Consider the following 71,461-nt stretch of genomic DNA (forward strand, 5'->3'; position numbering starts at 1 on the left):
CCGGAGCCTGTGCTCCGCAACGGGAGAGGCCACAACAGTGAGAGGCCCGCATACCGCAAAAAAAAAAAAAAATGTATGAACAATATAATAATAACAACTAACATTTACTGAGCACTTACTCTGGGTCAGCTACTGTTCTAAATAATTTTAATTGTACTGTGGCTTTATAAATGGTCCTGATATCTGGTAGGACAAGTCTCCCATCTTGCTCTTCTTCAAGAGTACTGCGGCTCTCTTTGGTTTAGGGCTCTTACATATAAATGTTACAATCAGTTTTTCAAGTTCCACCAAAAATGAAAAACTCCCTTTGAGATTTTGATTAGAATTGCATTGAATTTATGATTTGGGGAAGAATCAATATCTCATGATACTGAATCTTATATCACATAGTATACCTCTCCATTTTTTTAGATCTCTTTTAATGTCTTTCTATGAAGTCTTATAATTTACTTCATAAAGGTCACATATATCTTTTGGAAGATTTATTCATAAGTACCATATTTTTGTTGCTATCATAAATGGGATATTCTTTCTTCTGTTATATTTTCTATTTGTTGATGGCAAATAGTTTGTATAATAACATTAGATCCAACCACCTTCTTATTAATTCTGTAACAAGCCTACAGATTCTTTGAACTTTCTGGGTAGAGAATCATATTATCTGCAAATAATGACTAATTTGCTTACTTATTTCTTGCCTTACTAAAAATCCAATAAAATGTTGATGAGAACTGACAATAGTGAATGTCACTGGCTTTGCCAATTGTCATTGCCAGGTCTTAAAAAGAATGTTTCTAAGATTTGAACATTATAAATCATGTTCACTAGGGGCTTCCCTGGTGGCGCAGTGGTTGAGAGTTCGCCTGCCAATGCAGGGAACACAGGTTCGTGCCCCGGTCCAGGAAGATCCCACATGCCGTGGAGCAGCTGGGCCCGTGAGCCATGGCCACTGAGCCTGTGCGTCCAGAGCCTGTGCTCCACAACGGGAGAGGCCACAACAGTGAGAGGCCCATGTACCGCAAAAAAAAAAAAAAAAATCATGTTCACTGCATCACTAATTACTAGAGAAATGCAAATTAAAACTACAATGAGGTATCACTTCACACCTGTCAGAATGGCCATCATCAAAAAGTCTACAAATAATAAATGCTATAGAGGGTGTGGAGAATAGGGTGTGCTGTTGGTGGGAATGTAAACTGGTGCAGCCACTATGGAGAACAGTATGGAGGTTCCTTAAAAAACCAAACATAGAACTACCATATGATCCAGCATTTCCACTCTTGGGCATATATCCAGAGAAAACCATACTTTAAAAAGATACATGAACTGCAATGTTCACTGCAGCACTATTTACAATAGCCAAAACACTGAAGCAACCTAAGTGTCCATCAACAGATGAATGGATAAAGAAGAAGCAGTGTATATTTACAATGGAATACTACTCAGCCATGAAAAAGACTGAAATATTGCCATTTGCAGCAACATGATGATCTAGAGATTATCATACTAAGTGGAGAAAATCAGACAAAGACAAATATATGATATCACATATATGTGGAATCTAAAAAATAATACAAATGAATTTATTTGCAAAACAGAAACAGACCCATAGACATAGAAAACAAATTTACGGTTACCAAAGGGAAAAGGAGGGGGAGAGATAAATTAGGAGTAAGGGATTAACAGATACACACAACTATATATAAAATAGGTAACCAACAATGATTTACTGTATACCACAGGGAACTATACAATATCTCGTAAAACCTATAGTGGAAAATAATCTTTAAATATATATATGTATACACATATATGTGTGTGTATGTATAACTGAATCACTTTGCTATATACCTGAAACTAACACAATATTGTAAATCAACTATAGTTCAATACATAAATAAATAAAAATTTTTAAAAATAAGAATAATGTTCACTGAAGTGTGTTGCTGTTCTTTTAATACCTTTTATCTGGTTAAGGGAATATCTTTCCATATTTATCTTCATGAGATTTTTTAATAAAATCATAAACAGGTTTTGAATTTATCAAATATTTTTCCTGAATCTATTGAATTTTTTCTCATTTAATTTCTTGATATGATGAATGGTATTTATAAATATTTGAATGTTAAACCACCCTTGCATCTCTAAGATAAACCCAATTAAATCATAATATATTATCTTTTTTATACACTGCTGGATTTTGGCTTGTTAATATTTAGTGTAGAATTTTTGAATGTTCAGGAATGAGATTGGCCTGTAATTTTCCTTCCTGTACTATCCTTGTCAAATTTGGGGGTTTTACGTTTATAACAGGTTCACAGAATAAGTGAGGAAGTATTGTCTCCTTTTCTATATTCTGGAAGCATTAGTATAAGACTGAAATGACTTGTTCATTAAAGTTTGATAAAAAATCTGGGCCTGGTATTTTTTTATGGGAAGATTTTAACTACTTATTTCATTTCCTTTTTGTATCTCTTTCCTCTGATGAGTTTGAAATTATAGAATCTATTTCTATTCTTTGAGTAGTAACCTTTGTAATTTTTAGATTTTATTTTTATTTTTATCAAAGATACACGCGGATATAGCTTAGTGTCAAATAGTTCTATGAATTTGTTATGTAAAACAGCAGTTCCCTAACCCCTACATGCAGCCCCATTTCCTGATTCCCAGAGGTAAATTCTCTCAATTTTTTAATTGATTCTTTTGATATTTATATCCATAGCTCTACATAACATGCTTATATTATTACTTCTTGGTTTTTCTGTTTTAGGCATTACCTATTACCTTCCCACCTTGGAAAACAAGAACTTAATACACTTTCACACATACTCTGTATCCTCATAAACCTACCATATACACACAAACACTACCCTTCAATCTTCACAATATAGCTATTTGAATTTTTAAAAATTAATTTGTTTATTTATTTTTGGCTGTGTTGGGTCTTCGTTGCTGCACGTGGGCTTTCTCTGGTTGCGGTGAGCGGGGGCTACTGTTCATTGCAGTGCGCAGGCTTCTCATTGCAGTGGCTTCTCTTGTTGCAGAGCACAGGCTCTAGGCACACGGGCTTCAGTAGTTGTGGCTCGTGGGCTCAGTAGCTGTGGCTCGCGGGCCCTAGAGTGCAGGCTCAGTAGTTGTGGCGCACGAGCTTAGTTGCTTCGCAGCATGTGGGATCTTTCCGGACCAGGGCTCGAACCAATGTCCCCTGCATTGGCAGGTGGATTCTTAACCACTGTGCCACCAGGTAGGTCCCTATTTGAATTTTAGATAGGGGTTGTTGTTTTACACATATTCAGTACCTACACTTCACTATATAGAGTTTAATAGACTCCACTCCCAACTGTGCCTACCACTGCCCAGCCCAGAAGTCACAGGAATTATCCCATCCAGAGGAAATCTTTAGGGTGGGAAGGAAAGCTGGTAGGCTAGCCTCTTCATAGAAAACCTCTCAACCACTCTTCCTTGTGCACCCTCACCAAACCTCCAGCTCCAGGAAGTTCCTAATGACACCCGCTCCTGGACCTTTTGTGAATCTCTCAGCACAAATAAGGTGCTCCTCAGCTTTCTCCATCTGGACGCACACGATTCCATTTATCTCTCCCAGGTCCACATTGTGTTTCTTGTTGCTTTCCTTTTATGTGAATACATATGTTATGTCCTTTTTTCCCTTCCAGTTTTATTGAGATGTAATTGATATACAGCACTGTATAAGTTTAAGATGTACTGTATCATGAGTTGACTTACACACATCATGATCATATGTTATTTCTTTAAGCAGTTTCTATACAGTTTCTATTATGCATCTCGCAATTCTAAAATCTGAAGTTCTTAGGAATCTAAATCATTTTTCATTGTTGCCACTGACTCCTCATGCAGCTTGGAACTCGGCCTCCCCAGGTTCTCTAAGACAGTTACCATGCACCCAACTGCTTCCCACCTTCCTAAATTTGGCTTCTCACTTGTTCCTATAGGCTTGTATCTTTTAAAAACATCCATTTATTGTCATGCATGTGATTTTGAGAAGAGAGTGAAAATAAGTGCATTCAGTCAATCCATAAGGTTTAACTAGACATTCCCATCCTTAAAATTTTTTCCTTCATATTTAAACAAAATCCAAAAGTTAACCAATACCGTAACATTCCCTCCTGAATATCCTTCATCCTTCCCAGTTCACATACGATTTTTACCCCTCCCAATTTGTACGGCTCTGCTGCCTATAATTTAACTCTAATATTTTAATCTCCACAAATAAAACATTATTATTTTATATAGCTAAGATTTGTTAGATTACCGTTTTCTTCTCATCAGACCTTCTTCTATTTCAGACCTTACTTCTGGAGACATTTTTTTCATTCCTTTTGAACAGCAACCTCAAAGTGTGATTTATGGACATATAGGGTCCCCGAGACACTTTTAGGGGTCCAAAAGGTCAAAACTACTTCCATAATAATACTGAGGTGTTATTTGTCTTTTCTACTGCGTTGACACACACGTTGATGGTGCAAAAGCAACAATGGTTAAAAGTGCTGGTGCCTTAGCACGAATCAAGGCAGTGTCACCAAACTAGGCTAGGAATCACTGTGTTGTCACTGTCACGCCCTCACAGTAAATTTTCTAAAATGCCAGTTTCACTTAACAGTGTGCTTGGTGAAGCAGGAAAAATAATATTAATGTTATTAAGTCTTGACAGGTAAGCAATGTCTTTTTAATAGTCTCTGTGACCAAAGGGCAAGTACAAAAAGCACTTCTGCTGAATACCAAAGTATGGTGGTTGTCTCAAGGAAAAACACTTGTGTGACTGAGTTTCAAGCTGACGTAACCAGTTTTTTCATGGAACCCCATCTTTACTTAAAAGGATGACTGACAGATGAACTATGGCTATTCAGACTTGGATAACTGCCAGACATTTTCTCAAAATTGAACGAAGTTGAGCCTGTTACTTCAAGGAAAACAACTGACAGAATTGGTTGCCAATGATAAAATTCAAGTTTACACGCAAAAGTCAGAATTTTAGAAAACTTGTACTTCCCACCATGAGCATGACAGCTTCTCAGTGGAGGGAATTTTCTATCAAGATGGGCGGTGATGTTAATGAGTGCGATTTTTGCACCAATATTTGGAAGATCTGCATTATTCAATGAACCAATATTTTCCAAGTCACCAGTCGACGATGTTACAAAGTCATACATAAGTGAAATATCCATTTAAAGTTTAACATAGGCAAATAAATTTTGAGGTAACAAGAATATGAAAAGTTTATTGATATGGCTTTCAAATTCCACATTGCAACTAACCATTAGAAAACTACCATTGGTTGAGTTTTGGTGTAATATCAACAGTAATATCCACCATTATCTGAAAAGGGTATTAAAATGCTTCTCCCTTTTCCTGCTACATATCTGTGTGAGGCCAGATTTTTTTCATACGTTTCAACCAAACAACATATAGCAACAGAATGAATGCAGAAGCAGATATGAGAATCTAGCTGTCTTCTATTTACCCAGACAATAGATTTTCAAAAGCATAACACAATTTCTCAGTAATATTTTTGTTTTGGAAAATAAGCTGTTTTTCTTAAACTATGTTATTTATGTTAACATCAAATGGATTTATGATTTTTGAATGAATTAATAAAATATTTTAAAATTCTGTTTTATCTTCTAATATGGTAGATATCAATAGATATAACCTACATATACAAAAGCACTTTGGGGTCCTCAATAATGTTTAAGAATGTAAAGGGGATCTGAGATCAAAATGTTTGTTTTAGAAGTTCCTTGACTGAGGGCTTGTTGTGATAAACTCTTGCGTATTTTCCATCTCCCTGTCTTTCTGTGCTATATTCTGGATAATTTCTTTTAATCCTATCAATAATTCTCTCTTCAATTGCTTAATCTGCTACTTAACCAACTCATCGATTTTTAAAATTTCAACCATTATATTTTTCCATTTGGAAATTTCTATTTGGTTTCTTCTCAAATCTTCCCACTTATTTTGGGTAGTTCGTTATTGCTTTCTCATTTCTATAAGATGCCAGGTTATTTCTTTAAACATTTCATACCTTATCATTTGATATTCTACATCTGATAATTCCAAAATCTGAGTTCATTAATGCTCTGAATCCTTTGTTCGTTGTTTCTGCTGACTTTCCTCATGGTGAGACAGATGTTTTCTCTTCTGCCATTTTGGTGATCTTTGGTTGTGAGTTTATATTTGGTAGATCTTAACCTATAGGAATCCCGAAGGCCCACTGAGGTTGCCCTCGTCCAGAGCAGGTTTCCCCTTCTTCTGCTGGAGGCCCAGGACTCTAGACCTGGGGCTACCTTATCCCCCTCCCAGGGTCTCACTAACATAATAGTCTCAGATTCCACTCATTCACCTTGCTTTGGGTACAAAACTTAGTCTCCTGATCACATTTGGTTACTGCTCACTGCACCTCCTACTCACATTTCAACAAACTATTCTCTTTTTCTCACCATTGGACATTTCCTTCATTTCCTACCAACCTAGACCTGCATTTGAAGTTGTGATGTTACTTAAGTACATATATAATATATCATAATAGAATCAAAACCCAACTTTATTTTTGCCTCCCACTGTTCCTACAGTTTTATTTAGTAGGGGTAATGTTTCCCTGCACCTGGATTAAAACACAGTCTTGACTCAGTAACTAGAATGTCCAATTCTGTATAATAATTATAACTCTGGGTGTGACTTAGCAGTCAATCTCTTCCTCTCCCAGCTTGCTTCTGCTTCAGGCTAAAAGCCTTCCATGAGAAAGAGGGGCTGATTGGCTTCTTCCCTAATTCACTGCCTTGTGCTTCTCTTCTCATCCTTCTTCTTCTGTTTTCCCTCTTCCAGGCTGAAGCTTTGATGCCTTCAGGGTCAAAGTAGAAGGATGGAGAAGAGGAATGGGACAAAATGTTCTCACTTAACTGATATCCTCATGATCTGAGGGTCAATGAGCTCTTCAGAGGTTATTATCAATGGACATCTTTCTCTTGCAACTTCTGGCCCCAGGTGAGTGCATTTCTAACCTGAGTGGTCTTTATCATTCCCCACCTAGACTTTGTACACCAGTGGTACATAACCAGCCTCTATCTTCTGATTTCTCACCTCCTGCAGATGGCAGGCTCTGAGAGAAACCACACTGGCTCTTTTTCCCAATGCCCACATCTAGATTTTTTGAAACAGTGAGACAGCATATGGGGAAAAAGAAAAAGCCAATCCCTCCCCACATCTGCCACAAGACTGGTTAGTCAGCCCTTCTCTTGCCCTCCAGATTTCCGACATCAGAATCAGACTCCGGCCCACATGCATCAAAGCCCTCCAGGTGGCGCTACAGACCTGAAATAAAAAAGGAAGTGTCTCCACCTAGGGGGTGTGGGCGGGCAGTGCATTGGATCCCCCAGGTTTCTCCAAAGGGATCCTCCTCACTAACCCTTCCCTCGCTCCATGCAATAAGCCCTTTTCATATCCTTGACCTACTACTTCATGCACATTGTTCACAGAATATTCTAACTCTCTTTGGTAGCCACCATATTGGTGTTTCAGTCAAAACCCAGAGGAAAGAATTTCAGTCCAACACCCTGTGACTCATCAGTGAGCATGCTTTATCTGGGAACTAGCTGAGTATTTAGTACACCATGCCACAGGAAGCAGGAGCATGTGCTACTACACTTAACTCATTTAAATGTTGTAAATGTATGATAAAATGCCTTAAAAATAAGGCTGCAGTGCCTGGATGGGAGGGGAGTTTGGGGGAGAATAGTTTGGGGGAGAATGGATACACATATATGTATGGCTGAGTCCCTTTGCTGTGCCCCTGAAACTATCACAACGTTGTTAATCGGCTATACTCCAATATAAAATAAAAAGTTTTTAAAAAGTAAGTCTGCAGTGTTTAGTCATATCTGAAGGCCCTGAGCTGTGAAGACTACTGCTGTCACACGCCCAAATCAATGTCATTTCTGGAAAAGAATGATCACATACACTACAGTGAAGGACCTGTCTTCTTCATTATGCATCGTGTTCCAAGCTCCCTGTTACACAAGTATGTCTCAGCCCACTTCTACCTCATTTGGATGCACATGAGGCTGTGTTTCCCTCCAGATACACATTGCATGATTATTTTCCGCTCTAGTAAAGGAATAGCTTAATTAGCTCTTTAATTTGATTTTAAGAGCTGAAAAATATAAGTAATGTGCATTCTTTTTTTTAATATTCTACATAATCACACTTTGTGACTAATTCTTAGATATGCAAACTGCACTAAAAGAACAGAAAAAATAGAAAAAAGCAACATCTACTAAAAGCTATTTTTGACAATTAAGAGGATTTCTCTTGTTTACGTCAGAAGAGTAATAGTACAAAAGTAACTGAACACATGCCAGAATAATTAGCAGCTCTTGGCTCATTTAAATTATATGCACATTGCCATTTTAATGCATTTTTTAAACACCCGCTTGCAATCCTGTTTTATTCTTGGAAGAAAATTAATAGCTTTCTACTAGGTATGACTAGTGAAAGCAAATTTGTTTCCTGTTTTCTTGGAAAACATATATCTTCCTCGCTTTACAGGCCTACTTTTAATAATAACTAAACACAAAAAATAATAATAATTGTACTTTGGATTTATACTATACTTCTGCCTGAAAACTGGAGGCATTCTTTTATGGAAGATAACTCCTCTGTAAGAATATCATGTTGTTTTTCATGCTCGTTATATAACATGTTGATTCTAAGGATCATCTCATGTTAATAACAAGAGGATTGAGACTGTGATTTTCTTTTTTCAAGAAAATACCCCAGTGGCTCCCTAGAAACAAATTCAGGGCATGAATTTTACACATTTTCTTCTAAATTTAAGGTCCCTGATGATTAGCCACAAAGTAGTGATTAGCGAGAAGGGCATGTATATGCATGTTTCTCATCCTAGGAGATAAAAATGGGGAGCAAAGAGAGGAGATAATTTATATCTTCTGAAGACGTAAATACAGAAAATTTGGTCATAAGGACAGTAGACCCACTGATCTGAAAGCTCTAATCCAGAACAACAAAATTCTTGTCATTAAATGTTATAACATACGTAGCTCAGCTAAGTATCATGATATGCCTCACTCAGACTTTAGAATATATGGAAAGCATTAACACAACCTGTCCGCTGTTATCCTGTGCCTAGTCTGCTCTGGCCCGCAAACACATGCCATGTGAAACCACAAAAGTAGCTGAGACATGACCTGGGCCCTCTAGAGGCCTCCAGTCTATTGAGAGATATGACTGCCACATAGGTAATTAGAGGAAGGTAAAGAGTTGGACATTCTCTAAGATGGAATCAGACAGGGTGCTGAGGAAATTCACAGGAGGGAGCTAGTACTTCTGCAAGGAGAGACCAGGGAAGACAAACATAGCCCTCAACCATAAGGACAAGGAAAGCCATGAAAGTGTGTGGGCCTCAAGAGGGGCCCTTTTGAGCCAAAGAGAACATCTGTCACACTCATTCACTGGGCAGGAACGCAGTTCCACCTCTTTCATGCCAAGCTTTGCACAAATTATACAAAAATAAAAGAAGGGTATACCTATCACAGAAATGTCTGTAAGCAAAAGAAAATGAGGCAAAGTCAGAAAATATGATCAGGTAATCCAAAAAGATAAAAGTAGGGACTCTGGGGACTTCCCTGGTGGTCCAGTGGCAAGACTCCACGCTTCCACTGCAGGGGGCATGGGTTCAATCCCTGGTTGGGGAACTAAGATCCCGCACGCCTTGCGGAGCGACCAAAATAAATATAAAAAGCAGAGACTCTGGTCAAGAGGTTAGCCTGTCACATGGGGCCTCTTTGTCTCTAGATTCAAGTCTGAAACAGGATATTTGAGGAGGTGTGATCCAGCCATGTAGGGAGGAGGCTGCAGGTCATGATATGCATGACATTTCCATGCTCTCTCTCATGCTGAGAATGCAGAGCAACGACAATATAAGTTGAGTACAGGTGGCTGGAGGAGATGATACTGTGAGCTCAAGAAGATCCAGGTTTTCTGCCTTCCTTTAGTATATTCACTTCCTTTTTTGCTTTGAAAGAAGAAAGACTACAACAGTGCCATCTTTATTTTTAGAGGCTTATTCCCTTCATTTGATGATCTACAATCAAAGCTACAATTGAGGAGACCAAGTACATCACCAAGGTCCTTGAAATTATGCATTCATCATTTTCAAGATATGTGTGCAGTAATAATATTCATATTATTTTATCACATTTGTGACAACAAAATAACATGTATAACATATTCTCTTTAAAACTAATAATTTTGGCAAGAGTATAAAGGTCTGATTATATATTTTAAAAATAGCTCTCTAGCACATGTAGCAACTAGTTTGTGAGCTGATTTACTTTGACGTGTGAAAATTATTCAATGTCCGATCTTTGATCCACGCATGTAATTTCATTGATTCCAGTGGAATCTGTCTTCAAGAGCCAAGGGTAGAATCACTCCATAATTATCTTTACCAATCCAGTTACTATATTTATTACAAAAGCCATTTCATTTCCCATACTGACTTTTTGAAACTCAGAGTGCATACATTATATTCTGAATTTCTTCCTTCCTTAGGCAGAGTATGAAATCCATCATGGAATTGGTAATATAAAATTACCAGAACAGGGCTTCCCTGGTGGTGCGGTGGGCTTCCCTGGTGGTGCGGTGGGCTTCCCTGGTGGTGCAGTGGTTGAGAGTCCGCCTGCCAATGCAGGGGACACGGGTTCGTGCCCCAGTCCGGGAAGATCCCACATGCCGCGGAGCAACTAGGCCCGAGAGCCACAACTACTGAGCCTGCGCGTCTGGAGCCTGTGCTCCGCAACAAGAGAGGCCACAACAGTGAGAGGCCCGCGCACCGCGATGAAGAGTGGCCCCCGCTCGCCGCAACTGGAGAAAGCCCTCACACAGAAACGAAGACCCAACACAGCCAAAAATAATAAATAAATAAATAAAATTTTTAAATTACCAGAACAAGGATTTATGATGACAGTGAACACTCCTGAATGTCTCCAAGGGAGATACAAGTTTATACTTACTTCTTTAGCATATAATCCACGGTGGAGTAAAAGACCCTCACCAGATCTCTTCTTCACCAATACTACTGATAACACTAAGGTTTTTGTCCCAACCTTCAAGATACTGATTTTAAGCTTTTACCAGTTTCTCCCTAATCCCTTTCCAAAATTCCCTCTTCTACCTGCCTCAGCAGTACCCTCCAGCCATAGTCCAACAATATAACATGAAACTTAACTGGATGCTTAACTGCTGAAAAAGGCACTTCCCACTTCCAAAGCCAGAAGAATACGTAATGAAACAACCAGTGCCGAGAAAATTAAACCAGTTCACACAGCTCTTTCCTAATAAGGCAACAGTTAAAAATGACTCAGGCCCATAACAAAATAAACCTAGCAGGATGTCATAGAATCTTGTTTTGTTGTTGTTATTTTTCTTCAGAAAAAGACTACAAAGCCTGCATTCCTTTTTTTTTTTTTTTTTTTTTTTTTTGCGGTATGCGGGCCTCTCACTGTCATGGCCTCTCCCGTTGCGGAGCACAGGCTCCGGATGCACAGGCTCAGCGGCCATGGCTCACGGGCCCAGCCGCTCTGCGGCATGTGGGATCTTCCCAGACCGGGGCACGAACCCGTGTCCCCTGCATTGGCAGGCGGACTCTCAACCACTGTGCCACCAGGGAAGCCCTGCATTCCTTTTTTTGATGTACACATGAAAAAGAGCGCAGGGCTCTGCTCAGGGGAATCAGAAATGGTTTAGATTTGTTTAGTTATTAAAACCTGCCATCAAGGGACTTCCCTGGTGGCGCAGTGGTTAAGAATCCGCCTGCCAATGCAGGGGACATGGGTTCGGAAGATCCCACATGCTGTGGAGCAACTAAGCCCATGCACCACAACTACTGAACCTGCGCTCTAGAGCCCACGAGCCACAACTGCTGAAGCCCGCACACCTAGAGCCCGTGCTCCGCAACAAGAGAAGCCACCGCAATGAGAAGCCCGCGCACAGCAACGAAGACCCAACGCAACCAAAAATAAATTAATTTGTTTTAAAAAAAAAAAGCTCTACCATCAGGCACAGTTTATCTGCAAAGTGGATGCCTATTTTGGCACCAATTGACCGTCTTACTAAAGTAGTGACAAGATGAATACAATCTTCAGGAACCAAAAGACTCTGAAATCTGTTCATATCATTCCATTTTTTTCTATTACAAGAATTTACTCCTACAAAAATTAACTCAAAATGGATCATGGACTTAAGTGTAAAACAAAAGACATAAAACTTTTAGAAACAAAAAAAAGGAGAAAAACTTCGGGTCCAGGAGTAGGCAACAAGTTCTTAGATTTGACACAAAAAAGCATAAACCGTAAAAGAAAAAGTTGACAAAATTAGACCATATCAAATTGAGAACTTTCGCTTTGCAAAAAAACATGTGACAAGGACAGAGAGCAAGGTGCAGACTGGGAGGAAATATTTGCAAATGACATATCTAACAAAAGACCAGTACGTAAAAAAATATTTTTAAACTCTCCAAGTTTAACAGTTAAAAAAATGAACAATCCATTAGAAAATGGGCAAAAGACATGAAAGCACATGAAAAGGTGTTCGACATCATCAGCCCTCAGGGAAATACAAATCAAAACCAACCACAAAGAGATATCACTACACACCTACAAGAATGTCTAAAATAAAAAATAGTAGCAACATCAAATACTGGTGAGGCTGCAGGGGAAAATGGATCACTCACACATGACTGGTGGGAGGGGCTTCCCTGGTGGCGCAGTGGTTGAGAGTCCGCCTGCCGATGCAGGGGACACGGGTTCGTGCCCCGCTCCGGGAAGATCCCACATGCCGCAGAGCGGCTGGGCCCGTGAGCCATGGCCGCTGAGCCTGCGCGTCCGGAGCCTGTGCTCCGCAACGGGAGAGGCCGCAACAGTGAGAGGCCCACGTACCGCAAAAAAAAAAAAAAAAAAGGAAAAATGACTGGTGGGAATGTAAACTCTTGGTCATTCTGGAAAACACTTTGACAATATGGCAGGCTGAATGATGGCCCGCAAAAGGTGTCCATGTCTTAATCTCAAGAAACTTTGAAAATGTTACCTTATATGACAAAAGAGATTTTGCAGGTGTAATTAAGCTAAAATCCTGAGATGGGGAGATTATCCTGGATTATCTAGTGGGTGCAATGTAAACGCAAGGCTCCTTATAAGAGGAAAGCCAAACATCAGAGAGAAGAGAAGATGCTGCAAAGGCTTTAAACATAGAAAGAGGGACCATGATGAGCCTCTAGAAGCTGGTGGAGGCAAGGAATAGATTCTCCCCTGGAGCCTTCAGAAGGAATTAACACTGCCAACCCTGTAAGACTGATTTCAGAGGTCTGACCTCAGGAATTATAAGAGAATACATTTGTGTTGTTTTAGGCCACTAAATTTGCAGCAGCAATAGGAAAATAATACATGCAGTTTCTTATAAAATTAAACAGACAACTACCATATGACACAACAGTTGTACTTTTAGGTGTTTATCCCAGAGAAAGGAAAAACTTGTATTCACACAAAAACCTCTACACAAAGGGTCAAAGCAGCCTGCTTGGTAACAGTCAAATGCTGGAAATGGTCCAGATGGCCTTCCATAGGTAGGTTAAACAAACAGTGGTATATACATACCACCATTTTGTCGTTTCATTCTTGAAATGACAAGATAATGACAATGGAGAACAGATTAGAGACAGAAAGTGTGGTAGAAGGGAAGGAGGTCGGTGTGATTACAAAAGGGCAGCTGGAAGGATCCTTGTGATGGAATTGTTTAGGAGCTTGACGGTAGTGATGGATACACAGATGTGATAAAACGATATAGAACCCAATACACACACACACACACACACACACACACGAATAAAACTGGGGAAATCGGAATAAGAAAGGTAGATTTTATCTATGTCAATATCTTAGTTGTGATAGTATACTACAGTTTTGCAAGATGCTACCATTGGGGAAAAATGAGTAAACAGTACATGGGACTTCTCTGTATTATTTCTTGCAACTGCATGCGAATCTACAATTAACTCAATAAAATTTCAATTAAAAAGGCATTTATTATAATCCATATACTAAAATAATATCTTCCTCTTTAATAGGCATTTATGTCCCTCATACAACCAAATACTATCAGTATTTTAAAAAAACTACCTTTGCATTTATTATAACTAATTATATATTGGAATGTAGAGTTTTTAGTAATAGAAGAAAACTATTCTTAAGTCAGATATGATTTAATACTCTAAGTATTTGCTTTTATTTTTGCCACATATGCATTTCTGAATGCCCTACTCTACTGAAAGCTTTATATCTACTATGTGTGTGTGTACTGGATTCTGTACAGTTGCATCGTGTGTAGGTTTGTGTAGGTTTGTTCATGGAGCACATATTAAGGACAGAAAGTGCTGCAGGAGGGAGGGGGTGGCTGGGGTTGTAAAAGGGCAAAACCAGGAACCTAGTAACAGACGCTGAAGATAGACCTTAAAGTTACAACTGCCCACACTCAGCACCAGGAATCTCCTAACGGACGCTGAAGATAGACCTTAAAGTTACAACTGCCCACACTCAGCACCAGGAATCCAGTAACAGACGCTGAAGATAGACCTTAAAGTTACAACTGCCCACACTCAGCACCAGGAATCTCATAACAGACGCTGAAGATAGACTTTAAAGTTACAACTGCCCACATTTAGCACCAGGAATTTTGCTGGGATAATACTAGAAAGTCCAGCAATTTGCCAGAAGTTGTGGAAGAAGTGCCCAAATTCTGATTATGACTCAGAAAGCCAAAACCAGATTTCTGGTTTCTATCTCATGCTCAGCCATTAACAGTGAAAATGACAGAGTGAGACCCAATGCCACATCCAATAAAATATCTCAGAAAGCACCATGTTGTCATCAGCATCCACCTTTAGCTTCCTTACTCTCTAAGGCTGAATCTTCCCACTACATTCTGCAATTTCATAGTCATCATGATTAAGTGTGCATCTTTCCAACTGCTGAGAAGTCACTATTACCTCTGTATTAGAACTAGGTAAACTGGGTCCTGGAAATCAGAATTTTTTTCTCCAGTACCAACAGTCAGAGTTCAAGTTTCCTTCCTTTTGGCAGAACGTTGCTCAAAAGAGCAGTCGATCATATCTAGGAAGCCAGACGACACGGAAGGCCAAATCCCTGAATAGACTTGAAAATACAAGTTGGCTAGGCAGCTGCAGCTTTTCAGGAGTATAGCTTCTCTTCTTGTGACTTTGACCCCTGTGTCATCCCCTCTCCTTACCTGTGCTGTCACCAGACAGTTGTTTACACTGTCAGCAACTCTGTCACATCCACAAGGAAAAAAGAAATTAGACTGGGACAAAAAGAATTCCATCTGTAAGCTCAACATCATCGGGTTAAAAGTTTAATATCCAAGCCACCACTTCGGGAAAAGGTCTAAAAACAAACAAGCAGCCTGGTGAGACGTGTAGCTCTGTCCAGCCTCTGACAACATGTGCTTTTGGTCACAGTGTCAGGTTCCCCAAAGAATAAGGAGAAATCAACTGCCTGCCCAACTCATAGTCTTCTCGGGGTTGCTTGAACCCACAAAACAACTGGATCCCAGCCTCCATGACACCTAGGCATGCAGTGAGAAGGATGGAGCATGCTATGTAGCTGCTGCATCTCTTAAACAAGCATAATTTTTCAAAGGATACAATAGAGCCTGATGAAAGAATAAAGTTGATACTCTTTAGAGCCGGTGACTGTGTCAAAAGAAAAAAGATCTGTGTTAACATTTAGCCAATATATTCCTCACCATTGACTATTTCCCCTGTTCATTCCAAGACATTCATTATCAGATACAGTGTCATCCGAGTGCCATCATTTTGCAGTTGTTGCAAAGAGATGCATTGAAATGACACTAACTCTTGTTCATTCTCAAGATCTGATGAAACTTCCAGAGTGTGAGAAGCAGTTCTTTGTATACAGAGAGCTTTCATTATAATGTACTTTTGCTGGTGTATTTTAAGGGGGAAAGGTAGCTAACAATATTCATAACATTAAATCAAAGCCTAAAGTGTGACATGAGAGGAGACGCCAAAACCAGGCTGTGTAGCACATCACAACACTGACATCTGTTGGCTACAAGTGTACTGAATCTACCTCCCTTCTCTGCGGCTGCAAAACAACTCCTTCTAAACCAAATCTCTTACTGGCCCTGATCCATTTGAGGTATGTATGTCCTTCATTTCTAATAGATTGCAAACTCATGTTCATGGCTTCTCGTGTTAGCCTCTAACTCTCTTGCGAAACAAGACTTTAGGCCATTTTAATTCTTTTCTAAAACAAAAATCAAACATCCGTGTATACAACAGCCCCGTTAATCCATGCACAAGCTCCATAAATGAGAACTGTCGTTTTACTGATACAATTTTGAAATGCAAATTATGAAGATTACACGTTTATTGATGTGTCACGTGTCCCCCATGTAAATGCCTCCTGCCATTCACCCGACTAACTATTCTCTCACTTGACTCTCCTTTTTAATCCTCTGTTCTTGACCCCATCCTCCACTGTGTTCCTCTCTTCTCTGTGGTCCTACACACTCTTTTTCTTCCTCTACCCATGAACTATGAGGATCCACGAAGACTCCCTGTGCGGTCCTCCAGAGCCCTCCTTCTAACACTCAGTATCAAGGGGACTGTATCTAAGCCCGTGGTTCAATATCCCATAGAAGAAGCACTCCCTGATCTTTCCTCTCCTGTATCTCCTGAGGTTTCAATGACTTAGAATAAGAGGGATTACTTGCAACGTCCCTTCTTTATGCTATGGATTAAAGCATTAAACTTAATTTAATGAATCACCCCGCTTCTGAATCACGACTCCTTTCCAATTCCCCCATTTCTATCAAATGCAGTGCTCTCCCTCCGGCCTTTTAATTGCAGTTTTGGCCTCTTCTCCCCTACAACATTCCCTATCCATCCCCACAGCAGGGGCCCTGACCCCCGACCCCACTGCCTCTCACTTGGACAAAGACAGTAGAATGCTCAACCTCTTCCATGACACCAACCACCATCTACGTTCTAAAGACATCCCCCTCTCCAGCCTAGATATCTCCCCTAAACTTCAGACCCACAGAATCCACAGAATCCATAATTGGTCACCTTCACTTGGATATCACCGGGTACCTGAAACTCTACGTATCCAAAATCAAATGTCTGTTCTTTCCTTTCTCCCTCCCAACAACCTGCCTCCCTCTCCTCTGTTTCTCATCTCTGTAAATGTAAAGACCGTTGACTTTTTTGTCCAAGTCAAAAACCTAGGAGTCATCCAGAACTCCCACCTTTCCCTCAGATATCCTATCCAATCCATCACAGAAGCTTAATTAATTGCCCTGTGGATTCCAGCCCCTGGGTTACTCTCTATTTCATTCATGTCTCACCAACCCAACTGTAGCAGAGACCACTGTCTGACAACCCAAGATTTGAGGTCCTCCTCTGTAGTGTGGAATTGTCACAGGGGAGGAGGTGTCCAGACAGAAACTACTTCCTAAGCCCCTCGCATCTGGGCTGCGGAAGAAGGCATATGATTAGTTCTTGCCCGTGGAATGTAAGCTGATGTTACTTGTACCACTTAGTATTTACGAAGCAGATGTACATTCCCAAGGCTCTTTCCCCATCCACCAGCTGAATGGAGTAGACTCTTAGGTCTCAGAGGATAATGGGGCCACGAGACAGAGAAGCCTAGGTCTCTGAATGAGCACTTGGAAGGCTGTCTTCCAGGAAGAGACCTATTGGGCTGTGACCCAGTGTGAAACAAACTATTATTGTGTCAAGCCACCGGGAATTCTGGGCTTATCTTTTACAGCGCCTAAAGCCCCCTCTGACACTGCCTAGTTCAAGCCACCATCAGATTATTGCAGGTGACCCTCAGCTGATCTCTGTGCCTTTAGTCATGTCTGGGTGCCCTCTAGATTGTAAGCTCCATGAAGGCAGAGTCTGGCTCTGCTTGTTCACATCATGGATCCCCATCATGCTGCACGGTGCTTACCAGGCAATAAAAACAACTAGGATCCTTTCTTCCCAATTACTCCCTAGCTCAGAATCTCCTCTCCTGGTTTTTATTACCCAATGCCTCTCTCTCTCTTACACCAACACACACACACTCATACTCACACTCACAGAGGGTTGACTTGAGCCCTCGTCCCAGTCCTCATGCTGACAATTCCCTCGCATCCCAGCCCCTCCCATTCCCTCCTACCCCTGCCCCCTTTCAAGTTGCTTATAGCTCAGCTTCTGTGAATTTTTGTCTAGCTTCATCTAGGACTGATTATCCCAACATTAGTTATCCTGTTGTTCTGTGTACCTTGTCCTAGACCTCTGCTTGCATTTGCAATAAATCCTTTGTATCTGACACACTCTTTCCCCTCCCCTGTGCTATAGTACACACTCCTACAGGGAAGAATAGAGGTTCACTCTTTTATTAGAGCTCCTTAGTGAGTGTTCAATAAATACCACTCACTGAATCCAATTATTTGCTTTGTATAATCCTCTACCTAGCATCCTCTAGGGCACCTCCGAGTCCAACTTTTTGTGTGTGTACTTCAATTTGAGGGATTTTAATGGAAATTATGCATAAAACTAAAATGAAACACAGCACTTACAAAAAGAAGTATCTCTCTATTACCTCCTTTGTGACTACGTAGTTTTCCATAAAGGGGAAATCGATTGTTAGAGCATGAAATAAGCAATTAGGTCCAGTGTATAATTATCATTCATAACAAGTAATAGTAATAATAATAATTTAATATTAAACCAGTGCTTGGCACATAGTAAATGCTCTATAAACATCTTACTTAATTCTAACAACAACACTATAAAGTGGTCCTCCTGTTGTTTCTGAATTGTATCAGTTTCTTCCTGAGCTTCCCTTCTTAAAGAGCCCGTAACTGAGGAAGGGGACTGTGTTGAGACATCTGAAAGGCTCCCTGCTGAGGGCTTCCAAAAGTCAAGGGTTTGGTGAGCACACCAGAATACAGGTGAGGGCTTCCCTGGTGGCGCAGTGGTTGAGAATCTGCCTGCCAATGCAGGGTCACGGGTTCGAGCCCTGATCTGGGAAGATCCCACATGCCACGGAGCAACTAGGCCCATGCGCCACAGCTGAGCCTGTGCTCTAGAGCCTGCGAGCCACAACTACTGATCCCACGTGCCACAACTACTGAAGCCCGCGTGCCTAGAGCCCATGATCCACAACAAGAGAAGCCACCGCAATGAGAAGCCTGCACACCACAAGGAAGAGTAGCCCCTGCTCGCTGCAACCAGAGAAAGCCCGTGTGCAGCAATGAAGACGCAGCCAAAAATAAAATAAAGAAAAATAAACAAATTTTAAAAAAAGAATATAGATGAAAAAGATGCACCAGGGATGACCAGCCTCAGACAGGAATCTCCTGTCTTCATAGCGTGGCTGCTGGGAAGTTACAGGGAAATCCTGGAGGTACGATGACTATTCCTAATACAGACACCATCATCCCCACTGTAGTTTACCCATTCCGTCACACAGTCCACTCATCACACAGAAACTCAATAGCTGACATTTGGTCGGCCAATCATCGTGGGTCATCTAAAGCATGGGGAAGCTGTGTATCCAGGATCCCAGGGATGTTGACACATTAGCCAGCCCAGGACCAAAATCTCTTCAAACCATTCGACTGAGCACTCCTCAAAGAAACATAACCTAGCTCTCAAGGAAATCTGCTAAGGCTTTCAGGTGTGCCTCACCATGCTTTTGAAAAATTATTTTTCATTTATGTGTTGTACATTATCACTGTGTGCAGGCACTATATATATATTGTGCTGTACAAAAATAATTGATTACTCATGAGTGACAGAGTAATTGGCACCACCCTGGTTATTCAGATAATTTTATACATTATAATTACCAGCTTCAGTACACTAGACAGAATTTAATGTTCTTGAAAATTAATATTATTGAAGGAATTGATACAAACGAATGTAATGTTCTTAAATTTAAAGCTTGTCACACACTGATAGAGTCTCCCATTGTTGGCTATTTATTAACATTTTGTTTTAATCATTTCAAACCCCTTTATCAAGTTGCAGAGCCTGTAGCTCCTGTCAATTCACTACAACTGAATTCTAGTAAGTCTATAATCTGAATTAAAGCTTGCAGTAGTAATATTACATGTTTAATGCTGTGTTGAAGACCTAGAATCTTTTGCGTATGGACCTGCGTTAGAGCTGTGAGTTCCTTGAAAGCAAAAAATAAAAAAGGAGTCATTTATATATGATCCTAATAAGTGCCTGGTGTGCTCAGGCTGCATGAAATATATTAAATAAGCAGAATAATATACAACAATGATGCCTATGAACTCCCTAGAAGAAATTCCATCTTCTGCACTGTGGTCTAGCTGTGATGCGGGAGTGAGACCTCCCAGGATAAAAGACATAGCTGTGAAGCTGACTCTGGCCCTTAACTTAAAGTCATCCTACCCAGGGTAATGGTACCAAGATAAGATATCTTTTGTTAAATGCTTTGGATTGTATAAACGGAACCCTCCAACACCCACTTTTTTTTAAACACTTAACTTCTTTTTTTTACTTTTTTTTTTATTTATCTTTGGCTTCGTTGGGTCTTCATTGCTGTGCACGGGCTTTCTCTAGTTGCAGTGAGCAGGGGCTACTCTTCATTGCAGTGCGTGGGCTTCTCATTGTGGTGGCTTCTCATTGCGGAGCACAGGCTCTAGGCACACAGGCTTTGCTTTGGTAGGTGTGCCACGCAGGCTCAGTAGTTGTGGCTCGCAGGCTCTAGAGCGCAGAGTCAGTAGTTGTGGTGCCCAGGCTTATTTGCTCTGTGACATGTGGGATCTTCCCGGATTGGGGCATGAACCCGTGTCCCCTACATTGGCAGGCGGACTCTCAACCACTGCGCCACCAGGGAAGCCCCCACCCCCACTTTTAAATGACTTAACCACAGTCTCCCAAATGCTTCTTACTTATGAAACCTGGTTTTCTCTTCACTCCTGTGAATAATTCCTATGTTTATGCCAGTCTCTCTTTCCTCTTTTATTCTGCCTACCTTTGTATCTTTAAGAGCACAGGAAGTTTTACATGTTTGTAACTGAGGCCATTCATCTGAGCAGGTCTCCCCTCTGCTACAGTTCCCCACTCCCCATTGTTCACACCCCAAATGAACTGCCAGGTCCTACCAGCCATCTGGGTGTGGCTTTCCTAACTATTCATCTCTCTCCCGTCTTCATTTTCCCTCATCCTTCCCTCCAGTCCCATCTATCTTTTTTCTCTTCCTCAGCAGTTGGCACTTAAATACTTAATACTGAAGTGCTTAAATAGTCCTTTCAATTGCCAGCTCCTAATGCAAGAACTAGATTCATGGCCTCTTTTTTTAACCTTATTACTTTCTTTAAAATAATAATTAAAGCTAATTTTACTCCTGTGGCTCGTGAATTGCTTTTTTTTTCCTGTGAGTTAGCAAAAGTCCCTTCAAAAAAAATTATTTCCCACCCCCACTATAATGGCTTAACAGATATGAATTAAAGAATCATAGAATATTTAACTATTATTAGCTTTAAGAAAATTAAAGTTAGAAAAGACGGGGTAGAATCAATCTTAAATGTGGAGCCAAAATTTTAATATGTCCTCCCAATCAGATTAATGTAGTAACATAATTTCAAGTAATTGACTCTATTGTTCTAGTACACATTAGTTTAGTAACCAAAGTGCCAACTTGATTAACTCCCATAAATTTGTATAGAAATATGCTTATTACCTCATACCAAATACAAAAATTAACTCACAATGGATTATAGACCTAAGATTATAGTTCTTACTATGATTAATAAGAACTAAAACAACAAAACTCTTAGAAGGAAACATAGGTGTAAATCTCTGTGACCTTGGATTAGGCAATGGTTTCTTAGATATGACACAAAAAGAACAAGTGATAAAAGAGAAAAATAGGTCAATTGGACTTCATCAATATTAAAAACTTTGTGCTTTGGAGGACACCATCAAGAAAGAAAAGACCACTGACAAAATGGAAGAAATAAATGCAAATTATATATCTGATAAGGGTCTAGTATTCAGAATATATAAAGAACTCTTACCACTCAACCTAATTAAAAATGGGCAAAGGATTTGAATAGCTATTTCTCAAAAGATGATATACAGATGACCAATAAGCCCATGAAAAGATGCTCAATATCATTAGTCATTAGGGAAATACAAATCAAAGCCACTAGGAGATACTACTTCATACCTACTAAGATGGCTACAATCAAAAAGATAGACAATAATAAGTGTTGGCAAGGATGTGGAAAAACTGGAACCCTCCAACATGTAAATGGAATGTAAAATGGTATAGTCACTTTGGAGGACAGTTTGGCAGTTGCTCAAAAAGTTAAACCTAGAGTTACCACATTTCCCATTAATTCCACTTCTAAAAGTTTGAAAGCATACATCCAAAAAATTTGAAAAATTCATCCACACAAAAACTTGTACATGAATGTTCATAGCAGCATTATTCACAATAACCAAAAAGTAGAAACAACTCCAATGTCCATTAATGATTAATGAATAGATAAGCAAAATGTGGTATTTTCATTACAATGGAATATTATCAGCCATAAAAAGCAACTGATTCGGGCTTCTCTGGTGGCGCAGTGGTTGAGAGTCCGCCTGCTGATGCAGGGGACACGGGTTCGTGCCCCGGTCCGGGAGGATCCCACGTGCCGCGGAGTGGCTGGGCCCATGAGCCATGGCTGCTGAGCCTGCGTGTCTGGAGCCTGTGCTCCGCAATGGGAGAGGCCACAACTGGGAGAGGCCACAACAGTGAGAGGCCCGGGTACCGCAAAAAAAAAAAAAAAAAAAAATTAGTGATGACTAGGCCCCATCCCAAACCAATTAAATGTGACTCTCTGGGAGTGGGGCTCAGGCATCCATTAGTTATAAAAACTCCCCAGGTGATTCCAGTGTGCAGCCAAGGTTGAGGCTGTCTGCTGGAGACTCTAAGAGTATAAACCACTTGAGGACAGGGATGGAATCTGTTTGCCAGCACTGTACCCACTGCATCTCGCATGACACCTGCATACTGTAGGCATCTGATATATATTTGGTAATTTTTAAAATGAGTGACTAAAATAGAAGTGAGCATAGACTGGGACCAAAATTCAGTTACTTTTTCTTTCCTGCTTGGAACCAAAGAATCAAATGAGGTACAAGATAAACAGCAAGATAAGCCTCCCTATAACTAGTCTGTCCCCAAACCCTTCCCAATCTCCCAAAAGGTATTGTTGAAAAGTCAAGAAATCCAAGATTGCATCAATGGCCATTTTTATTACCATCATTTTACAGATAGATACTTTGGCTCTCGGACAGTGAGAGCTACATCTCATCTCTGGGTAAGTTAGAATCTCGAGGCCCTGGCAGCATCAGCATCACCAGGAATGCTGATGTTCAGGCCCCATCCCAAAACAACAGAATCAGAATGTGCATTTTAACAATATTTCAGGTCATTCACATGCTCTTTAAAGTTTGAGAAGTACCCATCTAACCCAAATGGCTGAGAGAACCAGCTGGCTCCACTGGGAAGGTCCTCAGTCTGGGAGATGTATACAGGGAAGGGAAGAGACCCTCAGATGAGGCTGGGGGAAGCAGTGGAGCCACACCCAGAGACCACGTCACAGAGCTTTTTGACCTTCATAAAACCTCCAAAGAATCTAAGGACTTGAATCCTTAACTTCTCAAGTGTAAGTCTTGAGCTGAAAAGATCAATGAGCAGGCAAACAGATACAGCAAAGGAGAATAACCTATGGACACCATATAGTGTGTTTATTTTTACTTCCTGAAGGATCTGGATGGAGGCAGAGCCATGAACAGGTACTGGGTATCATCCTGAGAGGGACTGAGGAACGTGGTCACATCTCTGAATTACGGCGGTGGCGGCTGAGGCAAACACTTCGGGGTTTGCTCAGGGAGGCGGGGTGGGTGGGGCTCCTCGCTTCCTCCCCCACGTGGCCAGAGTTCTGTAATTCCCACATGACGTCCACCGTGCTGGGCAGTCCCCTCACAGCACCAAAAATCAGCACCAAGATCCCTTAGAAACCCTTGCTTGTCTGTCTGCGCGTCTAGCAGTTTAGTTAGCATGGCAGCATTCTTACCGGCGTTTACGACTGGTGGCTGTTATTTTCATCATTTACTTCATCCTAAAAGCAGCCTTCTGTGGGGTTTGCAGGTGGAAAGGGATGGCTGTGGTCGTCTTTTCTTTCTTTTGTATAATGGGTGGGGGGGCGGAATCTTATACCAGCGAGGAAATGATTTAATTTTTGTGAACTGTAGATACACTTTATGCAGTTTTCTCCAGATTCTGATTAACACCTACACAGACTTTCCCACAGAGGCAATACCTGACACCCACCAGAAGTTCACGGAGAACAGCTCCCAAACCAGGGTGAACATCAAAGGCAGAGCTAAAACCTCAACTCACTCCATCCTAAGAGCCTCTCTGCCCTCAAAGTAACCTGACATAGCTACATAGACACAGAAACACCAGAAGGGGGATCTCAGAAACTGTGTTGCCACAATGGTGTTTTGTCCTGCTTTTGCCCTTGATGCAATTGCTTAAACTATTTGCTGCTTTATGACATCATACACAGAAAACATCGTACACAGAAAACATTTTTCATGCCCGGGCTCTGGCCTAAGGCAGTTTTTGCATTTTGCAATCAGGAGGAAATTGATTAATGTGAATGTTTTAGCTGTGGTTGTTGTTTGTGTATACACTTTTGTTAAAACAAGTGCGGCAGAAAAAATGACCTTTATGTAGACACCTATTAAGGCACTAAAAGGCTTGGCTACATTCATCTGAGACGCGTACACATAACGAGGGGAACAATGAGGGGATCAGCAGCTGCAAGCGGTTGAATTGAACTCTTCAACAATGGAAAAGTTTTTCAGACCCAAATACCAGCAATCAAAGAGAATTTTTGCAGATAATCCGAAAGAAAGAAAATAATAAAATTAAAAAAAATAATGCTAGCCAACTTTGCACCAGTTAGCATAAGGTTGCCATCTGAAACATGTCAGCTTAAGAGCAGACGTACCACCATTCTTTCGCCCAACTGCAGTATTCAGAACTGTTTCCCCAAATAATCCCAGATGGCATGCCACAAAATTTCAATTCATTTTAAAAGCTTTCTTTGCAGTTATTATGTGATTGAAAGTGCAAAAGCAAGTTGCCATTCTCATGGCACTATTTGCATTGGCTATTATTATCCCCTAAAATCCCCTTTAAACAGCTACATTGTCAGCCCATAGGCCTCATTTAGAACTACAAAAAAGCCCAGATTAATTCGATCAAAGAAAGAGCCAAGTACAAAATGCACTTTTCAAACTGTATCAGAGTGGGTTCGCTTTACAGATCGCTTCGGGGCAAGAACCGCAGGGGAAAGAAAGCCTCGAAATAAAGCTTGGTTATGAAGCGAAATAACTCGCTTTGGCTCCTTCTCTGTTTTATTGGAGCACCTCGAGCCGAAATCTCCAATTAAAAATTCTTACAGGGAAATATATTTAAATATAAATGCCGACACGGATGCCCGCAAACGGCAGCATCACATTCGTACCCTTGCCTTTCGGCCAGCGTTCTCGGGAGGCAGTTGGAAGCCTCGTGTGGGTAACCCGGCTAGTTAGCAGGCATCTCTGATGTCTCACACACTAAATAAGCCAAAGGACTTTGCACTATAAACATTTATATCCAGTTTTTTTTCACCCCATCCCCAGAGGAAATGTTTTAAGTTACCACAAGACAAGAAATTGCTGGAAAACAAAGGAGAACGGGGGTGACGGCCTTTCCTTGCACAAAACAAAACATGCTAAGATTCAGGTCGAATTCAGGGGTGAGAAGCATGCTGCAAGCCCGCCTTCTACAGGCAGGCTGATTGGACTGCCGGCCGCGGGGTTGGTTGGTTGGATTTAGTCTCACCTGGGGGTCTGGAGGTGGGGGACATAGCTGGGGTGAGCCAAGCTGGAGTTTGGGTTTCTTAGGGACGCTCCATAGTTTCCTAGGCAGGGTTAGCAGCGTCCGTTTCCACTGGAGATGGTGCAGCGGCGCTTCAGCCGGCCAGCTCCTTCCTCCCTCTGTGCCCAAAGCTGTTCCCTTCAGCCGCCGCCTTTGTGCGCTGAGAACATTTTACCGAAGAGGGATCGGAGGCACAAAGGTAGGGCTACAGGACGTATGCAGCAAGTTGTGCAATTGCCTCTTCAGGGACCGAGCAGGGCCAGCTGCAACAAATGTGAAAGTGATTTGCACGAGGGAGGAAACGGGCGATTCCAGCCGGTAGTTTCAGTTCAATCTTTTGCCCCTCCCGGAAGGATGAACTCAAAGTCCTGTTGTTCCCCAAACCCACCCTTAAAACAAAAGAGCATCATGCTGCTCTGGTCACATCCCACGTAATGTTTAGAAAGGGCACGCTTACCAAGGGGCTCCAACCATAAAGCACTGGTCTGGAACTTCTTGGTCACATGCTCAGCTAGAAATGCACAGGACTAAGTTATTCAAATTGCACATAGGTGTGCACCACCCCGCAACAACTAAATCCTCATAATCATCCTGAGAATTATCTAGAGAAAACAAACATGGATAGAAATCTCTGCAAATTGGAAATGTTACCTACCTCCCACCTCTGAAGGCAGGAAGACAGGGAAAGAAGTCTTACAGGAAAGGGACTATAGAGTCAAATTGCTTTCAGCGGAGGTAAACATTCAGTTTTCCCCCAAATTTTCCAAATTAGTTGGAGTCTTTTCCTGATAGTTCTAAATTTTAACTACAGCATCATAGTACAAAGAAAAATGGTTCTGGTTTTCTGAGACCTGGATAAAGTTTCTGAAATTCTGCAAACCTTCACCTGTAAAGCAAAAGGGAAAAGACAGGCATGTCTACTGATTCCTTAGGAGAAAACTGTCACTGGGAGAAAACATATCCACAGTAATTTATTTCTAGTGAATTTCAATAGACCGTTTGTTACCTAGTTGCAATGGAAATGTTCCTGTGACTTTTTATGTAGGTCTCACTGGAGCCCTAAATGAAAACACAATTACTTCCCTTGATGGGTAATGTTTGTCTGATGATAATTCAAAAAATATTCCAAGCAAAATAAGAAAGGAAGATCAGCACTTCATCATTACCACCACTGCCAGGATCCAGAGACCCATGGTGATCCCATCAGGACTCACAAGCACATTGTTTAAGGCAAATCCTTTGAGTTTTGTTTTTGTTTTTGTTTTTGTTTTAGGGAAGCAGAGGAATAAGGGAGAATTTGTCACAGTATATTGTAAAAGCCTCAACTCTTTGTCAGGAGATCTGAATTCTGGTCCTGGCTCTTCCTCTAACTAACAGAATGACCTTGGGCTAGTCCCTTTCCCTCTCTGGACCTTACTTTCCTCATCTATAAAGTGAGAACACTAAACTAGATGAGTTCCAAGGACCATTCCAAATGTAACACCAAAGAGTGATGTGAAGATTCCTCTGGAGACTGCAGACAATAGTAATACAAAGGTTCTAAAATAAGTCTCATGTTATGTGCTTTCTACATGACAGAATAGCTTCACTGGCACAGGATGGGGCTTGGAAGGCTTTCTTTTTGCCTATTAGAGGCTCTGGTCATCTCTATGATACACATATGAATGAACTTCAACGTGGTCAATAGGAAATTAGCCATGAAGTTTCTGGCAGTTAGCTGCACTGATGGATCCCAAATTTGAATCCACCGTAGGAAAGCCTACTTTACCTACCTGGCCACTGGGCCCCAACTTTTAGTCCTCTAGAAACAGCCTCTATGTTTTTCTTCAGTCACATGGGAAAACAGGATGCCATTTTTAAAAATTAGCTGACAAATATCTCTTAGGCATTTTGTATTTACAAAGAGGAAGTCTTGGTTTGGTCATAACTACTTCCATTACCAGTATCACTACCCAGGCATTCATTCAAGAAATAGTTATTGAGTGCCTACTTTGCACCAGGCACTGGTGCAGCTGCAGTAAATACAAGAGTGAAAAAGAATGACACGTTCTCCGCTCTCATGGAGCTCAAACCCTAGCGCAGGGCCAGGGAAAGATCATACACAAGCAACAACAGAATCAGAAGTAGAGAGGTGGGACAGAAATTGGCGGGCTACACTGGATTGAGTGAACTCTTTAAAAGAACTAGCCAGCACAGATCAGGGAGAACAGCACTCTGGGCAGAGGGAACAGCAAGGGCAAAATCCTGAAAACCTGGGACAGAAAGAAAGCCAGTGTGGCTAGAATGCAGTGGTGGAGGGAGGGAGTGGTGTAAGATAAAGTCGGAGAGGTGAGCAGGAACCAGACCAGGTACATCACTGGACTTTATGTTAATTATAGGACGGAGCACACAGGGGCTTTTATGCAGGGTAGTGACCCAGCTGCCTTCCTTTGTGCCCACACCCCACATCTCTCATGTCCAACCTCCAGGTTTTGCCTGAGGACCTCCGTTTTGAGGCAGACTTCCTCAGCTCCCACATAGGTGAGGCAATTAATGCCCCATGGGGTGAGTCTTTGACTAAGGCAAGATGGCAGCTGACAGATAAATTCATCTCCCTTCCACCTCCATACGGACTGCTCTGAAAAAAAAAAAAAATCAAAGCCAGGAAATGACCTCACAAGATTGAGAAATCAATCATTCTTTTTTGTCCTTCCAGTTTCGTTGAAATGTAACTGACATAACAGCGCTGTATAAGTTTAAGGAGTGCAGCATAATGGTTTGACTTACGTACATAATGAAATGATTATCACAATAGGTTTAGTGAACATCCACCATCCATAGATATAACAACAAATTAAAGAAATAGAAAAAAACATTTTCCTTGTGAAAAATCAGACATTTTTAAATCCAAGTGGTGGCCCATTGACTGATGCGCACTCATGTTCCCTCACCCTCCTCTCCTGCATCACTCCCCCTTTGCCTTCACTCTTCTCCCTGGGATTGGGTTCAGAAGGCAGGAGTCCAAGCACAGGTGCAGCTGCTCTGCCATCGTATTGCTCAGCAGCTCTGGCGGTGCTGGAAGTTTCTGCAGTGGATAAGAACACTGTGCAGAGTCTCTGGAAAGCCTCAGTGGGAGAGTTAGCACAAAACACGAGGGTTATGGAGCAAGGCCAGACCTTCCGTGGCCAACAACTATTTTCCATTTGAAAAAACAGCTCCTGGTACCACTGAGACCTAGTAGAGATTGATTGATCTTGGTACATGAATTGACTACGCAAATGACTATAAGGTCAGGGAAGTGCGGCAATCCACCATATGATGGAAAATGGTGTATTCAGGATTGGGCCTGAGCAAGTCCAGAAGGTATGAGTAAGCTACCTGAACAGGTGGTCCAGATTCCCCTACACCTCTCTCTATTGCAATTAACACCTCTTCCTCAACTCACTCCCACAGCTTCATAGAGGACCCCTTGACACCAATTAACAGAAGAGGAAAGGACTCAGGCCTGGTTCATAGATGGGTCAATAACAATATATTGGTACAAAAACAAAATAAAATAAAACAAATTAAATTAAAAAGATAAAATAAAAAAAATACTGCAGCTGCATTACTCAGGAGTCGGTCTAAGGTGCGATGATGAACGCAAATTCTCCCTGTAGGCAGAGCTCTGAGCAGTATACTTGGTCATCCACTCCATATGAAGTGTCCTGAAGTACAGATATACATAGATTCCTAAACAGTGGCAAAAAATGGCTTAAAGGTCAAGTCCTGAAAGGAACAAGATTGGAATATCAGAAATAAGGAGGTCCAGATAAACAACAAGGTCCTACCTCATAGCATGGGGAACTATATTCAATATCTTGTAATAACCTATAATGGAAAAGAATCTGAAAAAGAATATACTTATATGTATATGTCTGTGTGTGTGTGTGTGTGTGTGTGTATATATATATATATATATATATATATATATGAATCGCTTTGCTGTACCCCAGAAAGTAATACAACATTGTAAATCAACTATATTTCAATGAAAAAGAAAGAAAGGCACGCAGGAAGGAAGGAAAGAAGAGAAGGAGGGGAAGGAGGAAGGAGGGAAGGAAGAAAGAAGGCGGTCTGGGGAAAAGGTGTGTGGGTGGATCTGTGGAAGTAGACCCTAAGTGTTTAGATCTTTGAATCTCATGTTAATGCCCACAGGGGGTGTTCTTCCCAGTTAAGGCTCTCACCAACCAGATGGACAGGATGACATGTCTTATGGACATGAGCCAGCCTTTCTTTCTTGGCTACCACAGTGCTTGTGCAATAGACCCATGCTATATCCATAGCCTTCATCCATGCTACCATGCTATGGACGGGCTAAACAGCATGAATTACCCTCACTAAGACTGATGTAGCAGCTACCAGTGCTGAATGCCCAACCTGCCAAAAGCAGAGTCTGACACTGAGCTATTGATGTGGCACCATGGCTCAGGAATTATACTTATATCACCTTCCACCCTAGATGGAAGAGTAGGTGTTCTTTCCAGATTTGACACCTGCTTTAGATGAGATTTGCCTTTCCTCTTCATAATGCCTCCAACAGCACCGCCATTTAAGGTTTACAAATGCCTCTTCTAAAAACATTATATCACACATGATATTGCCTTGTTCCAAGGGACCAATTTTACAGCAGAGGAAGGGACACATAACCAGACTCCACTGCCTTATGCCTCATCACCCTGAAACATTCAGGCTAGTACTGAGTGTAATGGCCTGTTAGGACTCATTTAAGGTGCTGGAATTATTATGCTCTATTCCAGGATTTGGTGTAGGTATTGAATCAACAGGCAGAACCTGGTTCTATGTGTCCAACAGCTAGAAGACCCAAGACCAAGAACCGACGAGTGGAGGTAGGATTAACCCTTCTCACTATCACTCCCAGTGACTCATTCACAGAATTTGTGCTTCCCATTTCTTTAGCCTTAGGCTCTGATGCATTAGCAGTCCTGGTCCTGGGTGAGGATACTTCCACCAGGGAACACAGTAAGAGTTCTACTAACCTCGAGGCCTCAACCCCTACTTGGTCACTTTCATCTCCTCATTCCAGTAGACCAACATGCAAATACATGAATTTATTTCTGATTACCATGAGGAGCTAGCACTGATGCTACACATGGGGTCAGGAAGGAGTATGTCTGAAACCCAGGGGCCTTGCTGTAGTATCTCTTGGTGCTTCCTTGCCCTTTGATAACAATGGATGGACAATTGAGCAACCAGTACCTGACCAAGTTAAGGCAACTAAGGATTCAGATCCCCCAAAGATGAAGGTCTAGGTCAGTCTACCAGCAAAGGAACTCAGACCAGCCAAGTGCTGGCCAAGGGAGAGAGGGATGTAGAGTGGTGGAGGGAAACGATGATGAATATCTATTACAGCCAAGGGACAGGTTGCAGCATCAGGGACTGTAGACCATTCTGCTAACTCTGTTACCTTAAATCTTTTCAGAAATTATGGCTGGCCATCAAGTTGTGAATTACTGAACACGTCCCTCGTTTCTCAGGGAAGACATGAAAACAACTTCACGTCACAAAAATGAAGGCCACAGATCACAGTGTGAGAGCCAGATACAGTGGGAGGGTGGAGCTGATTTGAGAGATGCAGGAGGAGAACTGTATCAGCATCTCTCATGTGCCAGTCCAGATCTTCATGGTCTCACCATCAACAGGGCCTTTGGCCAGTTGTTCCAGACATAGCTGCAATTGTAGTGACCTCGTCCACATGGCCTCTGACCTACTTCAGGCAGAGAAAACCCGGTAGCACCTTGCTCCACACTATGTTTCACACTCCCATACTTTGCCCTGAGGCATCCCCACTGACACCAAGGCATGGTACACACAGACCCACTCAGTGCCCCTCAGGGCCAGCTGCAGAATTCGCAGTACAAAATGAAAATGTGAAGTTGCTTGTTCAAAAACAGGAAAGAAGCTTTTTTCTTTCTTCCACAGTCTCTCTCTTGACCTGTCAAGGTATATTTTACCTGCTATTTCATGTTGCACTCCCTCAGGCAGAGAGGTACTCACTGGGTGAGTGCAGACCATTTCAAGTATCCAGGGCACTGCCAATGACTCAGTGGCACAAAGCTGGGCACTGAGAACCCATCTCAGAGAGGTAGTGAAAAGAAGAGACCACCATGAGCAGAAGCTCCAAGTCCCTCAGCGCAGGCTGCACTGTCCCTCAGACTTCACTTACAAAACACAAATTCAGAAATAAAATTATTAAGACTTTCCAGGCAGTGACTACAGAGCATTAAACCTCAAGAGTGGACCCCCTTCTGAGCTCGGCTATGACTTCATTGGTCACATGCCCAGGAAGCCGGCCCTGGTGCCCATGCATGCCCAAATGGGAGTGTAAAAGAATTAACACCCTGTGGAGCAAACTGTTAACCAATGGAAGATGGGAGACAAGTAAATTCTTCTCCCTCCTTAATCCAGACATACTGTCCTGAAGAGTAGTTTCTCGGAAAACTGTCCTATAAGAAATCAGTCCCACTTGATTCCAAGTGCAGGCTGGCTCAGTTGGGCATTTTCATATTAGCTCTCTCTCCTTCCTGGACTTACTCTCCTTTTCTTCATCCTGCTTGGGTTGTATCCCGATTAAAGTAATAGCATATAAGCCTTTTCCACAGGCTCTGAATTTTGGGTAAACTAGAGTAAGACCATCAGTTAACTAAAAAAGCAAGGAAACAGGGAAGATACTTTAAAGAGTTTATTTTTATTTAAATGTTTTATTTTAGTTTATAATGTTATTTTAATTTAAAATGTTTAAGCATGCACTTGTTTGCCAATTTTCCAAAGGTTTTTTTTTTGTGTGTTTTAAAGATTGGGTTCACTTGGGAATTCCCTGGCAGTCCAATAGTTAAGACTCTGCACTTCCACGGCAGGGGGCACGAGTTTGATCCCTAGTTGGGGAACTAAGATCCCACGTGCCGCTCAGTGAGGCCAAAAACAACAGCAAAAAAGCAAAACAAAACAGGACAAAACATTCCCTGGTGGCGCAGTGATTGAGAGTCCACCTGCCGATGTAGGGGACACAGGTTTGTGCCCCGGTCCGGGAAGATCCCACATGCCGCGGAGCGGCTGGGCCCGTGAGCCATGGCCGCTGAGCCTGCGCATCCGGAGCCTGAAAAAAAAAAAAAAAAAAGAATCCACCTGCCAATGCAGGGGACACGGATTCGAGCCCTGGCCCAGGAAGATCCCACATGCCGCAAAGCAACTAAGCCCGTGTGCCACAGCTACTGAGCCTGCGCTCTAGAGCCTGCGAGCCACAACTACTGAAGCCCACGCGCCTAGAGCCCGTGCTCTACAATAAGAGAAGCCACGACAATGAGAAGCCCATGAACCACAATGAAGAGTAGCCCCCGCTCGCCGCAACTAGAGAAAGCCCGTGTGCAGCAACGAAGACCCAACACAACCAAAAATAAATAAATAAATTTATAAAAAAAAAGATTGGGTTCATTGATTGAAGTTCTATTTTGTCTTTGTTTAATAAATCGCAGCCATAACGCATCATTTACAATTTGTAGACTTGATTTATTTAAAGTAAAACAATATTTTAAAGACACTTTTAAAGTAATTTGAATGCATGATTTCTCTGAATTTTTATAGATTTTTTTCCTGATCTTTAATAGTTGCCCCACCAAACGTAACTCGGCAGCACTATTTTAGTGAGTATCTATATTAAGTCATTCCAAAGTACTCAGCTTAGTTTCATAGTAACAATTCTTTTTTTGACTACTTTTTCACAAGTTTATGTGATATTTAATTAAATTACAATCACAAGTACATTATCTATAAACAGGTTTACATCATTACAATTCTAAAGGAAATCGCAAGGACAATACATATAAACAGGTTTGAGGGCAAACACAATTGATTCCTGGTAATATTCAGCTCCACTGGTAGGGACAGAAGACTGTGGTGTCCTTAGATCAGTGATTCTCAAAGTGTGTCCCCAGACCAGCAGCATCAGCGTCCCCTGGGAACTGGTTAGAAAGGCAAAATTCTCAGGCCCCCTCCAGACCTACTGGAAGTGGAGTCCAGAAATGCAAGCCACACGCAAGTGTGAGAAACACTGTCCCAGAGAATAGTTTAGTATCCAAGAGCATTCACATGATGGGCAATGACTAGTACACTTTACTGAAGAACTAGAGTACCCTTAATTTAACAAGTTAGTTAACTGGAGGTCAGTTAAAAGAGCTTCTACTGTGGGTTTTGTTTGTTTGTTTGTTTTTATTTATTTTTGGCTGCGTTGGGTCTTCGTTGCTGTGCACAGGCCCTCACCAGTTGCGGCGAGCGGGGGCTACTCTTCAGTGAGGTGTGCAGGCCTCTCACTGAGGTGGCCTCTCTTGTTGCAGAGCGTGGGCTCTAGGCATGCGGGCTTCAGTAGTTGTGGCACACGGGCTTAGTCGCTCCACGGCATGTGGGATCTTCCAGGACCAGGGCTCAAACCCGTGTCCCCTGCATTGACAGGCGGACTCCCAACCACTGCGCCACCAGGGAAGCACTCTACTGTGTTTGTTAGGATTAGGTTTGACTTTATATAAACAAAAAATGTAAAACAACAATAGTTTGTGTAAATATAGTTAACATTACTGAACTGTAGACTTAAAAATTGTTAAGATGGTGAATTTGTGTTATTTTTTTTTACCAGAATTAAAAATAAATTAAATAAAATTTAAATTTAAAATACAGTGGCTTAGAATTCCCTGGCGGTCTAGTGGTTAAGACTCAGTGCTTTCACTGCTGAGCCTGGGCTCAATCCCTGGTCAGAGAGCTAAGATCCCACAAGCCACGAGGCGCAGCCAAAAGAAAAAAAGAGTGGCTTGAGCAAATTAGAAATTTATTTTTCTTTCATCTAGAACAAATCCAGAAACAGAGAGCTCATGACCTGTATGGTGCTACAGTAAGTGACCAAGGACTCAAGTGCCTTCTGCCTCACTCTCCACCATCCCAAGTGTGGGACCCCTGTCCTCATGGTCCAAGAGGGCTGCTAGACAGCCATTGCATCTACATCCCAGGCAGCAGCATCGAGTAAAGGAAATGACATGGGTACTCCCTCCCTTAAAAGGAGCCTTCAGAGAAATCCCACACAACACTTCCTTTTAACATCTCATTATCCAGTAGTCACATAATTTTTCATAGCTGCAAGGGAGTTGGCAAATGTCTTTTAGCTTAAGGCACAATGTGCCCACTCAGATACTACTAAGGGGGAAGAAGAGAATAAATATTGCGAGACAACTAGCCAATTTTATCACACATTGTAATTGTAAAATCATATCTGCCATTACCCAACCCCCAAATGAAGAAATCACTTATGTAAACATTTCTAGACATTGCTGTAGTAAAAATGAACATGGAATCAGCTTTCTTTTGAGAAATAAGAATTCACATTTTTCATGAGACTTTTAAAGGGAAAGGGGGGGAAGAAAAATACCCTTTACCAAGGCCTACTATGTGCCAACCACAGTGCCTTTGCATCTGCCATCTCACTGATTGTCCACCATCAGGTGTGGTAGGAAGTCTTAACTTTCTGTAATAGTCAGGATGGGCTAGATTGGGTGCAGTTAAAGAAAAAACTGCTTGTCACTTGTTGGGAAGGGGATAGGGAAGTGAAGGAATCACACAAGAGTTCCTATAGGTCAAAGAAAGGGACATGACCACGCCTACCTTCTAGCAAGTAACCAAGTGCTCGGGAGAATTGGAAACATCAATGGCTGATGGTCCAGGGTTAGAAAGAAGCTTTTGAGGCCAGAAGCAGTGTCTCACTACCTTGGCATCTGGCATCTGGCATCTGGCTCACATCCTCACACACCTAAGAAGTCTGCTAACTGTTTAAGTTAAATTGTTTGCCAAAGGGGAAGTTTTAAAATTCGCCCAAATCTCCCACATGAACCTCAATCATCTTTCTAGAACCACTCTTCTCCTGAAAGAATTAGCTTCTGCAGCATTATTCCTAGAACTCATCAAGATTGTGAAAAAATAAGAACTTGCTGAAAATTAGGTTTTGTCCAACTTCTTCCACACTGCCTGCCACCCAGGCAAAAAATTCCCCAAGGCAGCATGGACCCCAGGCCTCTAGTGGAAGAGACACTCAGTTTGGCTTTCACGCTGCAGGACAATTTGACGTGTCAAAATTCTGTTTTTAATTTGCCCATTCCCAAGGAAGTCATGACAAATGTTATAACGGGAAATACATTTTTCCGACGATGAGGTTACAGAGCAGACTAATCACTTTTGCTTTTATGAAGAATCAAGTACTGGTATTGTTACTAGGGATTGTCAGCTAAATAATTTAAGCTGTGCTATTTACGTAAGTCCCTAACTACTGCTGGGATTCGTACAGTAAGATGGAGTTAATGTTTTTTTCTGTCATATCTCTTCTGTAATGTCATGACTTTTGCAAGCTTCCTCCTTCTAATTGCATAAAACAACTAAAGCACTGTGTTAAGGAAAAATGGGCAACTAAATAATGATGAGTCAAAACCCACCTAATTAAGATGTGAGTGCCAGAGCTGAGCCCAGAACTGCTTAGGGGCACACTTCTCATCATTGTTGGATGTCTCAAAAACCAACTGTGCATTAATGTACCAAGGGAAAGAGCCAGTATTATCCATCCAAGTATCTTCATCAGTACATCCCCCTGAGCCTCTGGTGTCAGGACTTTAACACTGTAAGCAACAGAGTGCTGAAATTAGATAATTTGGCACCACTTTTGAACATAAATCTTATTATGTGGATTCTCATTCCACCTCTCAACCCCTCAGTCCGTTTCTGGATCCATAAAGATTTTAGATTTTGAAAAGAAATGGCCCTTGGACCACTGCAGAATTTTGGTCTTTCTTATGATTTCATGGAGGTGCTTGCTGGCCTAGACTCTGACACAAGGCAGTTCCTGCGAGCAGCCGGGGGGCAGATAGAGAAGTGCCATGGCCTCCAGGCTAAGGACTCAGGACGCAGGTCACATGGGAGGCTCTAGGTTCATCAGCCTGCTGGATCGGATGAAGGGCAAGGCCAGGAGGGTGTCATCACAGAGAGCAAGGACAGAACCTAGCTGCACAGGGAGGATGGACACAAGAAAAGCTGATTTTTCCATCTACTTAGGAGACTTCAAAGGACTCAGCCTGGCCTGAAGACAAAATAAGGTGACCAAGAAGAGTGGCCCCTAAGTCGAGGCTGAGAACCAGAAAGGAGAGAGGCTAAAGGAGCTGGAAGGAGCTGTAAAATGTATTATACTTTCACCTGTAATTTCCTTAAATGTATATTTTGTGTCCCCTTGTATTGTATAAAAAGTTCATGTAAACAAGCTTTGATAGTCTATTGATTGGGTAATTCCCACACTGCCACCAACCATAATTCTATGTGTGTGTGGGTGTGTGTGGGGGGGTGTGTTTTACTTCCTCCCAAACTGCTCAATATCTACCTTTTTTATCTTAATTAAAAACTCTGCATGTGGGAATTCCCTGGCGGTCCAGTGGTTAGGACTCAGTGCTCTCACTGCCGGACCCCAGGTTCAATCCCTGGTCAGGGAACTAAGATCCTGCAAGCCACTCAGCGTGGCCAAAAAAATAATAATAATAAAAGTTTAAAAATAAGAATAAATAAAAAATAAAAACTCTGCATGAAACCATCATTTTGAAAGAGTAGGGTCCGTGATTCTAGCTGAGGGAAGAGGTAAATCAATACAGGGCTTAGAACACACTGAGTCTCAGGTGTCCGTCCCTCCCCTGGAAACCCTGCATTGACCACATGCAGCTGGAGCACAAGGATGCACTCCCAACCAGAACACAGATTCAGGAGTCACGAGTGGTGGCAGTGACAGTGAGGAAACTGGATGGATACCCAAGAGAGTTTCAGAGTGATAAGAGAATATCAAATACAGAACCCGAGTGCACAGCAACATTTTCTAATGGGTGGAGGAAGAAGAGACAAGTCACACAGGTAAGAAGAGAGGAAGTCACAGGAGAAAGAGGAAACAGGTATAGCTCCCAAGGAGAGAAGTTTCAGGAAGGGATGGCTCATGGTGTCAGAGGTCACTGGGACATGGCTCAGGGCTACCACAGGCTCACTCATTGTCACTCATTGCCCTGGAAGTCCTCACTCAGCCTAAGACCAGAATGTGTACTTCTGTTCCAATGCTCTCATCTTCCTATCCACTCAGCCAGGACTTTAAAAGTCTATCTTTTATACACAAGTCAATGGAACTCTTCCAGGCTGCACTGATGATACAGGTGATATCTGATAACTACCCTTCAAAGAGGGCATATTGGAGGACACTATTCTTTAAAATGGTCTGGCCAGGTCAGAGCTGAGTGCTCTCGTGGAGGTGGAGACAATATATTTTTGGAGGATTTAATAAAGCTTTAACTTTAGAATCATTTTAGATTTACAGAAAAAATTTAAAGACAATGTAAAGTGTTCCTCTATATTCCAAACCTAGTTTTCCCTCTGACGAACATCTTACATTGGTATGACACATTTGTCACAATTAATGAACCAATATTGATTTGTTATTATTAACTAAGGTCCATACTTTTTTTTTCTTTCTTTTTTTTTTTTTCCGGTATGCGGGCCTCTCATTGTTGTGGCCTCTCCCGTTGCGGGGCACAGGCTCTGGACGCGCAGGCTCAGCGGCCATGGCTCACGGGCCCAGCTGCTCCGCGGCATGTGGGATCTTCCCGGACCGGGGCACGAACCCGTGTCCCCTGCATCAGCAGGTGGGCTCTCAACCACTGCGCCACCAGGGAAGCCCCTTTTTTTTTTTCTTAATTTTTACTTGATTTCCTTTTTCTGTCCCAGGATCCCATCCTGAATACCGTATTACATTTAGTCATCATGTCGCCCCCGACTTCTCCTGATCAATTCTCCTGGCTTTGATAGTTGGGCTGCTATCTTTTACAGTGGCTCTGCTGTCTCAGACTCGACATCCATGCATATCCCACTATCTAGATCCCCAGAACCCATGAGCACGGGGAGGAAGTTCTTGGGGCAAACATGGGTCACTCAGGCTAATGCACGGAGCCTGATCCAACCTGCACTGTCTACAGATGACTACAAAACAAGTAAAATAACTCTTACAGTGGTGTGAGGAGTGGTATCTTGTCCTGGAAGAAATAGTACCTTGGTTTGTACTATCTTGTACTTGTACAGCACAAGAGGAGGAACACGGAACAGATCAAGAATAAAGCCACATGGCTGTGAGGAAACATCAGAACATGAGGAACTGCTCTATCAATAGAACAGAAGGGAGGGTGAGTAGCTTGAAGACCCAGAGCAAAGCTACCACGGGGGCAGAGGCAGACGCTGCTAGTTCACACCTCCCGTGGGGAGCAGGGACACAGGCAGCTTTGAGTATTCTGCCCCAAGATTCTTCATTCTCCAGATAGATGGGTAAACTGTGTGTTGGGCCACAGGGATGTATCAGGCTCACAGAGCCCCTCCCCTGTGCCATCAGGACCAGGGACCCCCCAAAGGATATTTGTTCCCCAGAATCAGAGGTGCCTGTCATGGGGGGACACCCTCAGGAGGGATGGGGCATGAATTCTATTCCGTGCTCTATTTCCATCAGCTTACTCACCGTTTTATCTCTGTAGGGAACAGAACTGCCATCTCGCTCCTTGTCTGGGGCCAGGTCAGCCTCACACGGTAAACAGCTTGCTGACTGTAATGGTGGTGGGGGAAGAGGAGACCTAATATATGGGAAAGAAAAGGGTAAACCTCTCTGAGGCCTGGAGAAGAACTGGGGGGAAGGGGGCAAAAAACTAACAGAAAGTACTTTTCCCATCTCTTCTTCATGGCCTCTAATTAGTCGTCACCCATTTTTGCCTCCTTGACCCTCCTAGTATTTTTTTAGTATCTTTATTGAGATATAATTCACATACAAAACAATTCATCCATTTAAAGTGTACAATTCAATGGTTTTTAGGGGGTTTAGTATATTCACAAAGTTGTTCAACTATCACCACTAATTCCAGAACATTTTCGTCACCCCCAAATAGATCCTGTACCATTAGCAGTCACTCCCCGTCCTTCCCTCCCCACTTCCCAGACCCTGGCAACCGCTAATCTGCTTTCTGTCTCTATGGAATTGCCTGTTCTGGATATTTCATATAAATAGAATCATACAATATGTGGCCTTTTGTGTATGGCTTCTTAACATAATGTTTTTCAGGTTCTTCCATGTTGTAGAATGTATCAGTACTTCATTCCTTTTTATGGTTGAGTAATATTCCATTGTATGGCTATGCCACATTTTGTTTATCCATTTATCAGTTGATGGACATTTGGGTTGTTTCCACTTTCTGGCTCTTATGAATAATGCTACTATGAACATTAGTGTACAAGTTTTTCTATAGAAGTATGTTTTCAATTCTCTTGGATATATACCTAGGAGTAAAATTACTGGGTCATATAGTAACTCTGTTTAACTTTTTGAGGAACTGCCAAACCAGGGCTATACCAATTCTTTCACAAGAACAAGAAATAAACCTCTCTGTTGTTTAAGCCAGTGTTCTTTGGGGTTTTGATGTATGTACAACTGAGCCTAATTATAACTGGTACCCTTGGCCATTAAGTCTTCAGTGTTTTGTAAATGGGTACATATGCTTTAATTGCCAGGGTGTGTCTTGTCTGCCAATAAGACTGGGTGCAATTTGAGGATGAGGGTCATGTTCTTATCTTTCTGCATCTATCACAGAGTCCAGCATGGTGCCAGGCCCAAAACAGAATTAATTTAAATACTTCTGGATGTACACATGGGTGTAGGGGTTCACACTGTCTAAAGAACATACAGAAGACAGAATCAGTCTTCTCCCTCTAGGAATGGTGAGAATTTCCTTTTTCCACCATCAGTCACTGAGCTGTACCTTCTATTCTACCTTTTTAATTATAGGACACTGTAAGTTTTCTGCTGAAATTTATTTGGAGAGACACTAGGTGTTGCTGGTTTCCCATGAAAAAGAATATTGCTAGGAATTATCCAGTAATACTGGAAGCCCTTATTACCAACAAGTTAGGAAGAATTTTGATTTTCCATTTTCACTTTTTAATTTTTTTTTTTTTTTTTTTTTTTTTTTGCGGTACGCGGGTTTCTCTGTTGTGGCCTCTCCCGTTGCGGCGCACAGGCTCCGGACGCGCAGGCTCAGCGGCCATGGCTCACGGGCGCAGCCGCTCCGCGGCATGTGGGATCCTCCCAGACTGGGGCACGAACCCGTGTCCCCTGCATCGGCAGGCGGACTCTCAACCACTTGCGCCACCAGGGAAGCCCTCCATTTTCACTTTTGCCAAAGTTCTTTCCAGATGAAATACTTACAAAGTATATAACGTGGTAGGAAGAATAATATCCCTCCCCCCCAGATTTTCATGTCCTAATCTCCGGAACCTGTTAGGTTACATGGCACAGGGGAATTAAAGTTGCTAATTGACTGAATTTAAGATAGGGAGATTATCCTGGATTATCCAGGTGGGCCTAACCCTAATCACAAGGGTCCTTAAGAGTGGAAGAGAGAGGCAGAAGAGAGTCAGAGGGAGATGTGACAATAGAGAAGGTGCAGAGAGATCTGACATTGCTGGCTTTGCGGATGGAGGAAGGGGACCGTGAGAAAAGCAATGCAGGCAGCCTCTAGAAAAGGAAAAAAGGCAAGGAAACAGATTCTCCCGTTGAGCCTCCAGATTGGAACACCTTGGATTTTAGCCCAGTGAGACCTCCTTTCAGACTTCTGACCTCCAGAACTGTAGGATGATTAATTTGTTTTGTTTTAAAGTCACCAAGTTTGGGGTAATTTGTTACGGCAGCAATAGAAAGTCAATACATATCCTAATACTATTCTTCCCCACCTCATCTTTTTAAAAGCAGGAATCTTGGGACTTCCCTGGTGGCGCAGTGGTTAAGAATCCACCTGCCAATGCAGGGGACATGGGTTTGAGCCCTGGTCCGAGAAGATCCCACATGCCACGGAGCAACTAAGCCCGTGCACCACAAACACTGAGCCCGCGTACCACAGTTACTGAAGTCTGTCTGCTGTCTGCACATGCCCCCATGCCCACTCTCACCACCACTGTCTCTCCATGTGGATAATGCCAGTTGTCTTAGTCTTGCAAAGCTCAATTGAAGTGTCACCTTCACTTTAGTTCTTTGATTCTTTGCAGACTGTGTTCAATGTCCTGTCTTCCCTTTCTCCTCCTCCATTACAGCACTTGCCACACTGAATTATAATCATTCATCTCTGAACCTACATCCTGTGCTAAACATTGAGTATATTTTGAATGCCCAGCAAAGTGCCTGGGATAGAGTAAAAGTTCACTATGTGTGTGCTGAATTGATGAATAAACAGTGATATAACCTCCACATTCCAGACTTCACCTACAAGTGGGTTAAAATTTAGGTCCATAAACACGAGCACCCATGGGTGGGAGTTACTGGGTAAGCTACCCTTAGTCAGCTGAACCAATAGCATCCTCCTCCTGGATCTCTCCCTTTTCCCTTCTTGCATCTCTTTAAGAGGCCCAGAGCAGGAGCAGGAGAAGAGGGAAGACTCAGACTCAGACACCAGTAGAGCTGCTGCCTGCAGTTCTCACTGCCCCCTGCCCTCAGCGTCTGCCGCTGCTGTGCTCACCTAGACCCACACTGCATGAACCCACCGTGCACCCGATGCCCCACTCTGCCTGCCACCCAGCCGCTACCCATCAGCCACTACTCTGGACGAGAGCCTCTACTTCACTCTTAAGCCACAACTTGTGATAGAGCCAATTTGCCCTGTGTGGGTCTTGGTTTCCTCTTCTCTTAAGGGAGCAGCATACCAAGCAAGCTCCAATATCCCTTTCGGACTGAACATTCTGCGATTCCATAAATGCTCTGATGGACTTGCACAGTCCAGGTCTTTGGTCCATGCTTTCATCCTGTGTGGGATCCACTTCCCCACCTAAGCCACCAAAGAAGGGCAGATCATCACTCATGGCCAGGCTCATATCCTGAAGCCTTCCCTCATCACTCTGGATCACTCCCTGACTCTTCACCGTCATCATCCACTGACCAACCCACTATTGGTGTACAGAGTCCTCCTGCTATTGCAGTTTGGATAAACATGCTATAAGAACCCCAACAGACTCTAAGCAACTTCAAGGCAGGAATCATTTTTATTGGAGGAGCAACAGGGCTGAAATGGAGAGAGGAGACAGAGGTGGTTAGTGAACCCATGCTAGTTGCTGGATCAGCCTCTGATTCCCTAGGCCTCTTGGCCAAGTCTGCCACCATAACTTGGGAAAGATCCCAAGAGTCACCTTTGTGGTTTGTACAGCATCCACTGGTGGATGAATGACCAGGGACTGCTAACGTGAACGATTCTGGCCCCAGGTGTCTCCAAAGCATGGTTCACAAATTGTCGAAAATTCTGTTTCCTTCTGTACCCATGGGGCTCGCTGACTCACTGACCACGAGCCATGCACAAGTGCTGACCAAGGTGCTGAAGAGGCTCCCGGAAAGCTCCCTGGGAAGATATTAAAGAGAAAGAAAGATAGTGCCACTCTCGACTCTTACCTCCTTCCAGACAAGCATTATCTTGGTTAGTCCCTCTCCAGAAGTTGGGTGCCGGTCTGAAGGACCAAGTGTCAACTCACAGAAAGAAATCAACTTTTTTTTGTTCCTGACTAAACCTAGGCAGCAGAGAAAGTCTCATTTACAAGAACTTTGCCACAACCATAAAAGGATATGAGGATAGAAGAAAAGGAAGTCCCTAATCCCCTTGAGAGATAAGGTAATGGCGATGCCTGTTCTACACACCCCTCAAGTACAGGGGTCTCTTAAATACAGGGACACACTGCCAGAAGCTTCCTGCAGGGGTCCTCATCAGGAGGAAGATCTCAGGCCCAAAGTTTGGCTCAGCACCTGAGCCTCAGAGGACTCGCCACATCCTATATCCTCGTTTTCTCAGCCATCTTCCTCATAGCTCTGAAGAGAACTCCCCCAATCCTCTAACAACCAAAGGAAGCTAATTTACCTAAACTCAATTCCAGTCATATTCCCAGAGACCGAGAGAAACAGCACAGCCACTAAAATGGCCGAAGAGACAACTACCAGGAAGACAGCACAGTGGGAGAAAGCAACACTAGCAAAAAATTAAATCTCTCACTCTGAATGTACAAGATTGGTATTTTCAGTCTCTTTTTCATTCATTCAGCTGTTTATTGAGCATTTAGTATGTGCCAAATTATGAAAAGTCCTGAGAGTGCAAAGATGAATGGGGCCTGGGACATGACCATGAGAGGTTTATAGAGTAGTCAAGCAGACAGAGAAGTAAATTTAAAATGAAAGTACAAGAAATGACTGTGCCCAAGGTTGTATGAACAAAGTGCTAAAGGACCTCAGGGGAGTACCTGAGCATCCCTGGGTATCGGAAAAATCAGCATGGACGGAGTGATGTTTCAGCTGAGTCTGAAAGGATAGGCCCATACTGCACATGGCTGGGATAGGGCTGGGGGGTGGATTTTGAAGGTGGAGAAAACAGTGTGCCTAAGGATCCTAGGTTTGGGAAATGTAATCCAACCAGGTGATACAATGTAAGTGTTCAAAACCAACATAAACAAGCTTGGCTTCCAGACTCCTTCAAAGCTCCTCTCAGCTGGCTAAGGCTCCAAGTAGGGCAGATATCACAGTGGACTACACAGGATGCCAGAGCAAAGATATCCACCCAAAGGGGCATGAAATTCCCCAGGCTGAGGCTTCATTTTTAAAACCTGATAGCTGTTGAACTAAAGGAAAGACAACAGACCCTGCTCTAAATATTAACCCCCAAAATATTTTGACTGTACAGACAGCACAGCCTCAGCTAATAGAAAATTTGCATGTGATTTGCATTAAAAAACTCATGTTCAAGTAAAGTGGTATCAGCCTTTAGATTCATTCTCTCAAATAAGAAAGACAGTGTGGTCCCTCAGCTGCAGCCCATAGGGATGGACAAATTTACACTGAACCAGAGATGGTCTCCTTGCTGAAGTCAAGGGACAGGGTTTACCCATGAGGATCACTGGCTCGCAGGTGACCTTCACTTTTCTGGGTTCCCTGACCTGTGGGTTTGTCAGAAGCTTTGATATTTAGGTTATTCAGGAGATCCGGGTCCCAGGAAAAAACAGGTTGTTGTTACTACTCAAACTCACATAAAACTGAGCGGTAACAACGAGTCCATTTCAGAACTTTCAGTGTGAAAGAGCTCTGCTGTTACAAAGAAATGAGGCTTCAGAGAAATTATAAGGCAGTTTGTTGCCACTGAAGAGAGGACCACCTGGACAAGGACCCCCTCCTCCCCAGCCCAGGCCAGAAACACAGCCGCTTGAACTCCTGGGCGCAAGCACTGCATCCTCAGGATTCCACATTGCCCTCTGGCGGCATAGACAGCAGAAAGAGCTGGGACGCTCTGTTCAGATAAATGGGTTTGAATCCAGGTTCTACCGTCCCTGGCTCTGGGCCTTGGGCAATTCATCCTGCCAAGCTTCCATTTCCTCATTTGCAAAATAGATATGCTTCACAAGACTGCTGTAAGGATTAAGTAAAATAACGCAGGGGAAATGCTAGCAGTCAGCTTCAGAGCAAGCACTTGATAAAAGACAGTCATTTTTCCTTTTGTTTATGGAAACATTTGTGGCTAAGAAATCAAGAAAAGCTCAGTCTAACTTCCAATGCTGCCAATTCTTGGGAAAAAAAAAAACTAATGTGGTTTACCACCTACTTTGTTTCAGATACTGTGCTGGTTCTTTCTGTACTTAATTTCTTTATAACCTGAGTATATAACCCTGAAATAGGTATCTTTATTCCCATTATAAGAAAATTAAATTCAGAGAGATTAAGTAATTAATCAAGGTTATACAGTTGGCAGGAGATTGGACTGAGATTTTAGCCCAAAATGTCTGAATCTAGTTCCTTGCTCCAAAAACCATCAAGCCGAGTAAGCCAGGCTGCCTGGGAGAGGCAGAGGAAGAGAGTGGAGGGGAGAGAGTAGAGGTGGTTGAAGATTGGGTAAAGTGACCAATTCATTACTGTTCTATTTCCAATTCCCAAAGCTGTTTCCCCAGCTTTACTGGAGGTTATTATTGGAACACAGTATAGTAATAGCTGATATCCTCCTCTCATTTAGTTAAAATGATCCCAGTTCTAAATAATCCTAAAATTTATATGGAACCACAAAAGACCCAGAATTGCCAAAGCAATCCGGAGGAAAACGAACAAAGCTGGAAGCATAACCCTCCCAGACTTCAGACAATACTACAAAGCTACGGTAATCAAAACAGAGAGGTATTGGCACAAAAACAGACATATGAATCAATGGAACATAATAGAGAGCCCAGAAACAAACCTACGCACCTATAGTCAATTAATCTTTGACAAAGGAGGCAAGAATATACAATGGAGAAAAGATAGTCTCTTCAGCAAGTGGTGCTGGGAAAGCTGGACAGACACATGTAAATCAATGAAGTTAGAACATACCCTCTCACCAAACACAAAAGTAAAAAGTTGCTTGACGACTTAAATATAAGACATGACACCACAAAACTCCTAGAAGAGAACATAGGCAAAACATTCTCTGGCATAAATCGCAGCAATGTTTTCTTAGGTCAGTATCCCAAGGCAACAGAAATAAAAACAAAAATAAACAAATGGGTCCTAATCAAACTTATAAGCTTTTTCACAGCAAAGGAAACCATATAAGAAACAAAAAGACAACCTATGGACTGGGAGAAAATATTTGCAAATGATGCAACAAAGGGCTTAATTTCCAAAATATACAGACAGCTCATATAACTCAATAACAAAAAACAAACAACCCAATCAAAAAATGGTCAGAAGACCTGAATAGACATTTCTCCAAAGAGGACATACAGATGGCCAATAGGTACATGAAAAGATATTCGACATTGCTAATTGTTTAGAAAAATGCAAATAAAAACTACAGGGAGGTATCACCTCACACCAGTCAGGATGGCCACCATCAAAAATTCTACAAATAATAAAGGCTGGAGAGGGTGTGGAGAAAAGGGAACCCTCATACACTGTTGGTGGGAATGTAAATTGGTGTAGCCACTACGAAGAACAGTATGGAGGTTCCTCAAAAAACTAAAAATAGAGTTGCCATATGATCAAGCAATCCCACGCCTGGGCATATATCTAGAGAAAACAGTAATTTGAAAAGATACATGCACCCCAATGTTCACTGCAGCACTATTTACGATAGCCAAGACATGGAAACAACCTAAATGTCCACTGACAGATGAATGGATAAAGAAGATGTGGTATATATATATACACAGAATGGACTACTACTCAGCCATAAAAAAGAATGAAATAATGCCATTTGTAGCAACATGCATGGACCTAGAGATTATCATACTAAGTGAAGTCAGAGAAAAACAAATATGGTATCATTTATATGTAAAATCTAAAAAATGATACAAATGAACTTATTTACAAAACAGAAACAGACTCACAGACCCAGAAAACAAACTTATGATTACCAAAGGGGAAGGGGGCGAGGGATAAATTAGCAGTTTGGGATTAGCAGATACAAACTACTATATATAAAATAAACAACAAGGTCCTGCTCCATAGCACAGGGAACTATACTCAAGATATTCAATATCTTGTAATAAACTATAAATTTTTTTCTTTGTGTCTCATCTAAATTCTTTCTCTCTCTCTCTCCCTTTCCTTTCTTAGTGTATCTAGAACAGGCATACCAGTCAAATAACTGGAAAACTTATTTGGGGGAAAGGGGAGGGAACACAAGGAACTTGTGTCCTTAAGGGTAGGAAGGGACCAAGTCTTTTTCTTTCAGTTGGGAGCATTCGCAGCCTTATGTATATCAACACTTAAAATTATTAATCTGAAACTGCCTTGCTTCTTTCCTTGTTTAATATCTCCTCAAAAGTCAAAAGCACAGAATTATTAGTCCTAGGAAAGCAGCTGTGACTATGGATCTTTCTATTCTGTCCAAAACCACCTAGGAATAACAACAATCATAGTATATCCTACATTTAAGAGGATCAGGTAAGAAAATTAAGAGATGATCACCACCACCACCACCACCACCACCATCATCATCATCATCATCATCATCATCATTGTAGCTCAGCTTGACCATCATCATCATCATTTAGTTTAGCTTGATCATCATCATCATCATCATCATTTAGTTTAGCTTGATCATCATCATCATCATCATCATCATCATCATCATCATCATCTAGTTTAGCTTGACACCTGGAGAAACTTTTCCAGGATACCATGAATCCTGGTTTGAAGTATAATAAAGCATTCATAAGCAGATTACTTCTAAAGTTTAAAGCAGGGCTTCCCTGGTGGCGCAATGGTTAAGAATCCGCCTGCCAATGCAGGGCACATGGGTTCGAGCCCTGGTGCGGGAAGATCCCACGTGCCACGGAGCAACTAAGCCCGTGTGCCACAACTACTGAGCCTGCGCTCTAGAGCCCATATGTCACAACTACTGAAGCCCACGCGCCTAGAGTCCATGCTCCGCAACGAGAAGCCACCGCAATGAGAAGCCTGCGCACCGCAACAAAGAGTAGCTCCCACTTGCCGCAACTAAAGAAAGCCCATGCGCAGCAACAAAGACCCAACACAGCCAAAAATAAATAAATTTTTAAAAATTAATAAATAAAATAAAGTTTAAAGCAGTAATTATGGAAGTTTCAATCTCGCCCATTAAACCCATGAGAAGGCTTTTTTCCAGTGTAGTTGCCTATACACAAACACTCATACACAATTCCAGGCTAAGAAATTTGGGCTGTAATTGAGGCAGTTAAAGCATTGAGGTATTCCTCCCTAGATTCAAGCTCATGGATTAATATGATGAAATATTTCTTACATCCTTTTCATTTCCCATTTACATTCACACTCCATTTATGTCTCTGTGTGTGTGTGTGTGTGTGTGTGTGTATACACACCATTAAGGAAGCACATAGGTCAAGTTGGTCAGGTTTAATGATTCCGTGGTTATTGTTATTATCATTCGAACATATCACTTCTGTTCCACTAAGTCTACCTACTGTAAACAGTCCAGGTCACCCAGCCTCCCAATCAGAACATTTAATCACAGTCTCTGCACCCCCAAACCCTCACAAAATAGACTGCTATGATGAAGTAACAGAAAGGTACATATCAGCCCAGTCAGTGGCAAAGCACTGGTCTTTAGGATCCAAAGATCTCTACAACCAGCAAGAGCAAATGGGGGAAAGCAAAGAATAGGGAAGTGATACTGTTTGAACCCAACTTTTTTGAGCCCCTCCTTTAGTAGTAACATGTGTGGGAAGACGAGGCTTTCGGACTGAAACTCTATGACCTCCCTAAGTGAGTGGGCAAAGTACCCTGGTGACAGTAATGCATGAACACCCTGGTTGCAGGGACGTGCAGATTTAGCCAGAATGCTATCCACGGAGCAGCAAGTACCCCAGCCCGGCCTCAGCTGAATTGCCACCACTTTCCTGTGAGGGTCAGAGCATCCTTCTGGAATCCTCTGCAGCAGATCTTCTTCCTCTTCCCTGTCCCTACAAAGGCAGAAACAGCTTGGGGGGGAGGGTGTAAATCTCTGAGCTAACTCCTTGTATCCAGGCAGGATCAGAGCTTCCTGATCAGACCTCTCTCTGTAAAAAGATAGAATATTTTTCTTAATGGAAGTTCAACACTGAGGGAAAGCTAGCAAAGTCATTCACTCACAATCTCAGGCAACCCTGGGCAGACAGGTTAAGGCAGGGACAAATGTGAGAGGTCTAGAACCCTATCCAGGCCAACAGCAGGTCACTCAGGAAATCCCCAAGATCCAACTGGTGCTCAGGGTTCTCTCTAGGATGGTCACAAGTGGTGTGTTTTGTCCAGATTGATTAGGTCATACCTAGCCCTAAGTATTCCAAGCTTCCCAGTTCCAAGATGAACTTCCCAAGTTCACTATTCCTTGGCCGTTTGGACTAGGGGACAATCTGTCCCTATTTCAAACTTCCTGGTCCCTCTCCAGCCTGAATTTCTGTCCCCAGAGAATTGGGGTAGCAGTTGGCAGTTGACCAGACTTAAGATTTTGATGAGATGGAGTAAACAGCTGGTCCTTGTGCATGTTTAGAAATTAACTGAACTCCCTTTGGAGTCATATGTACTCCTAGCTCTGCACTAGGAGTATGATATTAAAACCGAGAACACCTTATTTTAAAGACTCTCACTCCCCCAACTTTTGCACCTCTGAGTCCTAACCTCTCCCCCGGCTTCCCCTCACACACACCACCAGAAGATGCTGTCCCAACACTTTCAGTATCTCTAGGGCCCAAGGATAAAATGGCATTAATGGCATTTGGCAGAAAATCCCAGCCCACATTGAGGATTCCTCCCAGGTGAACACAGTGAAGAAATAAATGATAATGTAAGAGAAGAGGCAGGAGAAACCAGAGCCTGCCCCTTCTCACAGAAGAGGCACAGAAAGTTGACGAGTTAGTGAAAATGGCATCATCTCTTGCCAGAAGGCCACCAACTACCACCGGCTGGGAGCCGCATGATCACTTGTTTCTCCTCTGGACTGAAGTGCAAGATGGTGAGGATGGCGGTGAGCGTCTGCTGGCGGCCCACGGTGTCTGGCAAGGTCAGGAAGCGGTAGATGATGTTCTTGAGGTACTCCAGGTTGGCTCCCTCCCGACTCTGGTCCCTGATGTTCTTTGCAATGTGGCTCTGCAGGGCTCCCACCTCCTCCCGATGCCGCTCCCCCTCCTCCAGCAGCCGATCCTGCAGCTGATGCACCTCCCCCTCCAGCCTGTGCTTCTGCTTCCTCAGTGACGTGATCTCCACCTCCTTGCGAGCCAACTGCTCGGCGTAAAGGAAGAAAGTGGGCTCGTTGGCCGCAGCTAGTTGCAGGGCTTGGGTCAGGCTGTCCAGGGCACATGTGTCCGCTGGATCCCCGGGGCCCACACTGCCCACAGGGCTTCTACGTCCCGGCAGCCCAGAGGACAAGGCCACGGAACGCAGCTGCTCCAGCTCCAGGTCCTTCTCGGCCAGCACGGCCAGGGCCCGGTCCCGCTGCTTGTGCAGCTCCTCCTCCAGTTTCAGCGTGCGGTCCCTGAAGTCCAGCTGGCTCCGCTCCAGTTCCTGCCGGTGGATGTGCTGCAGCCGGGCCAGCTCCTGCTTCCAGCCCTCAGCCTCCTGCTGGTGCTGGCAGTCGAGCTCCTCGCAGGACAGCCGCAGCGAGATGTACTTCTCCTTCAGCTCCGCCAGCTGCTCCCGGGCTTCCTCCAGCTCCTTGCCCAGGTTCCCGTCTTTGACGTTCTTGCTTTTGAGGACGACCTGGGCCCGCATCTTGTACCTCTCAAACTCCTCCTTCAGCTGTTTCAGCTCCTGCTGGTAGTAAAGCGCGCTGGCCTTCTCCCCATCGGCAGCCTCTGAGCTAGGCATTATCTCCAGGTTGCAGAGCTTCTCCACGTCCAAGGTCACCTGGCTCTTCCTGGCCGCAACCTGCAGCAGCCTCTTCAGCTTCTCCATCTTGTCCTTCAGGACACTGACATCCAGACTGGACTCCTCTCCATGGCTGTCCAGAGGGGACCGGCTAGAGGCTGCTAGCGCCAGTGTCTTGTTCTCCAGGTCCAGCTGAAGAATGCGCTCCTTCAGCTTGTGGATGGCCAGCTGGTCCTTCTGTTTGGCTTTCTCATAGGTGCCCAGCAGTTCTGACACCTCAGATATTTGATTCTCCAGGGCTGCCACCCTCTGCTCTTCCAGCTGCGCTTGCTGTCGTAGCTGATCTTCGGCGAGGGCTGTCTGGAAAACAAGGGAACAGATGGAGATGCATCCAGAAAAGCTACAAGGCCCGATGGCAAACTTTGAGAAAGCAAGAGAGGGGAGCAAGAGGGTTACGGGATGGAGGTGGCCTGGCAAAAATGGGAACTGGGAATTTTTCTGTTCGTTTGGGAGCGAACCCAAGCTCCTGTAACCTGCTCCCAGACACACATTATACCAAACAACATTAAGAACCTTTGTAGATCTGCTGTTGTTCTGCTTTAGTGTTCCTGCTCTCTCTTCTCATACGCCAACCTCACATGTGCAGTGTGCTCTTAACCATATGACATTCTTTTCCTCTTCCAATATTCCTGGAAGTTCAAAATTGACTTGGATCTCTCCCCACACTGAAAGGTGGCTCTGTAAAATAGCATACCTTTCCAGACAAGGCAAATGTTGATTGCAAGCAATACAACAGGTTATTTCTTCTGAGAAAATTCCCTTTGCCCCCTTCAGCCACCCTACCTGTAGGAATACACTGCTACCTATATATAGGCATATTCCTACAAGCATACACTCCACCTTTCACTGCACAGCCGCCACTACACTGCTTCACAGAGCACAGCTGGGAGGATGCCAATGCCCAGATGCTCAGAGCTGTCTGGCTCCAACCCGGCTTACACTCAGAAACGCCACATCCTATTGGAAGCACACTCTGTGGATACTGTCAACACCACACAGAAAAGGATTTCCCAGGACTCACAAATGAAACTTTTTGAATAGCATCAAAAATCGACAGTGCAGCCACTTAGTTCTAACTATCAAAGGAGAAAAAAAAAGCCCTAATATTTCCCCACTTCAGGTTAAACGACAAATGTTTAAAGGAGATGAAGATAATTACCTTCCTCATTTCCTGCTGCAACTGAGCCTGGAAATGGCTTTTAAGGCAGGCGGCCTCTTCCTGAAGCTCCTGCAGCCGGGGGTCAGGCTGATTCTTCTCATCTCGAAGAGCCTGCAGCTCACCTTTCAACTCCTCTATCTCACGGGTCAGCTGCTTGGTTTGCAGTTCAAACCCTTCCATCTGACCGGCTGCATAGGTCCGCCCAGCCAGAGCTTCTCGGGTCTCTTCCAATCGAAGCTCCAAGTCCTGGCGCTGGGTCCTCTCCTCCTGCAGCAGCTTCTGGAGCTCACGCAGCATCAAGGCATGGTCACTCTGCTCTTGGGCCCGATCGTGCTGCTGCGTGATAAGTCGGGCTTTGGTTTCTGCTATCTGCTCCTGCAGCCCCTTCAATTCTCCCTCCAGCCGGCCCCTCTCCTCCTCTGCTTTTTTACTGGCATTATCTAAGTCCTGTTTCATCTTCTTTTTGTCAGCCAGGTAAGAAGCTTCCATGCGGGACTTCTCCTGGGTGACTGTAGCCAAAGAGCTGGTCAAAGTCGCCAACTGAGTCTTCAGCTGGTGCAGTCGTTTGTCCACCTCCCCACTCCCAGACGGTCCATCCCCACTACTACTGCTAACGCCGCTCTCCGATCCACTGGCCTCTTCGGACTTTAGAGGTGGTGGCCCACGGGCCAGTCTGTCATCTTCTACCCCAAACTCACCCTTGGTGCTGGTGAGACTGGCCGCAGTATCTAAGCTGGTGGCGGTCCCAGTGCTATCCTCGCTGTGAGTGGAGCATCGGTCATCCACAGAGTCAGGAAAGGTGAGGCCTTGAGGCTGGACACCTGCAAGGCCCACATCCGCCTCGTGGGATACCGACAGCACCTTAATGCTGGCCTCCAGCGCCTCTTTCTCTTTCAGCAGACTTTTATAGGCGCGGACTACATCCTTGAGACGTGCCTGGTACTGGAGGAGCTGCTTCTTCTGGGTCTCAATGGTCTCCAGCAGGTCCTTCTTGCTTGGGCCGCCCCCGAAATTCATCCCAAACTTCTCCATGAGGGTTCAGAACGGGTTGTTCCACGTCAGTGTTCGGACAGCCTGGGAGAGGGTCACGAAGACGCTGGTGGGGAGAGAGTTGTCCCTAAGGCCGCACATCCGCTCCTCACAGCTATCCGAGACCGGATGCAGGGCAGCGGGGCAGCCTGACAGAAGCGCCCGCCAGGTCCCAGGCAGGAGAGCAGGGGCGGGTCCTATCCTAGAGGCGGAGCGACGCTGGCACGAGAGGAACACACTGTCAGGGCTCGCCCGCACTGTCCCAAAAGCCGCTCCGGGCTCCCCGCTCGCCCGGGCCACAGCAGCACCGGCCGGCCCCCGGGCCAAAGCTTTAAGCTGAGCGTAGCCCCATTCCGACTTCCTAACTCTAACGGCTAGACAACCGCGCTTCCGGGGCCGCTGGAAGTGACGACAGCACGACGCATCAGGCCCCGCCCCCCGTGGGCGCGAGGTGGGCAGGGCTACTTCAGTCGATGAGTGGGAAGCCGCCTGTTGCGAATCCAGCTGGGCCACGAGTCGGTCACTCTCCAACAGGGCGCTGGTCACTCTCCACCAGAGCAGAGCAATCAAAGTCGAGTACACGGAAGTAATGCTGGTTTGGTGAGGGCGCCTGATCTTGCCCTAGCGCTACGATCAGCGAGGGACAGGGTGACGTCGCACTGTGTCCTTTCCAAAGACCAGGTGAGCGACATGACCCCACTGTTTGGGGGCTCAGTGCATTTGTCCCTAAAGAGCAACAATTAAGACTCCCTTTCGGACCACGAAAATGGCAACCCTTTCTAGGACAGTATTTGGCACCTAGTAGGTGTACAGTATAATTATTAGCATCCTTCCTGAGTTCTGCTGAGTTCATTAAACAAATATATATAGATGAATATATATAGCCATGATGTCCATCCTAAGTGCCAACTATATTTCAGAAGCGTCACAGGAGTTTTGCTATTTAGTCTTTACAATAATTCTGCTGAGTGGGTATTATTAGCACTATTTTACAGATAGGGAAACATGAGGCACAGAGAAGCTAAGTAACACGCCCAAGGTCACACAGCCAGTAAGTTTAGAATCCTATCTGGATCAGTCCGAGGCTCAACATAACCAAATGCTGTGCCAGATGATCACCATGAAGAGACAAGGTCCTGCCCTTAAGGAGACCACATCTAGAGAGGAAGCAGACATGTAAACAGGAGTATATTCAAAGTGGTACAGAAGTTAAAAGGAGGGAGGCCTGTCTAGGGGAGACAGAGAAGGCTCTCAGTGGAAATACTTTGGGATTTGAAGGATGAGTACTGATTGCCCATCTAACTAGAGATGAGGGAAAGAAACATTCCAGGCAGAGGGGAAAAAATGCAAGGACTCCTGGGGCATCAGAGAGCCTGGCTCACCCGGGAAGCAATGAGAATCATTTCAAGGCAGTAGCTTAGGGTATGCGGAGGTGGCAACAGATGGGGCTGACACAATGGATGAGGACCCAAATTAAGGCATTTGGATTTTATCTTGGGTGATAAGACACTAAAGGATTTTCATCGCAAGAGTGGCATCATCGGGCCTCCCTGGTGGCGCAGTGGTTGAGAGTCCGCCTGCCGATGCAGGGGATACGGGTTCGTGCCCCGGTCTGGGAGGATCCCATATGCCACGGAGCGGCTGGGCCCGTGAGCCATGGCCGCTGGGCCTGCGCATCCGGAGCCTGTGCTCCGCAACGGGAGAGGCCACAACAGTGAGAGGCCCGCATACTGCAAAAAAAAAAAAAGAGTGGCATCATCAAGTCTTATAGACAAGGTGAAGATACCAAGGTGCAGAAGGCCATTTTCATTCATGGGGATCAGATGGTAATGAAACAGAGCAGTGACAACAAGGATGGAAAGAAAAAGGCTAATTGAAAGAGCCAGAGATGACTTGGTCACCGCTAGTTGTGTTATTATATTGGAACTCTTTTAAATGTGCTCTTCAACATTGTAAAAACCTTCTTAAGAATGCAAGTCTATGACTGAAGAGTAAAAAAGTCATGTGTTCACTTATACCTGGTGCCCAGAGTCTGTTCTCTTTACAGACTGAGGGTCAGGATGGGGCAGACACTAGAAGTCTGTTCAGACCCCAATTCTTGGTGGCCCAGGTAACATCATCTGCATCACACGAAGCATTCAGATACATTATCTTATCATTTTAATCTTCACCATAACCTCATGAGACAGGACAGATATTAGTCTCCCTGTATAGATGAGAAAATGATAGGCTGTGAATATTGTTGAAGTCAAGCCCCCACCCCCACCCCCAAAAAAAAGGTAGAACTGAGAATTGAACTGAGGCCTGGAACAATGGCACAAAGTGGGTACTCAGTAAATATTTATGGAAGGGAGTGAGGGAAGGAGGGAGGGAGGAAGGAACTTTCTCTGATTCCCAGCTCACTTCACCATGTCCAGTCCATAAGCAACTGATCCTAGAAGCCCACCGCAAATCCAGAATAGGCACAACGCCTGCCCTTGCTCCACTGAGCAACCAATTAGTCCATTCAACCCAGCCAGCATTTGTTAAGCATATATTAGGTGCCTGGCATTGACCCAGTCTCTGCCATAGAAGAAATTTAAATTAATTCCTATCTTGCTATTTCGCCTCAGATGCTAAGATGAGTGGGGAAATAACTTATGAAGCTCTTTGGCAAGAGCCTCACAAAATCCTAGATAGCTGTGCGCTGAAAATCCAGGTTCCCAGGTCTGTGGCAGAGTGAGGAGGGAACTTTAGAAAGGCTGCCCTCTTCGACTGAAAGGCCTTGTTTCCAGGGCCATCAAGGCGAAGGCAGAGTTCTCCAGTATACAGGAGTAGGGTCTACGACCCCGCCGCCAGAACTGGGGATCTTACACTGTTTCTGCTGATTGGGGATCTATGAAGGTGGCGTTTGAAGGAACCATGAAGTGCATCTTCTTCCACCTCTGGGGTACTCCTCTCGAGATTCTACGGTCACTGAACCACCTGCTATGTTCAGAGTCCCTCGCTGGGAGCTGGGAGGACAAAAGGGAGGACTAAGACACTTGCACAGAACTTCCGCTCCCCCGGGGAGGAGGCTGGAGGTCACCAAGAGCTAAACCGGAGCCCAGAGTGCGTTGGACACAACAAACCAAGGCCCAGAGACCGGCCACTGAAGATGGGGGTGGAGGGCCGTTATGGAGCGTTGTAGGCTTTCCTCGGCCCTGCCCGGGCTGCCGGTTCAGCGCCATAGACCTGACAGGCGCGCTAGGAACCGGGGGAGACCCAGGCCCTTTCCATCTTTAAAGCTGGCGCGGGACCAGGGGAGGATGCGGAGGCTCGCTCAACTCCAGTGTCTTCCTGAGCCATGGTCTGGAGGCGGGGCGGGGGCGGGCCTGGGGGCGGGGCCAGAGCGGGGGACGGCCCGAGGTGACGTAGGGCCGGCCGGGACGCGCGGAGGCCGCGGCGGCAACTCCTCCTTCTGCTGCTGCTGGGCCCCATCCCCCAGCGGCCGGTTCCAGCCCGCACCCCGCGTCCGTGCCCGCGCCCCCTCCCCCGGGCCCCGCCATGGGCCTCACCGTGTCCGCGCTCTTTTCGCGGATCTTTGGGAAGAAGCAGATGCGGATCCTCATGGGTGAGGCAGATCAAGCGCGCGGCCCGGACTGGAGCGCCAGCCCCCGCGCAGCCCTCCCGCCCCCGCGTCCCTCCAGCCCAGCTCACCCCGGTCTCTGACCCCGAGTCACCCACCTCCTAACCCCCTGGGGCCGCTACTCTCGGATGGGTCGCGGTCTGCATCACTGTCCCCGGGGCCTGAGACTGAGAGCTGCGGGCCTGGGTGGGGTGAAGCTCCCTTCGCCCCAGCTCGGCTGGTAAGAAGGGAGGATTCCGCCCTTGGAGACGACTTTTAAAAGGAGCGCGGCCTTTCTCTTGCGCCTCTTTCCCTGCCGCCCCTCCCCCGCTTTGGGGGCAGGAGTTGGCGCTCCCCACCCTACTGCACTCAAGGCCCCGAAGGTAGATAACAGCGCGCACCTGGAGGCGCTCGGGCTCTCCGCCCCCGTCACCATCAGCTGTCCTGGGCTCTAGGGGGCTCCCTCGCTCCCATCTCCATCCCTGTGCCCCTCTCCGTTGCAGTTGGCTTGGATGCAGCTGGCAAGACCACAATCCTGTACAAACTGAAGTTGGGGGAGATTGTCACCACCATCCCCACCATAGGTGAGTCCGGAGGCGAGACCGGGAGGAGCGGGAGCGTGGCGGCGGCCCTTCTGAGGATCTGCTCTGCATTCTGCCCCAGGCCCTTATTTCTGTGCAGGGAGCTGACCCTGACATCAGATCCTGCTACCTGAGAAGTGGGTCAGGGTATCTTTACGTGCAGGATGAGGCAGGATGGATGTGACCTAGCCCGGCCCCATCTGTGGGCTAGCTGGTCCTCTGGGGTTCTTTTCCCCTGGGCCTTGATCGTTGCCTTCTAGTTTTATATCCCTGCTGAATCCACTTAGTTTTAGTGAGTTCCTTCCTTTCAGGATTTTTTCCTCATATCTTTACCAATTACCTGCAGGCTTCAACGTGGAAACAGTGGAATACAAGAACATCTGTTTCACAGTGTGGGACGTGGGAGGCCAGGACAAGATTCGGCCTCTGTGGCGGCACTACTTCCAGAACACTCAGGTTGGGGCTCCCCAACCCCAGGGGAAGAGGGTTAAGGTTAGAAAGCCTGAGATGTTGGCCCAGGCCAGGAAAAAACCCTTCCCTTCTTCTACCCTCAGTTGTAGGCTAGCCTCTCCTCATCCTTCAGAACTGGCCTCAGACTTCTGAGCCTTAGCCACCATAAGCGTCTCCTGAGAAGCAGAATTCTGAATCCACGCTGCCTGATTTAGCTCTCATCACATGTCTTTCCCTGTTCCCTTGCACATCTTTTAGCTAGACTGCTTGCCTGAGGGCAGAGGCTGTATCCTTTGCTGGGTGTCTCCAGTTTGTGCGAGGACATCTGCAAAGCCGTAGTGGAAGTTTACTAGATGAGAAGGGTTTAGACACAATTAGACGTGGGCAGAAGAGAGAAAGAGCCAGACTAGGGTGTATGTGTCCCAGCCTCGAGTGATTGCTCCTCCTTTCTTCCTTCCCACCCAGGGCCTCATCTTCGTGGTGGACAGTAATGACCGAGAGCGGGTCCAGGAATCTGCTGATGAACTCCAGAAGATGGTGAGCACCCAGAGCCCTGGGACAGAGAGAGCCTCTGTACTGATGTGACAGTCAGGAAATGCCTCACCGGCCTTGAATGTGTGATTCTCTCTGTGGACACAGTCACAAGAAGTAGTTCACCCTGTTTTGAATTGGGGTCAGGTAAAAAGTATAGGGCTTACTTTTTCCTTGCATTCTCTCCTGTCTTCACAACTGACTCTGAGAAGTTGGTGGGGAGGGGGGAGTTCTGCGTGGTGGAGAGAAACGTCATCTTACGTTCTTATTTTTCCATTTGGAAATTTTGTCATTTTGACTAGGGCAAGGAGTCAAATTAGTAGAAGACTGGACTTCAGGCCAAAATGGCCTCAGGCTAGTTTATAACTCTGTCTTGGGTTCAGCAGTAGACGACACAATATTCTATTCTTCTCACAAATATGCTAGAAGGGAAAAAGGGGGGCTCCCGTACACAGCTGGATTCCACCCCCTTCGCCTCTCCCAGCTGCAGGAGGATGAGCTGCGGGATGCGGTGCTGCTGGTGTTTGCCAACAAGCAGGACATGCCCAACGCCATGCCCGTGAGCGAGCTGACCGACAAGCTGGGGCTACAGCACTTGCGCAGCCGCACGGTGAGGGCCTGCCTCTCCCAAAGGGGCCCCAGGCCAGGCAGGAAATAAAGACATCTCCTTTTCTTCCCTGCTACTGACCTCTTTCTTTCTTTCTCCCCACAGTGGTACGTCCAGGCCACCTGTGCCACCCAAGGCACGGGTTTGTATGATGGGCTGGACTGGCTGTCCCATGAGCTGTCGAAGCGCTAACCAACCAGGGGCCGGCCCCTGCTGCCCAGAAGCTCCCGCGTGCATCCCGGGATGACCAGACTCCCGGACTCCTCAGGCAGTGCCCTTCCCCCCCATCTCCTCCTCCCCCGCAGACAGCGGCCTCTGCTCCTGCCTGCATGTTGTCTCTGTTGTTGGAGCCTGGGGCCCCGCTCTCTGGGCACGGAGGGCTCTGCTCTCCTGCCTTCTGGGACCTGTGGAAAGGGGCTTCCAGGGCCAGGGCCCCTTCTGCCAGAGGAGGAGCAGGGATCTGGGTTTACTTCTGTTTCTTCCATTTTGGGTGTACCCTTGGGGCCAGGTGGGGAGGGAAGGTGAGGGCTCCGGGTGGTGCTATGATGTGGCACTGGATATTGAGTAATAAATTTGCTGTGGTTTGTACACGGTGTTGTCTGTAGCCTAGAGGTCGGGGGCTGGGTTATTGGCCGCAAAGAGACAATATGGGGGAGGCTCAAAGCAGCTAAGGCTGCAGGGCCTGCCCCGTCCCCCAAGCACACACACACATGGCTGCCCTCGTCTAGCTCAGCTTCTCCTCCTTTACTCTTGAGATTGGAAGTATTTAGGGGCTCCAGTGGAGGAAATCCCCTTCCTTCCCCAATTCCAAGGGACCTTTGCTGCTGTAACAGGCTCTACCTTCATGGGTCTATAAACCACCTAACGCCCATTTCCCATCCATCTCCCAGCTACTTAGAGAAGTAGGCAGTGGGTCCTGGAGCCTATTGGACAACAGAGACTCTTTGGTGAGGGAAGGACTGATATCCTTAGCGGCAGCCCTGGCTGGTTGCCCAGCAGCAGGGCAACTGGGGACCGAAGAGGGTGCTCTGTGGTCCCCCCACCAAGGCCAGTCTCCTTACCCTGCTCCTGAGCCAGCCCTTCCTGATTAGCATGAGTAATCTGATCCTTGCTGGTTATCTAGGGTTTCCTCACACTCCCTGAAAGGTACCGTCTGAGATGTTTTGGCCTTATCCTCCTAAGGGCCATAGAAGTTAATAGATTTTTCTTAGGTATCTTGAACTCTAAAAACACTTGAGCCCCAAGAGAGCCAGGCAGAACCCACTTCCTAGGGAGGAAAGAGGTTGATTTCTATCCTATGATTAAAATGAGGAACACAAGTGAAGAAAGGGAGGGACTTGCCTGAAGTCACAGGTGGTGGTTGGCACAGGCTGAAGTTCTGATTCCCAGTCTTAGTTACCTCGATACCTGGAGTGATGGGAGGCTAGTGCCAGTGGCCCTGGACCCACTTCCTCTGGGCTGTGGATTGATGTTGCTGAGCCAGTGCCCTTTCTCCTCTATGGTGGGATAAGAGGCAACCCTCACAGTCACAATGCTCCCGGGTCACAGAGGTGCTGGGCCCCAGGCCAGCCTCTGCCTAGGAAGTTCCCTCTGGAAACATCTTCCGCGGGGCACTAAGGGCCTGATTCGGGGCCCTATGACCTGTAGAACCTCACCACTGGGGGGAAGGCTGGGCCGGACTGAGTCATCACCTGTGGTGCCAGCCCCATGGATGAAGTGGAGTGGATGCCAAGACAGCCCAAGGCCGAGGACCTAAGGGTTGGGCTCATCAGCTGGGCAGGATCCTACCTCACTTCTGAGACATACAAGAATACTGTCACCGCTACTGCAGAGGGTTTGGGCCGGAGACAGGTAACAAAGCAAACCTGCACTGGAACCATTTTTTCCAAGCTGTGTGTGTGTGTGTGTACACTTTCAACCTAATCACTTTACTAGCCTCTGCCATTGTCAGGGCAAGCCAGGCTTTTGCTCACAGGTCTCTATTGCTCCATCTCCCCCTTTCTAACCCTATTCTATCAGGTGAAGCCTCAGCCCTGGCTTTGCTACCGTGTCTTGCTCTGGCTGCTCCCTCCCCTCTATCCCAGCACAGTGGGTGGGTTATCACAGAAAGGAGAGGTGGAGAGGGCAGGCTGGAAGGCAGAATTGTGGGCGTCCGGGAAGTTGGACCCGCAGAGATACTGCAAAGTCTATGTTCTGGTTGTAGTTTGAGACTGGGGTACTCTAGAAGCCCTCAGAGATTTGGTCTTCATTTTAGAGAATGATGTAGGCGCCTCTCGGGATGGTGCTATAGAGCAAGGCAGTGGCAAGTTCCTCTCGCTTATAACAAGGTTGATCACAGCTGAAACAGACAATTCCATCTCGACTGTGTGCTCCCATCCTCATCCCCGGAGCCCGGGCCTGCCTGTAAGAGGTCTTTCTTTTCTCCTGCCATGGTGGAGAGGTGGTTTTGGGGGGCAGATGTGTTGGCTGAGTGTGCTGTCCAGGGGCAACAGTGAGAAAGAGAGAAGTAAGACTTAAACAAAAGCATTTGTTTTGAAAGTTGGGTATTTAAGGAAGCAACCAAGGAAGAGAGAGGGAGTTTTACCCTCCATTATCTGGAGGAGTGGGCATCTAGAACGTCTCTTGGGATCTTGAGAAGCCCTGTGGCTCCAGTGGTGGAGGAGCCCTGAGATCTCTAGATTACCACTGGATGAGAGGGTAGAAGAGTGGACAGCAAGGAGGCCAATGTGGGGGGAAGGTGGTTGTCCTCAGTGAAGGCGCTGGAGTGATGCCAGGGGTGATAGTTGAAGGGCTCCTCGGTCTGGTCTCTCAGCAGTACTGATTTCCTTCTTCTCCCTCCCAATGCCTCCAGACCTGGGAGGTCCTAGTGAGCAATAAGCATGACACACAGGCTGTGGTACGACTAAGAAGCTTGCAGGGCTTCTACCTTCTGTGCGAGGCGGATGGTTCTCTGTGCTGTGGCTGGCCAAGGACAAGCCATCATGGATGCTTCCTAATCCGCTTCCACCGCAGTGGCAAATGGACCCTCCAATGCATCATCAGTGGTCGTTATCTGGAATCTGATGGCAAGGATGTTTTCTGCACCTCCCGGGTCCTCTCAGCTTACCACATGTGGACCCCCCGGCCAGCCCTGCATGTCCACGTGATCCTCTACAGCCCCCTCAACCACCGCTATGCCCGGGCTGACCCCACCATGGGCCGAGTCTGGGTGGATGCACCAGTTCCCTGCCTGAAGGAATGTGGCTTCCTGTTGCATTTCCATGATGGATGCTACCACCTGGAGACCTCTGCACACACCTTCTTGTCCCACTTAGACCGGCTGGTCTCCCAACGCTCAACACAGACAGCTTTCCACATGCAAGTGCGGCCTGGAGGGTTTGTGGCGCTGAGTGATGGAGAAGGAGGCATGTTGTATCCACAGGGCACACGCCTGCTCCTGAGCCTGGGCTCCGATCCCCATAAGGGCGAGGAGTGGCTCATCCTACAGCACTGCCCTACCTGGGTCAGCCTCAGGTCCAAGACTCGGAAGTTCCTCTCCGTTGTCTATGGCAAGTGCTGGGTCCAACACGGCCATAGAGGGAGGGAGGGCTGGCTGCTGAAAAGAGGAAAGTGTGTTTGGGATCAGTGAGGATTTTTGAAACTAATGCTAAGGAAGATCCTGAGGTCCCAAGAGGATCTCTGCTGCCATGGAGAAGGGCTTTAAACCAGGGGCAGGGGATGGAGAGAAAGTGGCCTGGGTCTTCTCCAGGCCACTATGGTGCAAACGAAGGTGATGAAGGCTGAGGAGGGAAAGCAGAAGGAATACCAGCCATGAAGTGTGGAGGAGGGGCTGAGACTGAGGCTGAGGCCAGACTCAGGCTTCTTCTGATGTGTTCTTCCTCTGCAGACGTGGAGGTGTGTGCCACCTCTGAGCACGTAACCCCAATGTCCTTGTTCCAATTTGAATGTGACAACAAGAGCCCCACCTTGCAGCTTCGTTCAGCCAATGGCTGCTACCTAGCCCAGGTGAGACCTTGACTTTCTGAGTAAGAGAACCCTTAAGCCCTGAGCTCTCCCTCTCCAGACACACTTTTTCCTTCTTCAAGGCAGATGATCAGATGGTGAGGTAAAGTGTGGAGGTCCTTGTCAATAAACATTCATTTTCATCCAGTGGGCCCACTTTCATTCAATGGAGCCTCTTTAAAAAAAAAAACTTAAACTTTATTGAGGCATTATTATTATTTTTTTTTTTTGCGGTACGCGGGCCTCTCACGTTGTGGCCTCTCCCATTGCGGAGCACAGGCTCCGGACGCGCAGGCTCAGCGGCCATGGCTCACGGGCCCAGCCGCTCCGCGGCATGTGGGATCCTCCCGGACCGGGGCACGAACCGGCGTCCCCTGCATCGGCAGGCGGACTCTCAACCACTGTGCCACCAGGGAAGCCCTATTGAGGCATTATTTACATACAATAAAATGCACCCATTTTAAGTGTACAATTCAATAAGTTTTGACAAATGTATGCAATCATGCTACAATCATATCACAAGTTAGAGAATATTTCTACCACCACAGAAATTCCCTCTTGCCCCTTTTCAGTCAGATCCCCTCCCCTCTTGCCCTCCCCACCACCACCGGTATATATTCTGTCACTATAGATTAGGTTTGCTTACTCTGGAATTTCATATGAATGGAATCATACAGTAATTACAGTATATATGCTTCTTTCACTCAGCATGATGTTTTTGAAATTTGTCCATGATGTCATATGTATCAGTAGTTCGTTCCTTTTTATTGCTGGGTAGTATTCCATAACTCTACTCATAAACACAAACATAATTTGCTTATCCTTTCACTTGTTGATGAACACTTGAGTTGTTTCCAGTTTGGGCCATTATGAACAAAGTTGCTATGAACATTCATGTACAAGCCTTTTTGTGGGCCTACGCTTTCAGTTATCTTGGGCAAATATGTAAGAGTGGAATTGTTGGGTCCTATGATAAATGTGTGTTTAACTTCTTAAGAAAATGTCAAGCAGTTTTCTAAAGTGATTGTACTATTTTACATTCTCACCAGTAACATATGAGAGTTCTAATTGCTCCACATCCTTTCCAATACTAGGTATTGTCTGTGTTTTTAATTTTAGGCACTCTAAAATTAAATGTGTAATGCCATCTTATTGTGGCTTTAATTTGCATTTCCCTTATAATTAATAATGTCGAGCATCTTTTTTTTCCAGTGTTTTTGGTGGCTGCCCTTTATTTAAATTTATTTTATTTTATTATTATTTTTTAAATTTTGGCTGCATTGGGTCTTCGTTGCTGCATACAGGCTTTTTCTAGTTGCAGTGAGCAGGGGCTACTCTTCGTTGCGGTGTGCGGGCTCAGTATTTGCGGCTCGCAGCTCTAGAGTGCAGGCTCAGTAGTTGTGGCACACGGACTTAGTTGCTCCGCAGCATGTGGGATCTTCCCGGAGCAGGGCTCGAACCCACGTCCCCTGCATTGCAGGCAGATTCTTAACCACTGCACCACCAGGGAAGTCCCCAAGCATCTTTTCATGTGCTTATTGGCCGGTCGTATATCTTCTTTGTGAGGTGTCTATTCAGATCTTTTGTTTATTTGTTATTGGGTTGTCTTATTATTGAGTTGTAAGGGTTTTTTTGTGTTCTAACATCAGTCCTTTGCCAGATTTATGTATTGTAAACGTTTTCTCCCAATCTGTGTCTTGCCTTTTCATTTGCTTAATAGTGTCTTTTGAGCAGCAAGTTTTTAATCTTGATGAAGTCCAATTTCTCCATTTTATAAATGGTTAGTGCTTTTTTCTTGCCCCAGGAAATCCTTGTCTACCCCAAAGTTGAAAAGAATTTCTCCTACGTTTTCTTCTAGATGTTTATAGTTAAACTGTGGTTATAGTTTAGCGTTCACGTTTATGACTATGATCCATTTCGAAATGATTTTGGAGTCTGGGCCAAGGTTCGTTTCTCTCCATATGGGATACAGCACAGACTGGAGAAGTGGGAGAGCTGAGGTCACAACATGTTTTCCAAAAAGCATCTGAAGGCATAAGCGTACCTTGGGAGAATAAAAAAAAGCTAGAGGGTGGGATGTGGGAAAGAGGGTCTAAGAATAAAAATATTGAGAAGAAAGCTGAGATTTTGGGTCCTTGCTTCCCTTCTCTGTTCCCAATATTCTCTCCAGAGGCGCCATAGGACAGTGATGGCTGATGGGCACCAGCTGGAGTCTGAAACCTTCTTTCGTATGCACTGGAATTGTGGCAGGATCATCCTGCAGTCTCCCAGTGGACGCTTCTTGGGCATCGCAGCCAATGGCCTGCTGATGGCCAGTGCCACCATTCCAGGTGAGCGAAGCAGCCCTTGCCAGGTTATTCCAAGTCAGAGACGCTTTCAGAGGGAGCAGGGGTTATGATAGAAAGACCACTGGAGTTGGGGTCAGAAGATTTGGGTCTGTGTATCTGCTGAATCACTGACTTTTCATCATCACTTGGGCAAACCACTTCTCTGAGGCTCAGTTTCATTGTCTCCGTCATCAGTGGAGGTGACAGCCAACCTGCCTGGCTCACAGGATTATCTTGAGGATTAAATAGATTCACACATCTCAAAGGAAGGAAGAATATTAAAATTTCTTGGCCTCCACGCTGTACTAAGTGCTTTCACAAACATTTCACAAGCACCTAGCGTGAGACCTGGCACATAGTAAGTCTTCACTAAATATTAAGATAATTGATGACACCCTTCTGCCATTAGTGCCCGTCTTCCTGCTTCCATCTGGGAAAGCACCTAGAGGCAGCCCATCCAGATAACTTCTTCCTGTTTCTTCCAGGCCCAAATGAGGAATTTGGGATTCGATTAGCCAACCGCCCCTTCCTCGCCTTGAGGGGACGGTATGGATATGTGGGCACCTCGTCAGAACACAACCTCCTGCAGTGCAATATGGATCAGCCCGACTGCATTCACCTGCTGCCCTGCCGCCAGGGCATCTACCACTTCCAGGGTGAGTAGCTCTTCATCTTCACTCCTGGGTTCATGGTCTAACCCAGCCTTAGCCCCAACTCAGACTTCAGGGCCTGCCACTCAGGGCCTACTTATGTAAAAGGAAAAGCAGAGTTTCTGTTTGCTTTTACACTTCAAAGCCCCCAGAGTCGGGGGAGGGGGTGCAGAACAGAAGCCAGCCCTCCTGTGTTTCTAGAGAGGGATCTGCCAACACAGGCAGTGTAGGGTGGTCCAGGAGAGGTGGTGTGCCTCCTGGCAGCCTCTCAGAGGCTGTACTGAGGGAGGCTTTCCTCCAGAATGGCCCACCAACCTGATCTCTTCTCTCCTCAGCACAGGGTGGGTCCTTCTGGTCAATAACACCCTTTGGCACTTTTCGCCCTTGGGGAAAGTTTGCCCTCAACTTCGGTATAGAGCTTCAGGGCAGCAACTTGCTCACGGTGCTGGCACCCAATGGCTTCTACATGCGATCTGACCGAAGTGGCACCCTGTTGGCAGACAGCAGAGACATTACCAAAGAGTGTGTCTGGGAATTCTAGGTAAGGTAAAGCATGTAAGGACCGGGGAGTCTGGGACCGGGAGCTGAGGAACAAGAGAAGAAGAGAGGAGGGTGGGGAGGCAGGTGGCAGTTAGACCAAAAGGCAGCCCAGGCTGACTTCTGTCTGACAGCTCAATCAACTCCACACATTTATTGTGAATCTGTGCCTTTTCTCTCAGGGCTTCTAGACCGAGACTTGCTGGAGACAGGAGTCAGATTTAGGTTTCTCACTATTATGTCACGCCAACACTTGTGCTTGCCAGCCAGCCTGCAGGGCACAGGATGAGGTGTACCTGTGTAGCTCTCTCTTCATTAAGATGTGGAGTTTGGCCCCTTTGTAGGGAAGACGGGTAACTTTGGCGGGTATTCTTTCCACCTATGCACTTTCTACCCCTATGCCCCTGGATCCTTGGTGTGCTGATGGCACCCAGATATTTATCTGCAGCCCTGACCCTTCTCCTGAAGTCTAACCTTATCTCTTTCCAACTTCCTGATTGACAGTTGACTTGACTTCATCCTGCCACCCCCTCCAAATCAGCCTCCTCGCCCTCCCCTTCAAAGGTGATTCTTCCTGCCCTCCCCACGGCCATCTAGGGCACTGCCGTCCTCGCAAACTCTCAGGCTCAAGACCCCAGCACCATCTCTCCTTCCTCCCTTACATTCCCTTCACCAAACCCTGAAAACTCAGGTACTTCCTAACAGTGCCTCTTGAGTGCTTGCTCCTTCTTCATTGCTGTCTCCACGGCGGGGTTCCAAGCTTTCCACCAAGAGCCTACACTGCAACAAGGGCTCCCCAGTAGCACTCCCTGCTTCCAGGCCCATTCCCACCCGGTATCTTCTCCACCCCAAGTTCACTTTCCTAAGATGCTGCCTCCATCCCATCATTCCCTGTTCACAACTCTTCAGGGCACCTCAGTGCTCTTAGCCCCGTCCCTTCACAATCGACCTCGCTTTCCTGGCTTGGGAACTCATGAGGATGTTGCAGAAAGAGATAGCTTTTGATATTGTATTAGACCTGGAACCAAAACTAACAAGGTGTGGTCCTTACTAGCTCTGTAACCCCAGGGAGATTGCTCTAACATGTCTAGGCCTTGGTTTCCTTATCTGTAAAATGGGAATAATATCTACTTCATAGAGTGGTGTGAAGGTTCAATGACCATATGCCTCTAGACAGAGATGCCCGCGTACATTCACTCTTTTCCTTCATTTTCTACCAGTTTTCTGCACAAACCTTTTAACTGTGGCAAACTGGGGAAAATACAATGAAATCCCACTGAGCCTGTTTTCTTATCTATTCCATGAAGTATTTGGATCGAACTAAATTTCTCAGGCTCCTTCCAGGCCTAACATTCTAGTAGACAGTGTATCAAAGTAGTTAAGAGCTCATTTCTGGACTCAGAACTGGGTTCTAATTCGAAGTTTATCAGTTAAACTTGTTGTTTGATGTTGGGCAAATGAGCCTCTCAAAGTCTGCTTCTTGTGGGTAAAATGGCAATATAGTGTTTATCTCGTGGTATTATTGTATTACATGAGCTGATGATAGTGAAATGCTTAGTAAACAGCCTGGCACCTAGCACACTCTCACTCTATCAGACGTCTCCCCCGATCCAGTTTGAATTCTTAGTAAATCTAACCTGTTGACTGTAGTCTCCCTGTGAATTCTGATGCAACTTTGCAGCGCTCATTGGATTTTTAAAAATCACTTCTACTGCCTTTTCCTATAAACTAACCTCACATCTGTCCTTGTGATCCCTCATCAAGAATGGAACAAATCACTTTATTCTCTCTCTTCCCACAGGATCTCACCAGGTTTTTCCTAAAAGCCAAAGATCAGCAAATGACCGACTGAAGGTTTCTATATCCACTTGCCTCCCAGGTCAATGGGATGCCACCTACCAAAATCCAAATCCTCCAGGAGAAACTACTACACTAAACTGAACAGGAACCCCAGAGTCAAGATCCATGAGACGAATATCTGTTACACAACTTTTCCTACCCAGTTTGGCAAAACACCTGTTTCGAGTAACAATACATCACAAAAGCCCACCCCCAAGACCCTGGTGTGCCTCTGACTTGTGAGTAGGGGTGTGGATGTGGGTGGCGACTGAGACCTCAGTCACTCCTAGTTCTATCCAGAAGAGGGGAGACCAAATGGTAACCTATTCTTCTATTGATTCTCTGCATCCCCTCCAGAACCACTAGACTTTTCCCAGTGATCCCACGAGGATCCAGCCTTCCCCTGAAGGATTCAGAAACCAGATATGACTAGATGTTCTTTTGGCTTAGAACAAAGGAAGGATTATTAATGGTCATAACAGCTTATGCCTCTATAGCCCACCCTCCCTCCAAAGCTTACCAACCATCCCACCTTATCATTACTTTTGATCCAATCAGTTGGACACAACAGGTACTTTCCCCATCACTGCCTACCTCACTGTTTACAGGGAGCTGAGGTGATTTGCCCATGACTGGGACCTCTGATGCAATTCTTCAATTAGAGCGGACCCTAACGTCCATGGCTTTTTCCATCAAAACAGAGTTTCCAAAATGACTGTCATTCTTGTACTGTCTTCATAACTTTGGCTTTTATTTACCTACCGTCTACCCTATTAATGTCTTTCTTTTTTTTTTTTTTTTTTTTTTTTTTTTTTTTTTTTTTTTTAGCGGTACGCAGGCCTCCCACTGTTGTGGCCTCTCCCGTTGCAGAGCACAGGCTCCGAACGTGCAGGCTCAGCAGCCATGGCTCACAGGCCCAGCCGCTCCGTGGCATGTGGGATCTTCCCAGACAGGGGCACGAACCCGTGTCCCCTGCATCGGCAGGCGGACTCTCAACCACTGCGCCACCAGGGAAGACCCCTTGTCTTTCTTTACATACACTCTTAAGTACGTTTATTTTAAAAGGGATTTTTTTTTTTTTTTTTTTTTTTTTTTTTGCGGTACGTGGGCCTCTAGCTGTTGTGGCCTCTCCCGTTGCGGAGCACAGGCTCCGGACGCGCAGGCTCAGCGGCCATGGCTCACGGGCCCAGCCGCTCCGCAGCATGTGGGATCCTCCCGGACCGGGGCATGAACCCGTGTCCCCTGCATCGTCAGGCGGACTCTCAACCACTGAGCCACCAGGGAAGCCCTAAAAGGGATATTTTGATCACTATCATAAAATGGAAGACCAGAATCACTTGCCATGAATAGAAAGTGACCATGAAAAGAAATACAATGAAAACAAAGTGATGTTTCAAATCTTAGATTTCCCTTCCTTGACCAAGGCTCAGAGACTCCCTTTCCCTCTGTTCAAAAAGTAGATTAGCAACTGTTACAGAGGGGCTAAAGAGTAGGACCAAAATGAAAATTTTCTCTTTGACACAATCAGAATTGAAAGGGAGTGGAAAAGGGAAATTTTTTCTCATTGTTAACCCAATATTATATAAAGCAGCATCCAGACAGTTCCTAAAAGTTTCTCAAATACCAGTGATGACTGACCCCTATTGCATCATCCCATAATCAGTGCCTGGTTTATAAGCCCACTGAGAAGAGAACCTGAAACCGGAACATGAGAGAGATTCTGTTTGGATAGAGGAAAATGATGTCAAGTTTCTGTAAGTATGTTTCTCCTCAAGAATATGAAAGAATTTTGTAAACATTTTAATCCAATAAAAAAAGGTTGCAGGGCTTCCCTGGTGGCGCAGTGGTTGAGAGTCCACCTGCTGATGCAGGGAACGCGGGTTCGTACCCCAGTCCAGGAGGATCCCACATGCCGCAGAGAGGCTGGGCCCGTGAGCCATGGCCACTGAGCCTGTGCGTCCGGAGCCTGTGCTTCGCAACGGGAGAGGCCACAACAGTAAGAGGCCTGTGTGCCGCAAAAAAGGAAGAAAAAAAAAAAAGGTTGCAAACACTAGAGACCAGGGCATCTCCCTTCCTGCAGAACATTAAGAACAGGCCAAAGATGTGGAGTGGAACATAGTCTTCAGAGATAAGACGTTGGGGGGTCATTTAGTGGAGAACACCTTCCTCAGCTTTCCATAAATACATCTACACACTCAGATGCATGGGCATGCATGTGCCTGGGGACACACACACACACACACACACACACACACACACACACATTGGTATGCCCTGCTCCCCCAAAGTGGTCATCCATCCTCCACCTGAATGGTGCTCAGCCATGGAGCCTCAGATGACAGCTGCTTCCATTGCTGAGGTCAGTTTTGTTGCTGAAGTGACGGGCATATTCTCAGCTGTACTGTGAATGCTGTCACCCCACAAAACCTCGTCCATTTCCCTGAGCGATCTGTCCAGCAGGGTCCCCAGCTTGAGGGGAGAGAAGGCAGGGCAGGGCAGGCTGCACTCTATTACCCTCGGAATTTCATTCTAGAGCTGTGCTGTCCCATAGAACTTTCTGTGCTGA

The 71,461-nt window shown here is 45.0% G+C and overlaps 3 protein-coding genes across 5 annotated transcripts; 2 read left to right on the forward strand and 1 right to left on the reverse strand.

Annotated features, from left to right (window-relative positions):
• Positions 1 to 26,285: 26,285 nt before the first annotated feature.
• GCC1 (GRIP and coiled-coil domain containing 1) lies at positions 26,286 to 54,172 on the reverse strand. Of its 3 annotated transcripts, none has more exons than XM_082633174.1 (4): positions 52,757 to 54,172; positions 50,631 to 51,897; positions 39,688 to 39,799; positions 26,286 to 26,362 (listed from the first exon to the last, which is right to left on the reverse strand). In XM_082633174.1, exons 1-4 carry the CDS (start codon positions 53,786 to 53,788, stop codon positions 26,305 to 26,307), a joined length of 2,469 nt encoding a protein of 822 aa, XP_082489300.1. In that variant the 5' UTR covers positions 53,789 to 54,172; the 3' UTR covers positions 26,286 to 26,304. The 3 variants fall into 3 exon arrangements, with proteins under 3 accessions (XP_082489300.1, XP_082489299.1, XP_082489301.1); XM_082633173.1 differs by lacking the exon at positions 26,286 to 26,362 and adding an exon at positions 33,702 to 34,096; XM_082633175.1 differs by lacking the exons at positions 26,286 to 26,362; positions 39,688 to 39,799 and having other exon boundaries at positions 49,078 to 51,897.
• A 3,014-nt stretch (positions 54,173 to 57,186) lies between these two features.
• Positions 57,187 to 60,128, forward strand: ARF5 (ARF GTPase 5). The gene is made up of 6 exons (XM_082632600.1): positions 57,187 to 57,377; positions 57,875 to 57,955; positions 58,299 to 58,408; positions 58,868 to 58,939; positions 59,418 to 59,543; positions 59,646 to 60,128. The coding sequence occupies exons 1-6, from the start codon at positions 57,311 to 57,313 to the stop codon at positions 59,730 to 59,732; spliced, it is 543 nt and encodes a 180-aa protein (XP_082488726.1). The 5' UTR covers positions 57,187 to 57,310; the 3' UTR covers positions 59,733 to 60,128.
• Positions 60,129 to 61,247: 1,119 nt separating this feature from the next.
• FSCN3 (fascin actin-bundling protein 3) lies at positions 61,248 to 67,060 on the forward strand (the record flags this gene model as incomplete). The annotated part of the gene is made up of 6 exons (XM_082632713.1): positions 61,248 to 61,391; positions 62,392 to 63,088; positions 63,427 to 63,545; positions 65,713 to 65,872; positions 66,355 to 66,525; positions 66,855 to 67,060. 6 exons carry the CDS (start codon positions 61,248 to 61,250, stop codon positions 67,058 to 67,060), a joined length of 1,497 nt encoding a protein of 498 aa, XP_082488839.1.
• Between the last annotated feature and the right edge of the window lie 4,401 nt (positions 67,061 to 71,461).

The sequence above is a fragment of the Mesoplodon mirus genome, assembly GCF_964341445.2.
Source record: "Mesoplodon mirus genome assembly, chromosome: 9".
Lineage (NCBI taxonomy): Eukaryota > Metazoa > Chordata > Mammalia > Artiodactyla > Ziphiidae > Mesoplodon > Mesoplodon mirus.

Coding starts and splice junctions, on each gene's coding strand:
- GCC1 (XM_082633173.1), bottom strand. CDS start 53,788: ATGGAGAAGTTTGGGATGAATTTCGGGGGCGGCCCAAGCAAGAAGGAC. Junction 39,800..50,630: donor CATGCGGCTCCCAGCCGGTG/GTAGTTGGTGGC, acceptor CCCATATATTAG/GTCTCCTCTTCCCCCACCAC. Junction 34,097..39,687: donor TTCCCTACAGAGATAAAACG/GTGAGTAAGCTG, acceptor CTTTCTAACCAG/TTCCCAGGGGACGCTGATGC.
- ARF5 (XM_082632600.1), top strand. CDS start 57,311: ATGGGCCTCACCGTGTCCGCGCTCTTTTCGCGGATCTTTGGGAAGAAG. Junction 57,378..57,874: donor GCAGATGCGGATCCTCATGG/GTGAGGCAGATC, acceptor TCTCCGTTGCAG/TTGGCTTGGATGCAGCTGGC. Junction 58,940..59,417: donor CTGATGAACTCCAGAAGATG/GTGAGCACCCAG, acceptor CGCCTCTCCCAG/CTGCAGGAGGATGAGCTGCG.